The sequence below is a fragment of the Rhinatrema bivittatum genome, chromosome 6 (assembly GCF_901001135.1).
Source record: "Rhinatrema bivittatum chromosome 6, aRhiBiv1.1, whole genome shotgun sequence".
Lineage (NCBI taxonomy): Eukaryota > Metazoa > Chordata > Amphibia > Gymnophiona > Rhinatrematidae > Rhinatrema > Rhinatrema bivittatum.
Window position 1 is genome coordinate 39,494,465 of NC_042620.1, and position 72,089 is coordinate 39,566,553.

Genomic DNA, 72,089 nt, shown 5'->3' on the forward strand with positions numbered 1-72,089 from the left:
CGGGTGAATGTGATGTGTGGGGGATGGTTGCGTGTGAATGTGATGTGTGAGGGATGGGTGCGTGTGAATGTGATGTGTGAGGGATGGGAGTATGTGAATTTGAAATGATTAGTGTAAGGTGTAACAGACGTCCAGCAGATGAAAAATGTTTTAAACCTATTTTACCTGTCACAGGTGTGACATATCTGTAATGTAAGTACAGAAGATCCTTCCTGTATGCGAAATGAAGATTGTGTCCAAATGTGAAAGCAATTGGTTCAGTGGTTTCTGAGATTAGTGATTTTGTCCAAACTATTTAACATTTTTATTTATATAGATAGAGAGAGAGAGAGAGAGATGCTCTGCAGTGTTGCCAACCAGAAATCCCTGTAAAAATGATATTTGCAATCCATATGGCATTAGGTGTATTATAATGTATGTTGGGTGAGAGTAAGTGAATTACAGTTACAATATAGTAAACCTCCCATACCAAATAGCATTAACTGCCAGCATTTAAACAGTAACAACCCTACCTATGAGAAAGGCAACACTGCAAATATTACACCTGGCCTTAAAACACCAAACAGGAAAAGAGAACAAGCTAGGCTGTTATAGATTCCTGTACAGACTATACCCTGGCACAGGGGCGGGCAAACTTTTTTGTGCTGGGGCCACATTACAAGTTATCGAGCACAATGAGAGCCAGAGGGTGGGATGGGCAGGGCACGTGGTTCCTTGACACAGCAATCAAATCTCCACTGCTTGCTGCAGGCATTTCAGTACTCAGCAGGCTTAAGCACCATCATTTTTAGCACCCATGGAGCCCCTTCAATCAGCCTCTACCAAAATCAGAAAAACCTTCAACCCAACAGGTACAAGGCATTTTCCCAGCTAGCAGACTTCCTCACCTCAGTCACAAATGCAGGCCATAAAGTATAAATAGTACGGGGCAGACAAAAAACTGGACAGGAAACCACTAAAAGCCAAACTAGTGCAGTGCAATAAACCAGAAACAGAAATAATTACTATTCCTCTTAAAACAAAGTCAAGAAATACAAATCAGTCATAACAGTGAGGAAACCTTACTAATAAAAAGCATATTTCAAAATAGATGACAAATAGAACACCACCTAATAATTAAGAAGAATAAGGATAAAAAAAGCTATAAATTTAAAACACTTTCCCAAAATCAATCATATTTCAAAACAGCAGATATAGCAAATATCCAATAATTGAAACTAATAAGGATAAAAAAAATGTTCCCCTCTTCATAAATCTGGAAACTTCATTTCCAGTCACCCTGAGATTGTAGACATGGATTAGTAGGGGGAAGGGTGCACACAAACTTCCTCCTCTCTCTCTCATACACACACACATTCATTCACACACTCTCATGCACCCTTCTACCCTCCTCTTCTTCTCACTCCTCTCTTGTATATAGTTATTTATTTCAGTCTCTTAGCTAATGACATTGCTTATGTCCACTGGACCCTTTCTCTTTCCTCTACTCCTCCCATCTTGTTCCTTCATCTCTCCCCTGTTCCATGTAACTTTAATTTTTTTCTCTTTCTAAAGCACGTATTTTTATTAATCCCGTTAATTGTAAACCGATGTGATATGCAAATGAATGTCTGTATATAAAAGTTTTTAAATAAATAAATACTTCCTTTTCCCTTCAGTCTCACTCACCTTCAGTCATTCATCCTCCTTCCTTCTCAGTCACTATACCCCCTCACCCTCTTACCTTCCCTCTGTCACTCACCCCCTTATTTCCTCACTCCTTATTCCCACTCATCTCTGTCACTCCCTTCATTTCCCTCCCCCCATTCCTCCCTTTCCGTCACTCACCCACTTACTCCCACTCACCCTTTTGTTTCTCATTCCCACCCCCTTCCCATTCAGTCACTAGCCTCTCTCTCCCACTTACTCACTCGCTAATTCCCTTCCCTGACACTCACCACCTCTATCACTCACCCTCTCCTTCCCACTTATTCATGTCCCTTCCATTTCACTCACTCACCAGCCTCACCACTTTACCTTCCTTCCCTCTCTGCCCCTTCCCTTACTCCTCTTTTACTCATCATTCTTCCACCCCCTCGCTTGGAGGGGGTGGAAACCCTGCCAGCGCACCAATGCACCGGGTCTCTCCTCATACACCAACAACTAGGCCTCCTCCTCGCTGGCGGGGAGTGGAAATCCTGCCAGCTGCAACGCACCGGTCTCTCCTCTCTGGCAGGGGGTGGGAATCCTGCCAGCGCCAATGCACACGGTCTCTGTTCATATGCTGACAAGCACCCCAACAACTGGGCCACATCCTCCCTGACAGGGAGTGGAAATCCTGCCAGTGTCGATGCACTGGGTCTCTCCTTGCTGGTGGGGGGTGGGAACCCCACCAGTGTTGTCCAATGGGGTCTCTTCTCACTAATGGGGAGTGGGAGCCCCCCACCAGTGAACCAACGAACTGGGCCTCTCCTTGCATTAAAACGCACCGATGTTCCAGCCTCCTTTCTCGAGCATCATCAAGGGCAATAACTTGGCCTTTGATGCTGATGATGTCGGGCAGGCAGGCAGGTCAGAGCATTGGTGAGCTGCACATAATGGAGAGTGTCCAGGTGATAGGCGGGCTGGATTAAAAATCTTTAAGGGTTATATTTGGCGCAGGGGCCTTAGTTTGCTCACCACTGTGCTAACAGAATAACTCACCTCAGTCACACAGGCAGAATATGGAAAGACCCTCACCAAATACAGAATAAAGAGACCATAAACTGTATAAATAGAATGTGCAGACAAAAACTGAACTAGAAACCAGAACAAGCCAAATTCTATATGCAGTGCAACAATGGAAAAACAGAAACATCACCATTCCTCATGAAACATCAAAAAATAAAATCAAGAAATATAAATTATGAATAATACTAAATGCATACTAAAAAAACCCCAATTCAAAACAGCTGAACAGAACATCTATTAAAACTCATATATAATGTTAAAAATTTCCCAAACACCAATAAAATATTTCACATCAGCAAGAGCAACATATTTGAATCAAATAACACGCAATAATCAGGATTTTAAAAAATCCTCAGGTCTCAGTACCTGGGACCTTTTGATTCCAGTCACCATGAGATTGTTGTGGCTTAGACAAACAAACTTTCTCTTCTCTCTCATGTGCTCACACACATACAGACACATGCACGCTGGCACTTTCAAGCTCCATATTAGGTGCTACAACCCAAGAAAGAGATCTAGGTGTCATGGTGGATAACACATTGAAATCGACGGTGCAGTGTGCTGCGGCAGTCAAAAAAGCAAACAGAATGTTGGGAATTATTAGAAAAGGAATGATGAATAAAACGGAAAATGTCATAATGCCTCTGTATCGCTCCATGGTGAGACCGCACCTCGAATACTGTGTACAATTCTGGTCGCCGCATCTCAAAAAAGATATAATTGCGATGGAGAAGGTACAGAGAAGGGCTACCAAAATGATAAGGGGAATGGAACAACTCCCCTATGAGGAAAGACTAAAGAGGTTAGGACTTTTCAGCTTGGAGAAGAGACGACTGAGGGGGGATATGATAGAGGTGTTTAAAATCATGAGAGGTCTAGAACGGGTAGATGTGAATCGGTTATTTACTCTTTCGGATAGTAGAAAGACTAGGGGGCACTCCATGAAGTTAGCATGGGGCACATTTAAAACTAATTGGAGAAAGTTCTTTTTTACTCAACGCACAATTAAACTCTGGAATTTGTTGCCAGAGAATGTGGTTAGTGCAGTTAGTATAGCTGTGTTTAAAAAAGGATTGGATAAGTTCTTGGAGAAGTCCATTACCTGCTATTAAGTTCACTTAGAGAATAGCCACTGCCATTAGCAATGGTTACATGGAATAGATTTAGTTTTTGGGTACTTGCCAGGTTCTTATGGCCTGGATTGACCACTGTTGGAAACAGGATGCTGGGCTTGATGGACCCTTGGTCTGACCCAGCATGGCATTTTCTTATGTTCTTAACACTTGCTCACATGCACTCACTCACATTCACACCTACTCTCACATGCTCACACACATGCATGTTCGCTCACACATACTCTCATTCAGAGGTGAGTGAGTCCCTGGGCTTCTGAATTAAATCGACAACACTTTTATTTACATTGATCGGGGGGGGGGGATTCAGGTTGGGTTGCCTGCTGATGGTCCTGGAAATGCCCCATCATGTAAGCTGAAAGGCCCCAATGCTGGGAGGGGGGTGGTGGCAAGAGTTATTTTTTTGCTGTGGCTAAGCATAAAGGGGGCCTGGGGGCAGACAGCAGTGGGAGACCTTCAGCTGGCAGTGATGCAATGGAGTGGGAGATCTGCTGGTTGCCTCCCGCTGGCAGATGAAGAGACAACGGCAGAGAAGCATGGCGATGCCACGACAATGCTTCCCGCTGCACCTGAAGAGAGTAGAGAGCAAGACCCAGGCCCATGTGGCCACGATGCCGGTTAGGAAGGGGAGCACTGCTGCTACCATGAAAATGAAAAGCAGACCACGGCAAGCATAGAGGGAGTTTGCAGCTCTCAAAAAAGGGCTGTTGTATGGCTGTTGTTGGTCGCCGTGGCTCAGTGAGCAGGGGGCCGCTGTAACCAACACCAACCCATGTGATTGGCCGGATTGGCCCACCGAGGCATGCCCGAAGCTCCAGTAGGCCAATATGCCCCTGGCTGAAGGATCTGAATATGTTTACCCTGGAAGAGAGGAGTTGCAGGGGGGATATGATACAGACCTTCAGATACCTGAAAAGTTTTAATGATGCACAAACTTTGAACCTTTTCCGTCAGAAACGAAACAGTAGAACTAGGAGTTACAAAATGAAACTCCAGTGGGGACGACTCAGAACTGGCATCAGGCAATATTTCTTCATGGAGACGATGGCTGATGCTTGGAACACCCTTCCGGAGGAGGTGGTGAAGAAGAAAACAGTCAGCGAATTTAAAGGTGCATGGGATAAACCCTGTGGATCCCTAAAGGCTAGAGGAAGGAAATGAAAAAGAGAGTGCAAGGGGGTAACGTGCACGGAGTGGCAGTTACCACCATTAATAGAAGCCATGGGGATTACTCCCCTGTATCAAGAGCCTTGATGCTTTTGACCCAATTGCAATATCACTCCCCCACTTCCACAGCAGGGGGTGGGGGGCGAGGGTGAGAAAAAGGGGAACTGGATACAGACAAAAACCAAATGGGCCCTGGCTTTTATGGTCTGGGCTACTGACACACAGACATAAGGGGAAAAGCACAGGTTGGCTTCTACAGCTAAGTCCCAAAGCAAAGAACATTCAAGCAGCATTTTCTGAATTATCAAGGCAGCTCCTCACCCAGTAAAAATGTTGCTAGTAGTAATTTGTTATGGGTTTGGCAGTTGCTTGGTTTTGATTATCAATATTACTAGTCTTATCATCAGTAACTAATTGCATGGAGGGGCAATTACTACTCTTTGAGAGAAACATGGGGATATCCTGCATGGAGCCGCAGTTGCTACTATTAGAAGCTTGCTAGGCAGACTGGATGGCCAACTGGTCTTTTTCTGCCATCATTACTAGGTTACTAAAATAAGTGCTTGTGTATGCATAAACTCCTCCACCACCCTTTCCAAGATAAAATGTGCGCTCAGCCTCTGCAAAAGGCTGCGCGCACATTTTAACTCGTTTGCAGACTTTTTAAAACTTCTGTTGCACTATCATACCAGTTGCTTACCATAGTGGGAGTTAAATGTTTGTGTTTAGTGTGTGTGTTAAGAAACTGCGTGCTGAATTTCACCTCCTAACCTCCAGCCTTAATGCATGGCTTATTCCATCGGTCCCTTAGATTGTAAGCTCTCTGGGGCCAGGCACCACTTTGAAGTGGCTGATTAGTCATGAAAGCTGGCATATAAATCAGAAATTAAATTCAATGTTAATGGTTTTTCATTCAGAAAAGTCTTTGCTTGGGGCCAGGTGGTTCAGGGGCATTGCTGTGCACTGCTGTATGGTGAGACCTGGGCACAATTGTGACGCCTAGTGGCCAGATGTAAGTCCCCAGGATTTCAGAGTTCTGGCAAGAAGCTCTGGGTCATGCCTGCAGCTGAGGATTGTTGCTGTAAATACTGTAAATTGGGAGGGAATATAAAATAGAGAAACATTGCCCCTGGTAGTTGTAAGTAAGGGCTCATGGTACCAGATCTCAGTCCTGATTCTGATTGAGCTGAAAGCCCAAATAAGCAGGATACAATAATTCTTGGTTCATGGATACCAGAAGGTATTGATGCGATGTTGTTATAGTTACAACAGTGTAGGGTGATGACTTGTTTATGAGTTCAACTCTGTTCCTTATTGTAATACAAATGTAGAAACAATTAGTTTAAACTTAGGCATATGAAGATATCAGCATATTACTAAAATATGTACATAATTACATTTGCTTACTGATTTTAACAATTTTTTATTTACTTTTACCCCAGTTTTAATATCTGGAAAATAAAACCTGAAAAATTACCAGAAATTTGTTTAAAAATAAAAATTGAAAATGGAATACTGACGGTTGTGTGATTTCAGTTAGAATAGACTCTGCTGCCACCTAGTGGCTTAAGCTAATCTTACATGCTTGGCTGAAAATACAGCAGCTAGATGTCCAATTCAGATAACTTTATTGGCATGACAAGTTTACATGTGTTGCTAAAGTAATATACAAAATTATTAAAATAAAGGGTAAGAAAAGAGGACAAAATTACTAAATGATATGTCAAGTAAAGGTACAGGTTACAGCGAGTACAGCATCAGGGACATGCCTCATGTTTTAGCGCTGATGCTGGTCTGTATTGTCCCTGGTCAGGTTTCATTTCTGGCCCGATGGCAGGATGTCACATATTTTTCTGCTTTAGCCGCTATTTCTCCTCTTTCCTCCAGGATTATACAGAGTTTTTCTTAGCCATACTTTTGTGGGAAGTCTTGATTTTTCCTGTTTGGTTTAGGGAAATATGCATCTCTGCTATCTTTTTATTTTACTCAGCATTTCTGTGTCTGTTTCTCCATTGTTGCATTGCATACAGAATCTGACATCTTGGGATTTCCAGTTTAGCGTTTGTCTGCATCTTTTTATGTCTAGCTCTAGTCTGTGCTCACTTGCTCTGTATTTGGTGAGGGTCAGTCTGCTTTTTTTGACATTTGTGACCGAGGTATTCAGCTAGTGTGTGTTTTCTGTGGAGGGATTTGTAACAGTTCAGCTTTTTCTGTTTTCCAATTTGCACCATCCAGTATGAGTTGTATTAGTGTTCTAGGGCATGTTGCAATATTTGCATTGCTGTCTTTTTGTATGCTGGGTTGAATTCCTTATGTTAGTGCTGCATTGGTATGGCAGGTTTGCTACAAAAGTGCTAAGTGTGTATTTTTCAACCTGGTAATGGAGGGAGAGTTTGTATCACTGCTATTGAGATGACACCAGAATATGAATATTCTTTTTTTCATGGTGAGTAGTAAAGGAAGCATCCCAATTCTACTCTGCACCAATTAGAGTTGTTTCTGTGGGGGATTGTATTTATCTAGAGGTTTTGGGGTTTTTTTTTCATGGGTTCCCAGAGCTTTTTTCTTGGAGTGTTTTTAATAGCCAATTTAAAACTCAAGTCTCGAGTCAAGGAATGTATATTCTAGGATATTCTTGTTTATTTAGGAAAAATCTGAATGTATGTTGAATTTTTTTTGCCTTTTGTGGGACTCATACTGTGCAGTAGGCTCCTAACAGGTTTAGATTCTCTTGTAGACCTTCTGTGATGGGGGAAAGAATGACCAAATCATCTGCATATAGTAGATTTTTTACTTCTGAGTCATTTAGTTTTAGCCCTAGAACTGAGCAGCTCTCTAGTACTTTGGGGAGATCCCTACCATATCTGGGAGTTTTAAATTAGCTAGTAATTACACTACAAGACAAAGCTCTAAGAGCCCTATATGCAAAAACAAAATCCCTCTAGATCAGTGGTTCCCAAACCTGTCTGGAAGACCCCCAGCCAGTCAGGTAAATTTGCATGCACTGCCTCTATAGTACACACTATTTTGTACTCTCCTGTTCCTCTTCACAGAATCTAAATTGTGCAGTTTTCCGTCTTTTCCGATGTAGCCTAAGGGCAAAATGTGGAAATGTGTCATGGGATGCACTAGTTTTCAAATTCTAAATATCTGGCAACAGGAGTTTTTTTTATAAGAAAAGCTGTATACATTTAAAGATCCAGCAGATATTCCATTTAATGTGTGGACTTTTAAGACATTACCATGGTTTCTTGTGCAGATGGCCAAGGCATTTTCTTTCTATTCCATATATTGTTTTGTAAAGCTTTTTGAAGAAAACTAGTAAATACATAAAACATTGGGATTGTTATACTTATACTTTATAGGAAACAGAGGCACATGGAAGTATAATAAAAAGATTTATTCTCATTAGAAGGAGTAAATCATCTTTTTGTAAGTTATAATATAAAAACACTAACCCTGCCCTGAATCTCGGTTCAGTTCAAGAAAACTTTCACAATCCCCACCTAAATTCTGGCCAGAATTTTAGCATAAGTTAAATCTCAGGTGACCTTTGAATTCTTTAGATGTACTTCTCCGCAGTCCAGATCAGTGATAAAGCAGTGACTGATGCTTGGGAAGACATGATTCCAGCACTCCAGTAGATCTGGTGATCAACTTGCCTCACAGATAAACTCTCACCAAAAAAACAAAATTCTCTCTCTAAATAAAATTGTGATAAATCTTCTGAAACTTCTGGCACATGAACACAATGAAAAGCTTGGGCATGGATCCCAAGGAGATTAATTGAATTACAAATTGGTTGATGGATAGGCACCAGAGAGTAGTGGTAAATGGAACCTACCTACTCTGAGGAGAGAACAGTGATAAGTGGAGTGCCTCAAGAATCAGATTTGGGGCTGGTTCTTGTCATTATCTTTGTGAGCGACATTAAGGAAGGGTTAGAAGGAAAGGTGGTGTGTCTGTGGATCCTTGGGCTGAGGTAAGATTGTCTCTACCTGCAGGGAGGAGCCCTGCAGGTTCTTACCATCAACAGGTGGACCCAAGTGAAGCAGAGACACATACGAAATTCACCTTTACCAGCCCATGTTCTCTTCGGGTTGAGCCTTTGGGTACTGGGGCTGGCAGGACTCAGGAGAGGATCTCTGTTGATGACTGGAGACGTGATCCAAAGCCAGGCTAGGGTTGTAGGCAGGCAGCGATCAGGTGTACTATGAGTGCAGGCAAGGGTCAAAGGAAGGCAGTGAACAGGCATATTGAAAGTCCAAGCAAGGGAAGAGGAAGAAGGATGGATAGGACTGAAGCAGACTGGGCAGGCTCAATAAACAAAGACTGATAGCAACATGCACTACTAAAGTAGTTGGACCTGTGGCTGAGGCAAGGTGCAGCAGGGGAGCTGCCCTTATACAGAGCAATGCCAGTGACATCATCAATAGAAGGCCGTGGGCCTTTCCCACCGTGGTCCCTTTAAATGGGCTGATGTTGGGTGCACATGCCTAAGGGGAGGCATGGAGAGTTGAGGCTGATGGCGTCCTGTTGCTCCAGGACGAACCATGGCTGGCCCGGCCGCAAAGGTAAGGGCAGTGGTTTACGGGATCAGCCCGCAGACCGCTGAACTCAACAAAAGGTTTGTTTTTTTTCAGATGACATGAAAATTGGTTCTTACCTGCTAATTTTCGTTCCTGTAATACCACAGATCAGTCCAGAGAAGTGGGTTGTGTATCCCTACCAGCAGATGGGGTCAGAGAGCAAAACTTTGGGCATTGCCATATATACGAGAGTGCCACCTGCAGTCCCTCAGTATTGGACTGTACCCAAGCCCCTATTAATAGAAGAACGGCCGAAGGGTTGACAAAACAAACAAACCTACAACCCCTTCACCTATCAAAAAAGAACTGAAACCGAATCAACATGAAGGAAACTGCTCCATCGAGAATCTCTGCAAAAAAGAAGCTTTGTGAAAACTACAGTAATCATAACTGCCTATCCAGCCAGTCTTTCGGAATATGAACCAAGGGTGGGCCTGTGGACTAATCTGTGGTATTACAGGAACGAAAATTAGCAGATAAGAACCAATTTTCAGTTCCTGAACATACCCAGATCAGTCCAGAGATGTGGGATGTACCCAAGCCACCTTAAACTGGGCGAGAACACGAAAGACCCGCAAGCAGAACACTCGCACCAAAAGACTCCCCCGGAGCATTAACGTCAAGATGATGATGCTTAGTGAAAGTGTGGAGGGATGACCATACCGCCGCCCTACAGATTTCCTGAGGAGAGAGAAGTTGACACTCTGCCCAGGAAGTAGCTTGGGCCAGGGTAGAATGAGCTCCGAGACCCAACGGGACTTGACGTCCTCAGGCTATGTAGGACGAGCCGATAGCTTCCTTAATCCAACTGGAGATTGTTGCCTTTGACGCCTTGTCTCCCTTCTTTGGACCACCAAAAAAGAGAAGGAACAAATGATCGGAACGTCGGAAATCATTGGTAACCTCGAGATAGCGCAACAAGGCACGTCGTACGTCCAAAGATGCAGTTCCCCACGAAAACCCCGGAAGTTCCACCGTCTGGTTGACGTGAAAAGCTGAGACAACCTTAGCTAGACCCTGTTGTAGGAAGTCCAACACCTGAGGAACTTCCACCAGTAACAGATCGCAGGAGTGCTGGAGGCACTAAGTCTCAAAAAGCCTCCAGACCCTAACATAGGCCATAGAAGTAGCCGGTCGGCGAGCGTGAAGGAGAGTAGAAATGACCTGTTTGGAATACCCCTTCAACCGTAGATGTCACCTCTCAAAAGCCAAGCTGCGAGAGAAGCGATCCTCCTGATCCAAAAAGATGGGTCCCTGATGCAGCAGGTGCGGAAGATGAGCTAGCTGCAAGGGACCCTCGAGAGCCAAGTGAACTAAGTCCACAAACCACGGGCGTCGTGGCCACTCCGGAGCCACGAGAACCACTTCGCTGGGATGGTGCTCTATGCGCCGGAGAAGGTGACCGATGAGTGGCCAGGGGGGAAAGGCATAAAGCAGAATTCCCCGGGGCCAAGGACACACCAGGGCGTCGAGATCCACCGAACTCGCGACGACGGTTGATGAAGCGTGCCGTCTTTGCGTTTGCCCGAGTGGCCATCAGATCCAACTGAGGAACCCCCCATCTGGTGCAGATGAGGTTCCATGCTTCGGGGACAACTCCCACTCCCCGGGATCGAGCTGCTGTCTGCTGAGGAAGTCCGCCTGCACGTTGTCCACTCCTGTGACATGCAACGCCGCAATTCCTCACAGATGACGCTCCGCCCAGGTGAACAGCAGCCGCGCTTCGAGCGCTACGGTGGGACTCCTTGTTCCGCCCTGCCAATTGATGTAAGCCACCGTCGTCGCATTGTTGGAGAACACTCGTACCATCCTGTCCTTGATCAAGGGAAGAAAGGCTAGCAGAGCTAACCGAACTGCTCTCGTCTCGAGATGGTTGATGGACATGTTCCCTCCATCGGGGACCAGAGCCCCTGGGCAGATCTATTTGCACACACCGCTCCCCAACCGGACAGACTTGCATCTGTGGAGACGATCACCCAATCTGGAGGGTCGAGGTCTACCCCTCTGTTCAGATTGCTGGCCGATACCCACCATGACAGACTGGCTCTGGATGCTGGTAACAGCGGCATGGGGAGGTGGAACTGTTCCGACACCAGCTGCCAACGCGCAGATGAGGTTCCACGCTTCGGGGGACAACTCCCACTCCCCGGGATCGAGCTGCTGTCTGCTGAGGAAGTCCGCCTGCACGTTGTCCACTCCTGCGACATGCGACGCCGCAATTCCTCGCAGATGATGCTCCGCCAAGGCGAACAGCAGCCACGCTTCGAGTGCTACGGCGGGACTCCTTGTTCTGCCCTGCCAATTGATGTAAGCCACCGTCGTTGCATTGTTGGAGAACACTCGTACCATCCTGTCCTTGATCAAGGGAAGAAAGGCTAGCAGAGCTAACCGAACCGCTCTCGTCTCGAGACGGTTTATGGACCATGTTCCCTCCGTCGGGGACCAGAGCCCCTGGGCAGATCTGTCTGCACACACCGCTCCCCAACCGGACAGACTTGCATCTGTGGAGAAGATCACCCAATCTGGAGGGTCGAGGTCTACTCCTTGGTTCAGATTGCTGGCCGATAGCCACCATGACAGGCTGGCTCTGGATGCTGGTAACAGCAGCATGGGGAGGTGGAACTGTTCCGACACCGGCCACCAACGCGACAAAAGTGCACGCAGTAACAGTCGTAAGTGAGCGAACACCCAGGGAACTAAATCCAAGGTGGAAGCCATGGATCCTAGGACCTGAAGATGGTGCCAGACTGTGGGGGTCTTCATTCGAAGAAGGGCGCAGATCTGATCTTGCAACTTCGTCCCCCTGTTGGCCGCCAGGGACACCTTGCCTTGAAAAGTATCGAACAGTGCTCCCAAACAAACCAGCTGTTGGGTGGGCTCCAGGTGGCTTTTCTGCACATTGATTATCCAGCCGAACGACTGCAACGTGAGCCGCACCCTCTGAATGGCTCTCTCGTATTCCTCCCAGGACTTCGTCCGAATCAACCAGTCGTCCAGATACAGATGGACTAAGGTCCCATGCTTGCGAAGAAAAGCTGCCACCACCACCACCATAACCTTGGTGAACGTTTGAGGAGCCGTCGTGAGACTGAAGGGAAGAGCTCGAAATTTGAAGTGTTGTCCCAACACCTTGAAGCGCAGAAACCGCTGGTGGTTGGGCCGGATCGGGATATGAAGATATGCTAGAAACTCTCCTTTTCAAACTGCCACCAGAACTGTCCACAGGGTCTCCATCCGGAAGCGTGAAACTCGAAGACAATGGTTCACCTTCTGTAGATTGAGGATGGGGCGAAAGGTGCCTTCCTTCTTGGGGACCACAAAGTACACCGAGTACTGGCCCCGTCTCTGCTCTGCCACCGGCACTGGGACAATGGCCTCCAGCTCAATCAGACGACGCAGTGTGTCCTGCACCGCTTCTTGCTTGCTGAGTGAGGCCATGCAGGACTCCACAAACCCCTCCCGAACGGGACGAGAGAATTCTAGAATGTAGCCATCTCTGATCACCTCCAAAACCCAACCGTCCAAGGTAATCTTTGCCCAGTCCATGTAAAAGTTGGATAATCTGCCCCCGGCAGCTTCAATGACGGAATGGGTACTCGTGGCTTCATTGGGAGGGCTTACTGCCTCCTGCCCCCAGGTGTCCAGAGTCCCTACCGGCTCGGCGGCCACCATGAAAGGACTGCTGGCGTCCAGTAGTCTGCTTAGGTGTGGACGGGGTGGAATATCTGCTGGATCAAAAACGGCGGGAATCCCAAAATCGAATCCTGGTAGGAAAAACTTTCTTGGTAGATCTTCTATCTTCTGGCAACTTGTTGCCTTCGGACTCACAAGCAGCTTCACCAATTGATCGAGGTCCTCCCCAAATAGAAGCTGACTTTTGAAAGGGAGGTTACAAAGCTGCGATTTGGAGGACAAATCTGCTGACCAATTTTGTAGCCAGAGGAGTCGGCGTGCCGCCACTACAGAAACCATGCTGCGAACCGAGGTTCGCACCAGATCATACAGCGCATCTGCCACATATGCGATACCCGCCTTCAAGCGGGCGCCTTGTAGTGCACCATCACTGCCGGCCCCCGCACTGGACTCTTGAATCCAGCACAGACATGCCCTCTGCATCATGCTAGCGCATATCGCAGCCTGAAGACTCAAGGCTGATACTTCAAAGACTCGCTTCAACTGAATCTCCAGCTTATGGTCCTGCATGTCCTTCAAGGCGGCAGCCCCCGCCACCGGAATAGTGGTCTTCTTCGTTACTGCCGATACCGCTGTGTCCACCTTCGGAATCTTCAGCAGATCCAAAACATCCGTCGAAAGAGGGTACAGCTTCGCCATAGCTCTGCCCACCCTCAGTCCCGCATCCGGAGAATCCCATTCACAGGTCACCAGCTTTTGGACTTTCTTAGGCAGCGGGAAAGACGTAGTTGGCCTACATATGCCATCAAGGACCGGGTTAACCCCTTCATTATCAGATTCCTCTTGCGACATCTTAAGGTCTAGTACTTCCAACACCTGGGGGATAAGTGGCCTCAGCTCATCTCGCTTAAAAAGGCGAACCACGCTAGGATCATTGCCTTCCGCGGACCGTAGTTCATTCCCATCTGTGTCCACCGGATCGATATCCCCCAGATCAGGGATCGCATCCGGAGCTGGGACCGGTCCTGAAGCTGTCACTGATCCTGATCCAGGGGTGGGATCCAGTGGCCTCTGGGAACCATCTCCTATAAAGCTGGACAGCTGTTCCTCAGGCCGCACTCTCTTAACTGAGGGCTCCGAGAGTAAAAGCGGCTGCCCGGACCTTTTAAGCACCGCCTGCTTCCTAGCTAAGAAGGCCTGGTGCATAAGCAATATAAACTCAGGGGAAAACCTCTCCGGGTCCCCCTCCTCCTCCAGGGGGGGTCCAGATCCGCCGAGTCAGTAGCCCCCACTGAGACATCCTCACACACCTGCGCCAAAACGGGAGCGGAATCCCCCTCCAGTGAACTGCGGCTCAAAGCCCCTCCCCCCCCCAGGGAGGGGACACCGGCCCCCAACGATCCCTTCATCCCCGAGGCGCAGGTCGGACAGAGGGAGGCAGAATCTAAAACCTGTCCGCATGTCTCACAGGCATGGCAAGCAGATGATTTGGAGCGGAGACCCCTCAATAACAGTGTGGCCATGTGGTGTAGCCGAGAAACACACTGCCGAATGCAGTAAAAATAAGCACTGCTACCGCGCAGCCACGCGGTCTGTAAGCTGAGCGGGGGGAAGGGCTGCAAGGAAAAAGCGTGCGCTGTCAGCAGCGTGAGGAAAAAGTTAACAGGCCGGCCGTTCAAGCACCGCTGCGCTGTCGCTCACATCGAGCTGCACCAACAGCGAAATCGCTGAAAGGCACTTACCCCCTCTCTCAAACCACCTGGAGCCCCGGAGGCTGAGAGAAATGAAAATGAAAGAAGCTGCCTGCCTCCCTGATCAGCGGCAAGGACTGCCTCCCCTGGTGCAGACTCCATACCTTAGCCAGAGGAAACTGAAAGCAAAAAGTTAAAGTTTTTTTTTTTTTAATTAACTTTATGGAGTCCACTTAAGCAGGAGTCGAGGGAGTAGCTTCAGAGGAGAAAAAACAGGAGCCCCTGGTTGTCACCCCCCTGAGTGGGAGCGGGCGAGACACAGACAGGGGTGTCCACCCCCCACCCGGACGCCGGGCTTCGACTGAGGGATGTCCCACGAAGGTGCCTAACACCTCAGGAAGCAAAGGTGACGAAAAAAACAAGAAAAAAATCTAACTAAACTTTAAAAATCTAACTAAGACTGCAGGTGCATCTCTACCAGCTGCTGGAGTCAGAGAAATATTGAGGGAATGCAGGTGGCACTCTCATATATATGGCAGTGCCCAAAATTTTGCTCTCTGACTCCACCTGCTGGTAGGGATACACAACCCACTTCTCTGGACTGATCTGGGTATGTTCAGGAAAATAAGATTTGCAACAGTTGACACATTTGAAGAAGTAAATAGCATGACACGTGATCTAAGAAAGCCTGAGGAGTGTGAAGGTTTGGCAGCTGGGATTCAAAGCCAAGAAATGCAGAGCCATGCATTTGGGGTACAGAAATCCAAAGGAGCTTTGTTGATGGGGTTGAAAGACTGATGTGCATAGACTAAGGAAAGAGATCTCAGGATGATAGTGTCTGATGATCTGAAGGTGGCAAAGGTATGTAACAAAGCAGTGGCAAAGGCTTGAGGGCTGCATAGAGAGAGGCATAACTAGTTGGGAAAAGGTGATAATGCTCCTGTGCAGGTCAATGGTGAGGGCTCACCTGTACTGTGTGCAGTTCTGGATACTGTATCTCAAAAAGGATAGAAGCAGGATGGAAGTGGGCCAGAGAAAGGCAGGTCTGCACCAGAAAACTCATGAAATGAGCCTGAAGGACCTAAATATGTATATCGTGGAGATGAGATCTCAGAGGAAAATTACTGGAAAATCGGTATATAAAAATGCTAAATAAAAATGAGAAGGGACAGAGGATAGGTGAGATACTATACAGACTTTTAAATATCTGAAATTTATTTATTACGAATATTTGATATTCCACTTTTTGCAGGTTTTGTCTCAAAGCGAATTATACAAATTAGATTTAAACAGGTATAACATACTTAAATGTAGTTAACCCTCAGCGCCATTGTGTGGCATAAGGACCAACTGTGAGGAAAAGTAAAGCTGCAGACCTAGGGCTCCTAATATGAAGCTCTGAGGAGTAAAAGGGGTGGCAGATGCATGGAATGCCTTCCTAGATGGCAAAGACCTAGACCGGCAGTTACTATTTATAATTAATTACTTATACACAACAAACTTGCTGGGCAGATTGGATGGGTCACTTGGATCTTTTTCTACCGTCATTTACAATGTTATGAGACAGATATCTGAGCAAAAGCTGCAGCTCTGTAGGGGCCAAATATATTATGCATTTTTACCACAGGGAAACAGTAGAGGTAGGGACGCATATAGAAGACACCGTAACCCTGGTTAAATAGAGAGCCGGGAGTATGCTGTGACCGCAAGAGATCACGCTCCGACCAGTTACCGCGAGTACCAGCTAGGTTATAGCCAGAAAGAGGCTTGCAACGCACAGCCCCGCCCACTGCACGCCTTGTCCTTATCGCTGCGAGTCGCAGGCTCGGAGCTAAGTAGGTTTATCGCTCGTGAGCTCCTGGCTTAGGTTTGGGGACGGGGCGCGTGCGGCGCTTGAGCCCGGTTTATCGAATTCGCGTGGCGCTTTGCTTTCGGCGCGCGGAACCCCGAGCGCCTCCTTCCGGTTTTAGCGCATTGTGGTAGTCGTAGTCTGTCTTTGGCCATTTGTGATCGGTGTCTGCTTGGCGGGCTGCACTGCTATTATGTCTGGACGTCTCGAGTAGGATGGGGAAGAAGAAGCTATTTGTTTTCAGCTTGTAGGAGACAAGATGTTAGTTCGGTCGGTTTGTCAGGGAGAGGGGGAAGTTTCCTTTTCACTGTACCGTTCGTCTTCCCTCTCCCACTTCCCTCCCATCAATAATCTTTTCATGCTTTTCCCCATCTTCTTTCTATTCTCCCACTCACAGGCCAATGCAATAAAGTGCATTCAGCTGAATACATAGTTTTACCCACACTATAACACATTTTATGCAGCTAAACATTACTCCCAAATCAGAAAAACATTTTACCTGCACAAAATGTGCGTTTAAAAATGTGCACTGAGCTCCACGCCCTTGCATTGAAAATCCCTGCAAATGAGGGCATTAATCACTACTTCCCAAAGCAGAGCGGTACACTGGCTCAGCATACATTTGCTTAATACTAGAAACTTTATTCATGGGGCTCCCTACACACACAGAAGCCCCTATAGGTTAAGCCCCTCCCCACCTGTGTTAAAATGGCCGTTAAGCCTTTGCTGGCCTCTCACTTTTAACTCTTGGTGCATTAGCTTACAGTATTGGAAATTTAAAAACAATTTTGAGGAGTGCTATAATGTGCTGCTACTAGCCTAACTACGTTGTTGCTCTCTCATGCTTTCTTTACCTTATCAATTTCTGGCTAGTAACTGGCCACCACCAATTTACCAGCATCAATCCAACTGGTATTTGGGGCTTTGTGGGCTGTTGGCATCAACTTGGCTACTCATGGCCTGCTGCTTATGTTTTTGTTGTATGAATTCTTGTAATGATTGAAATACAATGTATGTATACTGTTACAGTGAAATCATAATATGATTTTTCAAGGAGGTAGCAAGCAGTTGCATGAGGGCTGGCACCCAACAGAAAGCCAACACTATAGAAAGAAAAACACATCTTTTTAAAGTTTCATGGTTTAATACAGGAATCCTCGCAACAATTTGTGTGTGTGTGTGGTCTCAGAATATAGCCACCAGCTCGTTGTCAATTTTTTTCAGTGATACTCAACTTCAGATGACACATTCATAGTGGCCACCAGCAAATCTGGTGGCCACATTCAAGAAACACTAGTTTATTTCAGTTGTGCGTTTACAGTATAGAGTTATGGGGTATTGCCATCTTCAGGCAAGCATTCCAACATGGCCAGTGATGTGTGTCTAGGAGCGCCTTGCTAAATTTTTATGGAATTTAAGTTTCTATCATAGGCTGTATTAACAAATGCTGCTGTTTTTCTGATGAAGCTCTCCCAAAGCTCCAAAACCACCAAGGGAAAATTGAAGGTAACTCGGTCCGATTAGAAGGGATAGAGGAGAAGATAAAGATAACACTACTCAAAAATAAACTTCAGACATTGGAAAATGCCACTAGGGTTAGGAGTCTCCACATTATGAATCTTCCGAAGTTTGAATTGGTGACTCCTTTGAATTATCTCACTGAAGTTCTGCGTTTTCTTGTGGAAGATATGCTGCCTGTTCTTTAGACTTACTGTCTACCCCCTCCTATCATTTGGAAAAGAGGGAAGAAGGTGCTTATGATATCTGGTCACCCTTAGGTAGTCTGGACCTTTCCGCAGTTCTTACTGGCAGCCAGGAAGAGGAAATTTCAAGATCCACCTCTGTGGCTTCAGTTGTATTTGAGTCTGACAGAAATTGGATGCTGAGACTCGTCTTCATGTGTAAAAATTTGCTTTTTTTATTTATAGTTTAACATTTTAAATCATTAAACATGAAATAAAATTGGCGAATAAAATGATGAATCATAAAATATTGCTTTTTATGGGCAAAAGATCCATGGTTTCCTAGATGCTTCCACAGACACACTGAGAAGAGACAGGAATTTTTTTGAATTTGCATTATCGGACTTGGTCAGTCAGTGCTGGTTTTTCCCCTGAAGTTCCTTTCTGAATGCATTGTGAAGTTGCAAGGAGTATGCTTTTCTGTTCTTTGAGTCTTTTAACCGGAGAAATTCTTGAAAGAACACTTGAATAGAATGGGGTGGTAGGAATTTTGATTTAGGATTTTGTCTGCTTTTTCTTGTTGTTAGTGTGTCTATTTTTTTTAGGTGTTTATAACTTGTAAATTTGTGTTTTCCCAACTAATTAGGAGTTCTTTGAGAGTCCAAAATCCCAATTTCCTTTTTTTCTTTTTTTATGCATTAGGAATGTTTAATTGGTTAAAACCTAAAATCAGAGGGTCTAGTTATTATGTATGTTTAGTCTCATTCCCTCCCCTGCACTCCAGGTTGGTGGACTGAGTGATGATGGGTGCTATTGGTATAGGTACTGATATGGTGTGTATTCTTCATTAATTTATTTCTGTCAGCACATATAGAAACATAGAAATGACGGCAGAAGACCAATCGGCCCATCCAGTCTGCCCAGCAAGCCCCACATATCTTTTGTAGCCAGTGTTTTGTTTGAAAATACATTATAAATCATTTTAACATTATTTTACAGAAAGAATGTCTTGCTCTAGATTGCCAGCTCATGAAAATGCTTGTTTTAGATTTTTGTTTTGAACTGATAGGTTTTCAGTAAAAGTCTTGCAGCCTAACATTTCTAGACATGTTTTAGTGTTGTTTTGTGTTCAGCTCAGTTTACCATGCTGAGATTCCCCTGGATGCACTGAAACGTACTGCCAGACTCCCACCCTCACAGCGCATGATTCCACGGAACTGTCACACATGACCTTATTGTCATGAAATTAGTTTTACAGGCATGGCTTCTTTTTTTTTTTTTTTAACTGATTACATTTAGTGACAGCAACTCTGTTCTCGCTGAGTGAATAAGAAATTGGCAGGATGTCACTAATGTGGCCAAGTTTCATCAAACTTTTACTATTTCTCTGACACTGTACTCAATGTTTCTTTTTCAGGTCGCTGGTCATACTTCATTCCCATGTCATCAGAAGAAGTGACAGTGACCGTCCGACTTGTTCGTTCCTTTGAGCACCGCAACTTTAAGCCTGTGGTATATCATAATGTTAACCTGAGCCAAACAGTAAAAGAATTTATCACACTTGTAAAGAATGGTATGCCCCGTTACTGATCTTTTTCAGTTTAATTCTTTCCTACTGATAAGCAGGCTGAATTAGCCATGCTGTCTGGGATGTCCTCCTGGTGGCCCGAGGCAGGAACTCTCTCCAAAGATACAGAGCTGTGCTCTGTGCGCCTGCACAGCTGTTCCTGCGCAGTTATCGAGTTGCTCAGTTCTTGTTCTTCCTGAGCAGCTCACGGACGTGGACATCTCTCTTTTGTGCTTTTCTCTCTTTTTTTTAAATTTTTTTTCTCTTCATCCTACACCTCAGTGTACCCCAAAAAGCACTTTTAAGTGCTACCCGTGATTTCCAAAACCCCCCAGGCTTCAAGTACTGCCAGTATGGTAAAGTTATGTCCGTCACTGCTACCTGTGCCTCCGGAGGTCCTGACATACTCAAAGTTTATAGAAAAGGTGGGTTCCCTATTAAAAATAGAGACAAAAAAGCTACCCGTTCCAAGAGCGGAGGTACATACTATTCTCAAGATCTTTGATACCCGTCCGACTGACAGTTCTACTATCTCATGTGGTACTGGACGACCTATTGGTCAATTCCTGGGAATCTCCTGCTCAGGGCCTCCCATTTCTCGGAAAATAGATCTAAAATACAGAATGCGAAAATCTGCACATTACGGATTGGTAGAGCTGCCTCACATCAGTAGTGGTCGATCCACCATGAAGAACGTTTTGTACTCCAGTATTCCACCAAGGAGAGATGATAAATATCTGGACAACTTTGGTAAGAAGGTTTTCCAGGTGGCAATGCTAAACACGGGAATTCAACAACACCAATTTTATGTCACCCAATACTCGTATGACTGCCTACAGGTCGGGCCTGAAAACAAACTACAGGCTACAGAACCAGACCATAGCCAACTTGGCGGAAGGCTTACGCTGTCTCCTTCCTACAGTGTATGAAGCCTTCGATACATCAGCCAGGATGTCAGCACTGGCTATAGCAGCCTGCAGGATCGCTTGCCTTCGAGCAAGTGCCATCCGAGAAGATGTACATGAAAAACTGGCTGATCTCCCTTGCAAGGGAGATAATCTGGGGACAGGTTACGAGAGACTGTGTCCCAGTTGAAGGAACAAAGTGGCGGTCTCTTCTTTTATGACACAGATCAATATTCCTCAAAGAGATTCCACCCGACCTATAGGAAATCTTACTACCAGTGACGTCAGTATAGAAAGTACAACCCCTACAGGGTACCCCCATACCAAACTCCAAGATAGCAGCCACAACAAGCACAAACAAGGGAACTGGCGAGAGCCCAGCAGCCACAAAAACAGCAGGGTAATCACCAAAAGCCTCAGAATTTTTGAAAGGTTTCAACTACAGCCTTTGTTGGCTATAGAGGGTAGGATATCCTTCTTTTACCAGACCTGGTCCTCCACCACCTTGGACCTTTGGATTCTCATTGTGGTACAAAACGGGTATCAGCCGAACTTCTGAGTAACCCTACAACTCCCCGTCTTAATCCACATTTGCAAAACCGAAAGGGCTATGTTCTTCTTGTCCAGGAGGTTGTTGCTCCTCAACAGCATGCGATCCAACTATTACCTCGGGGTCAACATAATCAGGGATTTTATTCCCAATACTTCCTCATCCCAAAAGGGGGGACACACCTTTGAGCCATTGTGGACCTTTGAACCCTCAACAAATTTATTTGGAAGGAGAAGTTCAAAATGACATCTCTCGAAACCATTCTACCACTCCTACAACCCAACGACTGGATGTGCTCTTTAGATCTCAGGGATGCATACGCCCATATCTCCATGTGTTCATCTTCTTGGCGGTACCTTTGTTTTCAGGTGAACCACAATCACTACCAATACAAGGTGCTTCCGTTTCACCTATTATCAGCGCCCTGAGTGTTCACAAAATGCCTAGCTGTAGCTGTGGCTCACCTACGCAAGAAAGGGATCAAGATATTCCCCTATCTGTATGACTGACTTTTAGTCTCCTCAGACTCCAAAACGCTCCAATCACACCTAAGACAGACTATAACTTGCTTAGAAAATTTGGGATTCATAATCAACTATGACACATCCAACCAAGTCCCTACCCAAGTCCTTTAGTTCATTGGAGTGGTAATAAACACCAAGCTCTGCAAGGCTTTCCTTCCAATGGAAAGAATCCAAACCTTTCGCAAGCTGGCTCGCACCTTGAAAAATCAGTCACAGTCTTCAACACTTCAGGTACTTACTATTCTGGGTCATATGGCAGCTGCCATATATGTCGTACTGCACACCCGACTTCATACGCGCTGCCTACAGTGGGGACTCGAGGTGCAGTGGTCTCAGCACGACCACCAGATGTTGTGATGACTCGGTCAATGATCTCAGACATAAACTGGTGGCTATCCCTTCGAGTTCTAGAAACAGGGGCACCATTTCGAACCCTGGAGCACCAGAATGCTATGACAACAGATGCATCCACAACAGGATGGGGAGCACTCGTGCTATATTTCAAAACACAGGGGATCCTGGTCTCCACAGGAAAGGAACCTCCAGATCAATCTGTTAGAGCTCAGGGATATGAGAAATGCAGTCCACACCTTCTCTCATCTCCTTATAGGAAAGAGGGTAATGATTTATATGGACAACAAAGTAGCCGTGTTTTATATAAACAAGGAAGGAGGATCCATTTCCAGGATACTTTGCAAGGAAGTGGTGCTGATCGTGGAAGGGGCAATAAGCCACTCCATCCAATTGCAAGCGACATATCTCCCATATATCAGAAACATGGAGGCCGATAGACTCAGCAGAAGTTTTCACCCTCACGAGTGGGCGTTGAACCAAGAGGTGGCGAACATTCTGTTCCAGAGGTGGGGAACACCCTGCATGGAACTCTTCGCAACAGAAGCTAACACAAAACTGTCAGAATTTTGTTCTCTCTACCAGAGCATGTGCAGGATCACCCAAGATGGAAGGAAAACCAGTTCTGCACATACCTGCTGATTCCCCCTGATAGAGCGAATGATCCAAAATTGCATCACAGACATATCAGATCTCGTCCTCATTGCACCTGCATGGCTCAGACAACTGTGGTACACTTACCTCGTACAACTATCGATTCAACTACCAATTCCCTTGGGAAACAGGGAAGACTCCTTCATCCTCTACACTCCTCTCAGCATCTGACAGCTTAGAGATTGAAAGGATGGTCTTAAGTCACCTCCTCTCTGCTGACATCGAAGATATCCTAATATCTGCTAGGAAACCATCTACAAGAAAGAATTATGCTGGAAAATGGCTCAGGTATTCAAAATGGTATGTAACGGTATCAATAAACCCGCTCACAAGTTCCCCAGAGCAAATACTGTACTTAAATATCTACATGCATTATATTCCTCTGGCCTAGCGATTGTCTTCCATTAGAGTGCATCTCAGTGATATAGCAGCATATCATCACTCCTCACATGGAAAATCAATCTCGATGCACCTGCTGGTTTCTCGTTTGATGCGGGGTGCTATTAGACTCCGACCCCAGCTTAACAAACCGATGATTCCGTGGGATATAAACCTGGTGTTGAAAAAATTGATGCATCGACCGTTCGAGCCAATGCACTCTGCCGCCATGAAATATCTGACATGGAAGGTTTTGTTCCTGGTGGCTATCACTTCAGCACGATGAGTGAGCAAGCTTCAGGCATTAGTTCACTATCCTCCTTATTTGCAGTTCTACCATGAGAAAGTCACCTTATGGACCCACCCGTCCTTTCTCCCCAAGGTGATCTCAGCCTTTCACTTAAATCAAATGATCACCTTACCAACTTTCTTCCCAGAGCCACATGCGACGGACAGAGAGAGGATTCTTCATACCTTGGGCTGCAAAAGGGCCCAATACATGCAGAGAACTCAATCCCCAAAACTACATTCGCAACTCTTTGGTAAGCCTGGCGCATTTGAAAGAGACAATCTCTAAAAGGATGTTAGTGAACTGGTTATTCCAATGCATTCGTTTCTGCTATTCAGCTCATCGGGATCAACTTCCAGATGGTGTAAGAGCGCATTAGCTCAGAGCCACAGCGGCCTTTATAGCTCATCTTCAAGACGTACCAATTCTGGACATATGCAAAGCAGCCTATGTGTCTGCATACATTCACAGCCCATTATTGCCTTCAACAACAGTTTAAGATCAGATGCAGCTATGGATGAGGCAATATTGCGTTATGCTACTCATACATAGAGCTGTCCACCAAAGAGAATGGGCTTTCTCACACAACACCTGTTAACCCATGACAGCAAGGGTCACCTCCACAGACATTACAGTTAGAGGTGTACTCTAGACATTTAGCTGGGGACTCCCAGACAGCATGGCTAATTCAGCCTTCTTATTGATGGGGGAAAAAAGCAAGTTTGCTTACTGTAAATGGTGTTTTCCGTAGATAGCAGGATTAATAAGCCATCCAATCCCACCCTCCTCCCTGGACATCTTTTCACTCACTTTACCTCTGGCTATATTTCTTCTTTGTTCGCTGCTCGTATATGCTTTCCTATCAACTGAGGAACTTGGTAATTGTGCGGGAACAGGCGCTCAGGTCTATCTTTGGAGAGAGTTCCTGCCTTGGGCCGCCAGGAGGATGTCCTGGATAGCATGGCTAATTCATCCTGCGATCTACGGAAAACACCGTTTTGCAGTATGCAAACTTGTTTTTATGTGATGACACATTGTATACCGTCTGGGCTTGCCTTGGTTAGCAGTATAGTAATAATGACAATTTCCGTGAGCTAGCAAACTGATTAGTTTTAGTGATGCGGTGCACAAATGTAGGGATGGGAAAGAGAGTGAAATTACAGAGCAGGAGTTCGGGAAGGGCTGTAGTGAGAACTGGAGAAGCATGAAGGTTTTAGTAGTAGTCCCTTTTGATAAACATTGACGGAGCTCTGATTTTTATTTTTTGGCTAAGATCAAACCTAAGGTTAGAGTTATGAGCTGAGGATGGTCTTTTGGTTGAGCTGGAGACCCTGTATAACCTGCTACCTGACTCTACTGGGAACATGAAACTGTTTTAGACCTTAGCCAAACATGGGGAATTAACCTTCTTTAAAAAAAAAAAAAAAATCCTCATTTGGACAATCTAATATTCTGTGACCCTGCTTTGGAGGGTGAAGAGGAGGGAGATTCTCCTACCACACTGTCTCTGGAAAGTTGTTTTGCTTATGAATCAAAGGAACCTTAAAACTCCAACTTGCTTTATTAACATGGTTCCATATACTTTCATTTGGAATACATTTTGAAATAAGTGTGCAAGCAGGATTGACATGGAGCACAGGGAACTCCATTCAGCAGCCTGTTTTGTATCATTAAAAATATTTGTGAGGTTGGATTTTCCTAAATAAATGTACCGGGGCATAAATCGGCAGTAAAAAAAAAAACAAACCAAAAAAAAAAAAACACTTTATTGCAAATCACTTAACTCAAGTTCTAGCATCTAGACATAAAATCCTGGGGTAGCAGCATATTATATTTAGGGCTTCCAATTTTAGGTGTTTACAAATTGTAAATTTAAAGCTGAATTTTATGTTTAATCTGTTTATTGAACAGTAAAGCTCATTACCGTGCCTGAATACAGGTTCCTGAGCACCCAGGTCATATTCAAAAAGGAACAGCAAAGAGTATGCATGCAGATTCGTACCCATCCACCCCAAAATTGTGAACAAGTCGTAAATATGACAACCGGCTATAGACTAATAGGTGTTCAAGATCATACTCCGAGCATGAGAATGTAAATAGTCAATATATGGTAGCCCAATGTCCTCCTGTTTCCGTTTTTGTTGTGGGAAGGCTTCTTTTTCCAATCATCAATTCCCTTAGCATTAATTGATGTATGGTATTCCTCCAGAACACGATAGGTGGATCAGTTTCTTCTCTCCAGTAATGAAGAATAGCAGATCTAGCCAGTACGAAAACTTTGGAAATCCACCGCTTTTAAAGGTGAATTTTAAAAGCCAGCGACGCATGCATTCAATCTGGGGGTGCGCGAATGAGTCGGGCTCACGTGCGCTGAGCAGACTTTAAAAGCTGCTGAGACACGCGTGTATCTCTCGCAGCGTGCACGTCTTAAAAAGTTTTCAAAAAGGGTGTGGGAGTGGTCTGGGCGGCGCTGAGCATTTCAGGGCGTGCAACCTGAGATGTGCACGTAAATACTTATGTGTCCTGGTGCACACCGCGGTCCTCTGCTACTTAATTTTACTTCTGCTATAGATACTGTGTAAGTAAAAATTTCAAGAAAACTAGGCAGATCTGCGGGGTTTTAAGGGTCGGGGCTTAACTGGGATATGGGGGGGGGGGGGGGGGAGTGAAGGCTACCAAGCCAGAGGAGATTGGAGGACCTCTCTTAACTGGGCGAACTAGGGATGAACTGGTAAAACTGGAAATGGTGTTGACACATGCCCGATTTTACATGGTATAAGTGGGATTTGCGCGCATATGTGCGTGCCCACGTAAAATTTAGCCCATAAGTGCGCGTGGCGAGGCTATTTTATAACATGCGCATGTATGTTATAAAATAGCCGCATACCTGGGCACGGGCCGATTATGTGTTAAATATGCGCAGCCTTGGCTTGGAAGTTAGTGTCCCCGATGTTTATTTTCCGACTAATTATAGAGGCTCTTTAGGGGTACCAAAAATCGGTGTTTTGAGGTTCAATCAAATCCATACATTTCTGCAGCTGAAGAGGCGTTAGCATGGAAAAGGCACAAAAACGAAGCGAGGATCCAGGGTAGGCAAAGAAGGGGTGAGAGAATACTAGGGGAAGTGGTGGTTTTCTGGAGTTTATCTAATACTTTTTTTTTTTTTATTAACCTTGGGGTGTTTTATCAGTATTTATCAGTTTAAAACATAAAATCAGAAGGCCTAATTATAGTGCAGCTAAAATTAAAATCCTTACCTAAGAAGGATAAAATTGCCAGGTTTATTAGGGACAAAATATATCCATAGCTAGAGGTTTTCTTGTTGAGTACATATTTAATTGGTAGCTTGCTGCATATTTATATAAGATGATGGATTGTCTATTAATTTGACCTAGATTGTCAGTATCTGGAAAGCAATGTCTGCAGATAGCCTAACTGAATCACTGTAGGATAGACCCAGTAAATACTTTGACTCTTTTTATGCATAATTGAATTGACTATCCAACCTGATTGACCATAATTTTTGCTTTGTTGAAATGCTTCCCAGAGGAGCTGGAGCACTGTTCTTTTTAAAAAGGATATGGGCCAAGAATCTTCTGCCCTTTCCCTGATAGTGCTGTAGCCTCCTGCTAGTCCCATGCTTACTGATATACCTAGCAGTGGGATAGAAGAGAAACCACTGGTGGAATGAGTAAGAACAGCAAGTTGCAATAAAATACAAGTTTGAAAAGTGCATGCTACAAGCATTGGGGTGGGTTTTCAAAAGGTTACGCGCGCCGGGTCTATTTTAAAAAGGCCTGGCGACGTGCGTAAAGCCCCGGGACGAGTGCAAATCCTGAGGCTTTACTAAAGGTGCGGGGGCGGGGCCAGAGGCATCTGACACAGCCGCTGTGTTGAAGGATCACGTGCCGGCAGACTGCTGATGCATGCAAGCGCCTGCCCAGAGGCAGGCGCAAACGTAAGGTAACAATTTTGGGGGAGGGGTTAGAGTAGGGCCGGGGAGGGAAAGGTTAGGGGAAGGGATGGGAAGGTTAGGTTAGGGGGGAGGGAACGGGGGAAGGCAGCGCTGCTCGGCGCGCGCAAAGGTGCACAATTGTGCACCCCTTTGCGCATGCCGACCCCTGATTTTATAACTTGTGCGTGCAAGTTATAAAATTGGGTGTACATGTTTGCATGCCAGGTAGTGGGCGCACTCCTTTTAAAATCTACCCCATTGTGTTTTACTTCACTTACCTGTCTGGCCACTGCTCTAGAAGCTCAGTGATGTTGAGAAATTTGAAGAAGCAATGGCACCAAAACTCCTACTGTTTTCCGCCTCTCTGAAGACAGCAGGGAGAGTGGTGTCGCTATTTGGCAGCAGCCAGCAGTGGTGGGAGCAACGGCAGGGACTCCCACTGCCGTTTGTACTCCAGTCCTGACTTTTCTGACGGGTGTGCATGGTTGTGCATTTCTACACATGCATGAATATGGATGGGCAAATGGAGAGATGCATCCTCCTCAATAGGTGCTCTTGCTACAGCAAAATGTGCCTAATAAAATATATTTTATAATGCAGGCTGCTTGCTTGGTTTCCCCTTCATATTTACAACTTGCAGAAGCCTCTGTATTGTATAAGCTAGCAGGAGAGGAGTATCCTGCTAGAATTTGCTATTCCCCCTTAATCTTAGCACTGCATATACAGGGATGTATTACTGCTTAGCCAACTTTTGGTTGACTACCCTGAATTTAAAAAAATTCTGTTCATTAAAGAGAGAAAACTGTAAACAAAATCCATAGTGTGTTTTGACCTTGATGTTCATATGCTTTCTTTTATAGATATACCTTTGAGAACAGGACTACCCCCACCATTTAAAAAATATCTTTTCGGTATGTTTTTTTGCTATCTCCATTCTTTGTTGCTAGCATATGGTTCTGTGTTGCTGCCAAACTCCCAAGACTTTATTCAGAAAAAACACTGCCCCAGAAGAGCTCAATTAACATTGACTTGGTAATTTAATAATTTGAATGTGCCCTGATTTGGATATCTTATCACAGAAATGATAATTGTTGAAATTTAATAATTCATGGATTTTTATTTATTGTGGTTTTTTTTATTATGGTTTTTGTAATTGTTAAATTTTTATTTTTTGATTTATATCTTTGTACACCATTTTGATTAAACTTTGTTTGTAAAGGCGGTATAGAAACATTTTTAAATAAATAAATGTAATTCCCTGAAAATTTCCCAGATCTCACCTTGGATGAGAAAATCTCTTCCTGAAATAAAATCTTGAAGGAAGCCTATGATTCTGTGGTCTCTCCAATTTTTCATTCCCATAGGACAAAGGGAGATTTGCCTGATTTCATTCAGGATTAAGATTATTTAAATGCCAGATGCAGCAAACTAAACGTACATGGCAAAGATTCAGAACTTTCAGTTCCTAGGCTCTGTTATGAGCAGCACTTAAATTCTATCTTTTCAATATCAAAGAGGCTAAGAGAATATTTTAATAAATTAAGAAACTTACTGCGCTGAGAATGGGCCGCACCTCCTATTTAAGTTGATGTCCGGTATGCTAATTCTCCATCAGCCATACCCTCCGTTTGCCCTTACAGCTGAGGGCTTTGCTATTGCTTTTCAAGGCAAAATTCAGCTTACGCAATCTTATTTCCAGTCAGCGCCAACTTCTGTTTCTTTGACCTCTTGTTCTTACTCCGCCAGCAGCTGATACTAAGGTCACAACTTGTCTCGCTTTAACACCGCCTGATGATGAGAATAATGTCACAACTAGTAAATTTGAAAGTGGCTAGCCTTCAGCTCATTTTAAAGCAAATGACGCTCTCTTCTGCCTCTTAAATATTTCAAGAGTCCTGACTTGAGCCTGCTTTAGTATTTGGCTGATGGCACTAACTAATTTAGATGGAAACTTTAAAACCAGTGCACGGGCGCTCATGCGTGTGCACATGAGCTAGAATTTTGTATAGTCTGCGCAGATGTATGCGCGTCTTGTAAAACGCACCCCAACGCGCATACGTGTGCTCCTAATTTTAAGCATTATACAAGTGTATTCACACGTTTTTTATGCGTGCAAGTGAGGTCATTTTTTTTAACTTGCTCGCGTGCAGAATACAATCAGTTTTACAAATTAGTCCGCCAGTTTGCCCAGTCAATTTTTAGGTCATCAAACCCCCCCCCCCCCAGTTATTCAGCCTGCATGCCCCACACTTTACCCAGACCCTTCATCCAGTCAGTAATTTTATTTATTTTAAATCTTTTCTATATCGTCGTTAAGATGGGTACTGTCACAACGGTTTACAATAAGGCACATAAAATTAATGATACTAAAATCTGTCCGTTTACACAGGTGCCATAAGGTTCGGTAACATAGGGGGTCATTTTTCAAAATGCGGTAAGGCGTTTTCGCATGCGTTAAGGGCTTATCGCGTGCGAAAATGTGTTTACCGCATGCGATCGCACCATATCAGAGGATTTGGAGAGAGAGGGAGAGAGAGAGAGAGAGAGGCCATAATAGCATGTCCCGTAGATAGGTATTTGTATCCCTAGGATAGGCCCACCTAGAAACTCGAGGTGGGGATTAGGTAAGAGTGTAGGGGGTTAGGGGCCGCTTTCACATTCTACATGAGACGTACGAACAGAACAGTGGTCTCTTGTGAAGATTTGCTGGCCTTTGGAGTGCAGAAACTCACTCAAAGATGAGATTTGGGCAAGGGTCTCTCAACCTTGCTTGATACGGGATCCGAAACAAACAAACCCATGGTATAATGAAAAGATAAAGGAAGTCAAGAGAAATATAAGGAAAAAAGAAAAAGAATGGAGAAAAAATAAAACAACCGAAAATCTAACTATCGGTAAATACAGAAAACACCTAGCATACTATAAACAAGTAATCCTCAATACAAAGAAGCAGTTCTATAGCTCTAAAATAGAGAAATACGCAAACAACCCAAGAACATTATTTACCATAGTAAGAAATCTCACTAATGACAAATCTGAAGCTCCACAAAACCTTCCAGGAAAGAGATGCAATGAAATAACTACGTTTTTCAATGACAAAATTAAGAACCTAAAAACAAAAATTCCAAATATAACGAAACAAGAAATTAAAATGAAAAAAAGAGATGTTATGCAATGGTCGACATTCAATGGAGGTATCGGAACTGGAAATTGAATCTATACTAAAAAAACTAAATCCCGCCCCACGTGCATATGACACAATAACAACCATAGACAAAAAAAAAGTAGCCAACATTATTTTTTGGTTGTTATTGAGTGTGATTGGGCTCTGTGTGATCTCCATATTTTTTCGCTCTAAATGTAGGAATTCTGTCTTCTCTATATTAATTACGAACTCCATTTGATTTAGTAGATGTTTGATGATATCTAGATACATGTTAGCTATGTTTAATGTTTTCTCAATTGTGCCGTCAATGGGTAATATTAATTGAATGTCGTCAGTGTATATATAGTGTGTGATGCCCAGACCAGCTAGTAGGTGGCAATACAAACTTTGTTACAGATTTGTAAAATAAATTTTTAAATAGCCCTGCTATACTGTTTTACACAGGTCAAGGTTTACTTTTCTTTCACCCTTCCTTTAATTTCTTTTAAATCCAAGCTGCTCACTTTCCAGGGCTCATGCAAATTAATATCTGCCACTGAGGAAGCATCTGTTTGGCTAAGGGGGGGGGGGGGGGGGGGGGGTCACGGTAAGACAAGGGAGCCCCATTCAGAACCCTTTGCAGGGCAGAGGAGACTTCAGCCCGAGGTCTGGACTGTTTGTAGTGTAATCCATTTCTTTCAGTCTCTCAGGGCACGCTGGTTAATTTACAGGGCTGTGAAATTAGATATCTGTCCCTATACTGAAACAGAGGTTAACAACATCTAAAGTGATAACTTTTTTTTTTTTTTTATTGGGTTAACTCAATTCATTTCTTGGCTAGCTGTTGGGAGCTTTTATAATTCCTCCTTCAGATCCCAAACAAGATGGAATGTGTTGAATAACTGTCTTAAAGTCAATGTTTGAACCCTTGAAGAGGGTAAAATGTAGGTCTCCTATTAGTTCAATGTCTAATGTAGTCATCTTGCTCCCTTCCCACTGAAGAATATAACACTTGTATTTACTTTTTTTGTTTCTTTTTAATATAGATACATTGAAAATTATCCACCAAGCCCATGGTTCTAAGGTACGTGAGTGCAGCAAATCCTGTTCATTATAACGTATAAAGAATATTCAGTTCAGTACAGGCCCATCACCCTCTCCTGACTCTATGCTTTCCATCTTGCTGCCCCCTCATATGCCTGGATCAAAAGAACATGAGAAATTACCATGCTGGGTCAGACCAAGGGTCCATCAAGCCCAGCATCCTGTTTCCATCAGAGGCCAAACCAGGCTCCAAGTACCTGGCAAGTACCCAAACACTAATAACCTCTTCCTGAACATAACCAGATCAGTCCAGAAAAGTGGGTTTTGTATCCCTACCAGCAGGTGGAGTCAGAGAACAATTAGAACTTTGGGCACTGCTACATAACGAGTGCCACCTGCAGTCACTCAGGGTTACTTAGTATTTTTTTAGGGATTTCTTTTTCCTCTATCTCAGCTGCGCTTCCTGAGGTGTTAGGCACCTTCGTGGGCCATCCCTCACTGGAAGCAGGGCATCCAAGGGGTTGGACACCCCTGTCTGTGTTTCGCCCGCAAGTTCTTGGGAGTGGAAGGCCAGGGGCTTCTGGTTACTTCGCACCAAAGCTGCTATAGCTGCTCCTTTTCCTTCTGCCTTTGTTGCCATTTCATAAAGTTAAAAAAAAAAAAAAAGGGGGGGAGCTGAGCCGGCGGACATCTTTTCTGAGGTAAGGTGTCGGTGCAGAGAGAGGCTGTAGATAGCAGCCATTTCAAAAAAGGAGCAGCGTGTTCCCTCTTAGCCCGGGGCTCAGGGTGATTTCTAGAGGAGGGGAGGGTAAGTTGGGCTTTCAGCCCGTGTATTTTTCAGCGCATTTCCCCAGACAAGGGGATTCCTCCTGAGTGCCACAGGACCCGGGAGCGGGTGCAGACACTGCGGCAGACTCTGGGACAGGTCCGGGAGTATATCCAGATCTGACTCCTGATCCGGGGGACGTGGATCTTGATGATGACGACCTCCCTCCAGCGGAGGGTGATGATCCCAGCGTGGTCCGCCTTTTCAAGCGTGAAGAGCTCTGTCCTCTCATTCCACAGGTCTTGGATGTCCTGGGGCTTAAAATTTCTCTATGAGGAGTCAGACAGTGAGGGAGTTAATCCTGTTCTCAATGGTATCTGAGGTCCGACAACTTCTTTTCCGCTATCTAAAAAGGTCCGCAAACTAGTCTCCCGGGAATGGGATACTCCTGATGCGGGACTGAAGGTGGGCAGGGCTATGGCAAAGCTTTACCCTATGTCCTCGGATGTTTTGGATTTTCTGAAGATTCCAAAGGTAGATGCAGCAGTTTCGGCGGTCACTAAAAAGACCACTAACCCAGTAGCTGGGACCGCGGCACTGAAACATATGCAAGACCGCAAACTTGAGATCCAGCTAAAGCGAGTTTAAGTAGCTGCCTTAAGTCTTTGGGCGACAGTTTGTGCTAGCCTTATGCAGAGGGCGTGTCTGTGTTGGGTTCAAGATTCCACCTCCTCCTCCATTTCCAGTGGCAGCGGAGCGCTTCAGGCCGCTCAATTAGAGGTGGGCATCGCTTATGTGGTGGATGTGCTGTATGACCTCATGCGGACGCAGCTCGGAGTATGGTATCAGTGGTGGCGGTGTGTCGCCTCCAATGGCTGTGGAATTGGGCAGCGTATTTGTCCTCAAAGTCTCAGCTTTGTAACCTCCCTTTTAAAGACAAGCTTCTGTTCGGGGATGACCTTGATAAGCTGGTAAAGCTACTCGGAGAGTCCATGGGCCATACGTTGCTGGAAGATAGGAGGTCTTCCAAGAAGGTTTTTCCGCCTCGGGCTAGTTTTCGGGACTCTCGCCGGTATCGAACCACCAGGTATTCCGCGCCTTCTGCTTCCAAACAGACGCCAGCAGTCCTTTCATGGTGGTCGCCGCTCCGGCAGAGACTCTGGAAACCTCAGTGCCGGAAACAGTAAATCCTCCCAATGAAGCCACTGGCACCCATTCCGTCGTAGAAGCTGTTGGAGGCAGATTATCCAGCTTTTACACGGAATGGGGAAGAATCACTTCGGATCACTAGGTCCTGGAAGTGATCAGAGACTGCTACGCTCAAGAGTTCTCGTGACCAGTTCAGGAGGTATTTGTGGAGTCCCGCATGGCATTCCTCAGCAAGCAAGAGGCAGTGCGGGCCACTCTGCAGCGCCTTCTCGAGCTCAAGGCTATTGTCCCCATTCCGGAGGCTCCTCAGGGCCATGGCCGGTACTCGGTTTACTTTGTGGTTCCCAAAAAAGAGGGCACCTTTCGCCCCATTCTTGCTCTGCAGAAGGTAAACTGTTGCTTCAGATCCCTCATTTTCGAATGGAGACCTGAGGACGGTAATGGCTGTGGTCCGAAAAGGAGAGTTTCTGGCATCCCTGGACCTCACGGAGGCGTATCTACACATACCAATCCGGTTGAGCCATCGGAGGTTTCTGCGCTTCAAGGTCATGGGACAGCACTACCAGTTTCGGGCCCTTCCATTTGGCCTAGCCACAGCTCCTTGAACTTTCACCAAGGTGTGATGGTGGTGGTAGCTGCCTTCCTTGTGAAGGAAGGGATTTTAGTCCATCCTTACCTGGGCGACTGATTCGCGCAAAGTCTCGGGAGGACTGCTAGAGGTCTGTTCGTTTGGTGATGCTCACCTTGCAGGTGCTTGGTTGGGTCGTCCATGTTCAGAAGAGTCATTTGCAACCCACCCAAGATCTTGTTTACTTGGGAGTGCAAGGAGTTTCTGATGGTGGACTGAGTAACAAAGTTGCAAAGCCAGGTCCAAGCCCTGCTTCGGAGGAAGAATCCCACCATCTGGTATCACCTACAAGTTCTGGGATCCATAGCTTCCACCTTGGACTTAGTGCCATGGGCATTCGCTCACTTACGACCATTACAGTGTGTACTTTTGTCACGATGGAATCCGGTGTTGGAACAGTTCCACGTGCCAATGTGTCTTCTGCCAGAATACAGAGCCAGTCTGTCGTTGTGGCTATCGCATGACAATCTGGAGCGGGGGGTGGACTTGGACCCTCCGCATTGGCTAATAATATCCACAGATACCAGTCTTTCTGGTTGGGGTGCAGTGTATGCAGATAGATCAGCCCAAGAGCTATGGTCGCCGACGGAGCAATCTTGGTCCATCAATCGTCTCGAGACAAGAGCTGTTCGACTTGCCCTACAAGCATTCCGACCCTAGATTCAGGGCAAAATGGTTTGTGTTCTCCGACAATGCGATGACGGTGGCTTACATCAACCGTCAACGAGGGACAAGAAGTCCCGTGGTGGCTCTCGAGGCTTGACTCCTGTTTGCCTGGGCGGAGCGTCATCTCAAGGGAATTGCAGCTTCTCATGTCGCCGGAGTGGAGAACATGCAGGCGGACTTCCTCAGCAGACAGCAACTCAATCCAGGAGAGTGGGAACTGTCCTCCGAAGCGTGGAACCTAATTTGCGCCAGATGGGGCATGCCACAAGGGGCTCGACGCTCTGGTGTGTCTGTGGCCCATGGGGACTCTGTTTTATGCCTTCCCGCCGTGGCCACTCATCGGGCGTCTTCTCCATCGAATAGAACTCCATCCAGGCAGGGTGGTACTGGTAGCACCAGAGTGGCTAGACGCCCATGGTTCGCGGATTTGGTTCGCATGGCTCTAGAAGGTCCATTGCAGCTTGCTCATCTGCCGCATCTTCTTCGGCAGGGACCCATATTTTCGGATCGAGAGGATCACTTCTTTCTCGTGGCTTGGCTTTTGAGAGGCGACACTTACGCTTGAAGGGTTATTCTGAGCAGGTCATTTCCTCCCTTCTTCAGGCTCGATGCCCGGCCATTTCTATGGCTTATGTTAGATTCTGGAAGCTTTTTGAGTCATGGTGTCATGAGCGGGCATGCGATCCGTTGTCTGTGGGTGTGTCTCAGGTGCTGGACTTTCTGCAACAGGGGCTCGCTAAGGGATTAGTGTTCAATTCACTTAGGGTACAGGTAGCGGCTTTGGGTGCTTTATGGTTCAGAGTTAATGGCCGTTCGCTTGCACTTCACCCGGATATCTCCTGATTTCTCAAAGGGGTTAAACATTTGCGTCCTCCCGTCCGTTCTATTTGTCCGGATTGGAGTTTGAACCTGGTACTTCGTGTGCAATGTGGACCCCCTTTTGAGCCTATCCGCAGAGCTTCTCTGAAGGATATGACCCTAAAAACGGTGTTTTTTTTGGTGGCCAATTGTTCGGCTCGTTGCATTTCGGAATCCAGGCGCTGTCATGTCGGGATCCTTTTCTTCAAATTTACGATGATAGGGGATCACTTCGTACGGTCCCGTCCTTTGTCCCGAAGGTCGTTTAAGCCTTTCATGTCAACAAGACGGTCGAACTTCCAGGTTTTCCACAGTGGTCTCAGGAGTCCTCTTAGGGTACAGACCTTCATCTTTTGGACGTGCGCTGCATTCTTTTACATTACCTGGAGGTTACTAATGCCTTCCGACATTCCGATCACTTATTCATCCTCTTTGGGGACCCTAAGCAGGGTGACAAAGCATCTAAGCCAACCATATCACGTTGGGTTAAGGAAGCCATTGCTTTGGCATACATTGCCCGAGGTAGTCAAGTTCCTTTGGGTCTCAGAGCTCATTCCACCAGAGCCCAGGCTACGTCCTGGGCAGAGTGTCAATTACTGTCGCCTCAGGACATCTGTAGGGCAGCTATGTGGTCCTCTTTACACACTTTCACTAAGCATTACCGACTGGACGATAAGGCTTCTGATGCATCGTCCTTTGGTGAGAGTGTTCTGTGTGCAAGTCTTTCGGGTTCCCGCCCAGTGTAGGGTGGCTTGGGTACATCCCACTTTTCTGGACTGGTTTTTACCTTCTCATTTTCGTTCCTGTAATATCACAGATCAGTCCAGAGGACCATCACTTTCTTCAGATACCAAAAGACTGTCTTGGTCAGAACCTGCTTAAGTTTTTTATTGTTGAAGCTCCTTTTTTTGCAGACATGATTCATGGAGCAGTTTTTAGCAGTTGTTCGGTCTGGTTTTTGCCAGCAGCGAAGTGGTAGTCCGGAAATTTGGTTGGGGCTTGGGTACAGGTCAATACTGAGTGACTGCAGGTGGCACTCTCGTTATGTAGCAGTGCCCAAAGTTCTAATTGTTCTCTGACTCTACCTGCTGGTAGGGATACACAACCCACTTTTCTGTACTGATCTGTGGTACTACAGGAATGAAAATTAGCAGGTAAGAACCAATTTTCATTTATATGGAAGAGACTTCCTGAGCTGCTGTGTCATGCCCTCTGTCTATCCAGCCTACAATCCCACCTATTTGAGGCTGCTTTTATTAAACCCTGGCTCTTCTGATCCAAGCCTTATTGATTATAGTCATGTTTTCTATAAACCTCTTATATGCATGCCTAGATTGTAAGCTCCATGTAGCAGGGTCTCTCTCTTGTGTATCTGTATGGTACTGTATATGCCTATTAGCTCTATTGAAATTAGAGGCAGCAGCACCAAGCTGATAGGTCAGAACATAAGAATTTTCCATAATAGATCAGATCAAGGGTCCATCAAGTCCAGCATCCTGTTTCCAACAGTGGCCAATCCAGGATACAGAAGAACATTGGGCCCTGATCCTCTATACAAATGTCTCTTTCACGAACTTTCTGCTGTTAAAATCCCTTATTGTTTTTTCATAGTTGACAGGCATCAGGGAATCTGTGGACGGGCCCTGAGATTGCAGCATGCTAGGGCTGTCCCAGTTGTAAAAAAGTGATCAGAAATGCATTTTCTTATTTCCTCCGAAGCTGAATAGACTCTAGTATTGGACATGATTTAGCGCTCATGATTCTTACTGCATTCAAACAGATGTGGCAAAGAGCTTTTTTTTTTTTAATTCTCTCACGCTCCATCAATGCATTTCTTTTTATATTAGTGCCCTGAAAGTTGTCCTAGACTGTGAAAGTGCTAAAAAAAAACCAACCCTCAATTTAAAAAATGTAATAAATGTTATCTTACTTCTGCCCATGTTTAACTGTTTCCAGACCAATGAGCTGGTGGTGAGTTTGGAAGATGATGAGAGGCTCATCCTGAAAGATGAATCAACTCTGAAAGCAGCGGGAGTAGGTAAGGGGGCGATTGTCTCTTTGACTTGTGCGTGTCATTCTGCTGATGACCTGGGGATGATGTTTGGATAGGCTACCGACGAGTAAATGTTATTCCTGCCGTTCTTGATGGTAGTGGATAATTAGTGGGAGGAGGGGGAACAGGGCGGCATGTCCTGTTCGTTTGGTGCTTTGAATGCAAATTGTGGTTTGCAGGCGTGCGTGGAATACTGCCGGACATAATTTAAAGTGATTGACAGGAAGGTTATTAGTATCACACGTACTTTAACCTACCTGTGACGTGTTTTGTTTAGTAATTGTAAGTAGTGCATCTAACGTGGAAGATGTAAAGGACTGAGTTTGTCTTAGTATGCAGCAGAGGTTTTGATGATTTATACAAAACCGCTCCAGACAGCACTGGGGAGCTATAGTCACTAACTGGAAGATGAAGCTAAGTGCCAAATTTTATTCCTGGGTTGATGTCTTTCACTTTTTAATGCGGTGACAGTGGGTATTTGGGCCGGAGATCTGCAGCAAATTACAGCTTGAATACTCGTTGCCTGTAATGATCACCACTTGATGTCACTGTGGCTCCTCTAGAACTCATCTGAGAAAGAGAAGCTGGCAATGAAGTAGCTACATCTTATTGCAATTGGTTAATTTTGTTTATACGTCTCAGAAGCAGATAATAGGATTGCTAAGTGTCACCAAGTACTTGCACCCCACAAAAAACAGGCAAAGGTTAGTATTGCCAAAGCAACTTTTTTATTCCTTATACTTCCTTAATTTCCCCTCTGATACCTTCCTCCTTAGGTCCAATAAAGGAGCAGCCTGCTCCAGTAAAATCCACAAAACCCTATAAGTAATACAACAGCTGTCAGAGATGAGGAATCCCTGGCCTGCCCATTTGCCCCCACCTGCAGTGTCGCCGTAGATCTCATTTGATCTCCAGTTTTTTCCTTTCCTTGCCCTTACCGCAACGGCTTTTGGATCTGTCCCATGCTGCAGTATTGTCCCTGTTTTGGGTTAGTCACCTCGGCTGGTAGATAACTCAGGCCATTCTCAGCTTTGCTTAAGTCAGTGCATCAGCCTAGCAGGAGCAAAATCTGCATAGCTTAACTTGCTACCTCTCATTGTAGAATGTTAAAATACAGAGCTAAATCACCCTTAAGAGGCAAAAATAACATTACAAGAAAGCGTATGTAGCATAGCATGCCACTGAAAGCGTTCTGCTGTGGTAGACTATACCAGTTTCAAAGGTTTGGATGGATTGGTACATCTCTCCTATTTCAGAGCCTACTTTCATCTAAACTAATCGCCAGAGTTTTATATGACAAGATCTCGTAGTCCAAATCTAATCTATATTTTTTTTTTAAACTTTCAGTAGATACAATATAAAGGCAGTTTTCATTTGTACACCACTATGGCACCTGTTCCTGGAATTAGCAAACCACGTTGTAAATAAGCTGCAGCTGTCCGGCTTTGGGGTTGCCTAGGTCAGAGGTAGGATGTTAGGTGAGATGGATCTCTTTAGGACTGATCCAAAATTTGGCTGGATATGCTGTGGGTATTTTTTTCCTGACAGCACAATGCAAAGAAGGATCGCAGTCTTCAGTCTGTACTCTTTAGAATATGGGACATGCTGCCACGCACACTGATGAAAGGCTGATGTCGCAAGGCCTGCTGTATACGGAAAGTTGCAGTAAAGTAGCGTGGCTGTAAGCATGATCACATCATGGTAGCGGAGAAATACTGGGATAATGACCCTGACAGAATTGCCGAGAATGAAGGGGTTTTGATCACACGGGATATTCAATTTCTAATCCATAAAACGCTCAATGCTAGAAAACCGGACCTAGCAGTAAAGCAGCAAAACACAAGAATGGCATTAGTGATAGAAGTGCCAGTACCAAGCGACTATTTTAAACTATAGAAGGAGAGAGAGAAGATCCATCAAATACCAAGAGATGCAGTCAAAGACCTAAAAAAGTGGCAGAAAGATACAGAAATAGCTTCAATAGCCTTGGGTGCCACTGTTCTGATTAAAAAGAATTTCCAAGCGCACCTTATGTCGTCATTACATATTATATCTGGGAATAAAAACGGGTTTCTGCTATTGTCTCCCCCACCCCTAACGAGAGCAGTAATACATTTACAGTAACTGTCTTATGGGAGACCCAGATTCAATTCCTGGTTTCTGTTCCTAGGGCCAGCCGTCGCTGGGAATGCTGCAGTGGCAAAATTGGCAGCCCCTGGAAGGGAATGCTAAGGCATTGCTGGAAAGAGACCTGTGTGCTAGTATTTACATAGAAACGTAGTACATGATGGCAGAAAAAAAAGACATCTGACCCATCCAGCCTGCACAATTGTTCTGTCCATACTGCTAGGGCTATGTCCCAGCTGCCAGCCACAGTATATGCCCACCTGCAAGATTTCTCCTTATCCAGGGCAGTCTTTTGGGGTGTTTTTTTTTCTTCCTTCCTTATTCTCCACTATCTTGGGTAGCAAACTTAGTCGTCCCCCCAGTATGCACCTTTCCATGGCTAACCACAAGGCTCTATAATAATCTAAATAGCCAGCAATACTAATGTGACTGTTGCCTAAGCATCCGGTCGCCTCCTGTCCCCCACATGGCCTGCTAGACAGACCGGACTACATGAGCACCTGCATCTCTGGTCGGACTTCACTTGTACTGGCATTAGAGGGGAAGCGAAGGAGTAAAAATGGGGACAACTCCTGGCTAGTGGCAGATGAAGGCTCACGATCATATAAACTGAGTTGAGCTGGAAGCCCGAGAGAGCAGAAGGAAGCTGTCAGGCTCTTGTACAACAAATTATAAACAAATTGAAAAAAAAAAAATCCTCGGGAAATTTCTGAAAATATAAAAGACCAGAAGTGAAGGAGCCCACAAGCCACTTATGTTCTTTAGAGACGTGCAGTAACAAAATGGAAATACAGGATTTATAATCCTTTTCACACAAAATACTTCATTAGGAATATTATATTGAGGCATTGTGTATACAGAGCAGCCCAGTCATAGTAACATAGTTATGATGGCAGATAAAGACCAAATGGGCTATGCAGGCTGCCCAGCAAGTTGCTTATGGTAGTTACAGCTGCTCCATGCAGGTTACCCCCATGCAGAAATGTTATACCTAATATTAACATAGGTTATCCCCTTTCTTCATGTCCAACCTCAAGCCTTTAGGGATCTGCAGTGTTTTATCCCATGCCCTTTAGAATTCATTTACTATTCTCATCTTCATCACCTCTCCTGGGCGGGCCTGCCAGGCAGCCACCACCCTCTCTGTGAAGAAATATTTCCTGTTGTTGGTTCTGGGTCATCACTTCTGGTGTTTCATATCATGACCTCTAGTTGTACAGTCTCTTTCCAACAGAAAAGATTTGATGTTTGTGCATCACTAATAGCGTTCAGGTATCTGAAGTCTGTATCCTATCTCCCCTGCACCTCCTCCAGAGTATACATATTTAGATCCTTCAGCCTCTTCTCATAGGTCTTCCAAAACAGATGTCATTTTGGTCACCTTCCTCTGGACAGCTTCCATTATATCTCTGTCCTTTTTGAGTTACTGAACACAGTATTCCAAGTGAGGCCTCACCAAGAGACCTGTACAAGAACATTATCACCTCCTTTTTCCTGCTGGTTATTCCTTGGTCCGTGCAGCCCAGCATCCTTCTGGCTTTAGCTACCACCTTGATAGGTGGTAGCTTGAAAGGCTTTGCTGCCTTTAGATTGCCAAACACAATCACTCTAAGGTCCCTCTCCTAGTCCAGGAACATTACCTATTATATACAGATCTTTTGGATTACTGCATGCCAGATGCATGACTGCATTTCTTAGCATTTAACCCCAGCTGCCAAATCTTCAATCATTGTTCAAGCTTTCTTAAATCACTTTTCATTCTCTCTTATCCTTCAAGTGTGTCTACTCTGTTTCAGTATCATCCACAAAAAGAAAAACTTTTCCTTCTAACCCCTCCTCAAAGTTGCTCACAAAGATATTGAACAGAACTGATCCCAAAACTGATCTTAGGCACTCCACTTAACACAGTTCTCTCTTCAGAGCAGGTTCCATTTATCATTGCAGGTGGTCTCCTGTCAGTCAAGCAGTTGGTAATCCTCTCCACCAACCTGGCACCCACTCCTGTGTTCTGAGTGAACTAATTCTGTAACTACTTCTTATTGTGCCACGGTTGAATGGCTCTCTCTGCCTTACACCTTCAGTTATCAGGTGAAAAGACTGCCCATTGAGCCTTGCAGGGCCTGAGCTGCTTCTCGTGCTGCACATTGGCTAATATCTGCATATTTAGCAAGCCCTGACCTGAATTAAGGTGATAACTGAATCACAGCCAGAAGCAGTGTTTTAAGACTCAACCATTAACAACCTCAACCTCATCCACTACTTACGTAAAACAGCAAATCTGTTGCACCAACATAAACTAAGCCTAAACCCAAAAAAGACAGATGCTATGGATTGGCAAACCAGCCCTTAAAAGTTGGTCCAGGGTCTTATTGCATTTTATTTTAACGCAGTGCATTATGAAACACGTTTGCTGGCTGTGGAAGATTTTTTTTAGGCTCAGCTTTGAAGAGGGAGAGAGGCTGATTGAAGGGGGGGAGGGTCTGCCCCCAGGCGTGGATAAGGCTCCACATGGGCCAGGGCATGTGTCAAGAGAGAGTTTGCAGAACACCAGACTTCAAATGGAGTAAGGCACTCACCTTCGAGAAGTAAGCAGGAGCATTCTTGCACTTATAGAAAGAGATTTGCTCTTTTGAAAATGGAGTTCATTGACCTGTCAAGTCTTTTCTAATTGCACTAATTCTTCATTATTATGTAACTTACTAATTGTCAGTTTCTACAGAGATATGATATGCATTTTTTTAAATTTATGCATGTATATAGCACTCTATATATATCAAGGTGCTGTACAGTAAATTACATACAATTACAGGAAAGGTTTTCTTCCATTTTGTGTGTGTAGGAAAAATACTTAAATATAGGGTCCTTAAGAGTCTAGGCAGCAACCTGAGACAAAGGGAGATAGTGAAAAGCTGGATTTGAACCCTGATCTTCTGATTCACAACCTATTACTCTAACCACTAGGTTGTTCAGTATTCATTGCAAAAAAAAAAAACCAAACCTGTTTCATTTGGTGAAGGTGCTGAAAGTCACTTTTTTTTAAAAATATGTACGAGAGCATCAACTTCATGTTTAGTTTTTCTAAGAAGCAAACATGGAAGTTCTTTGGCTTGCCTCCTTAAATTAATTCCATGTTTAAATAATGTTGAGGACTACCCGTCAGCTTGGGCTCGGCGCTGAATTAATCATGCCGCTGGCACCTTAGTTTAGAAAAGGAAGTCCTTGACCTGTGAAGTTGAGAGAAGTGTTCAGTGCTCTGAAGCTCTGTGGGTCCTCTAGCTCTTCCACGTCCCCCTGTGAATAATTAGAAGCATTTGAAGCTATTGCTGTGGAAGCTAATTTGTGCCTCTCATTTTGCATATTCTTGAAGTCTCATGCATTAAACATGAGCAGAGCAAAAAAATTAACTTCTTCAGACACAGGTTTTGATCGGTCAATGGAGAGAATGTAAAGTGATCTGTGAAATATTCTACTGATCCTCTAAGTATTAAATTATTATACCTTCAGGCTCATTTCAAGGGGGGGGGGGGGATTTTATCTTCTATGACTGATTTGTGTAGGATTGTGAAGAGTAAGAGCTGCTTTTTTTTTTCTGAAATCTGCAGGAGTTCTGGTGAGAATTCATACACATTCGAAGTTCCTTCCTAGCATCTTTTCCTAAGCCACATGTTCATAAGAATGAAGCAGCTCTCTCTACTTTATATGGAGCAGACTCTAGCCCTTATAAACAGGGCTTCCAAAACCTATCCGGAGACTCCACAGAAAGTTGAATTTTCAAGAAATCCACAATGAATATGCCTGCATATACTGGGTCTGTAATGTATGCAAACTAATCTCATGCATATTCATTGTGGTTATCCTGAAAAACTGACTAGCTGTAAGTTCAACAGGATAGGTTTGGAAGCACCTGCCTTAGAAAATCAACCCTTTTTTTTTCTTTCTTTTTTGCCCCAATTGACCTGATAATATGATGGAACACAATTTTCAATTTGGACAGCAGAATACATTTCCTATTCTTACTCGCTGTTAGGATTGAGCTTAGAAGGGCATGTCAAGGCCCATCATGATGGGCCCTTCGACTGGCCCCCAATGTCAGGGTCATGATGACATTGGTTGCCAGTCGAGGGCCTACCTCCTTTGAGGAGATTTGCAAAGCTGTTACATGGAGTTCTGACCACTCACGCATGTCACGTTACGGGCTGGACACAGTCTCCCATTGGGATGGTAGATTTAGACTGTCCGACCTCTAAGTTAGTTATGTTATGTTATATTATCCAAGTTGTTCACTCCCTTGTTCATTGTAAGACATATGTTGTCATTGTTTTCTACTTGTTATAATGTAAACCGGAGTGATAAGTAATTCTGTTACCTGAACTTCGGTATAAAAAAAGTTATTTATAAATAAATAAGTTCTTTTTGAGAAGGAGAGCCCATCTTTCTACCTGCACTGGCCCATTTTTAAGGTGTCATGTTATCTTTCTGTTTGTCAATATTCTTAAAAAAAAAAAAAATATGGAAAAAGGGTCTCCCCAACAAAAACATGTTTCTTGCCTGTTGGGGACTGTTGTGTTCTCCTCGCAGGCCTTAGCCGAGGGTGTTACTTATGTGATGTGGTGGACCTGCTTATCCTTGGAGAAAATAAAGCTGCTGACCTATAACGGGTGTTCTTTGAAGACAACAGTTCACCAGTTGCCCAGTCCTACCCCTTCTGTGAGCTTGAATAGATTGGGAACTGAAAGCAACTGATGGGCTGCATCCTGTACAGATGCCATAAAGACCTGTAGTCTTTAACAGAAAGCTCTGAAAGTGTTAGCCTGCTCGGCACCACCTGTGGTTATGTGACCACTTGTGGTGTTAGTGAACGACTGCCTTTACAGATCGCCTGTAACAGGTCAACAGTTTGCTTTCTCCCTGAGCCAAAGCTGAAACGTTGATGTGGAAAACGTGTGCTCAGCCATTTTGTTCTCTTGTTTTTTCTTTTAGCAAATGAAACAGAGTTAGCCTTCTTCTGCATGGAAGACTACAGAACCTACAAAGCCAATCCGGTTTCATCATGGTGATCTATGGGATGCTCTTGTGGCTGGACTGTGAGATGGTGCAGTCAGACTGGTCTGGATGGTGAAGCAGGATATAAAAGGAGAAGATAGCTCTGCGGATACCGTTGACTGCAGAACTCTTTTTAATCTTGAGCTTCCATGTTCAGGTGGAAAGAAATTTGATGCGCGCACATTCTTTTCTTTTTGTGTACATATTTTTCCCTCACATTGCCTAATTCCGCTATTGAAAATAAACTCTGACCCTTAACAAGTATTGCTGTTGATTGCATTTGAGTGGATAAAGCTAGAGAAGTGTTCAGCAATTACATACAAAGAGTGCACTGTGTGTTCCAAAATCCTGGTGGTAGGTTGGTTTTTTTTTCTGTTTTATGGAAATTTTAAACTTTTCATCTGTTCTTTGAATGAAATTCAGAAAATTGGTGCCTTTTACTTTTAATCCAATGGGCATTCCATCTCACTTTATATTCTGCCTCCGTCCTGTTTTGAGAGACGTAGAGCACTCTTTGAATAGCATGAGGCTTTTTGTAGTCCCGCTCTGCCTCTATCATGTATGGATTCTAGTATTCCCCTTGTTTTTTTTTTTTTCTCTTACATTCTCCTTCATACATTAAGGGTTCCTGTTATTAAGGGACCAGAGTGTGAAAACTGCTCACTTGCTGTCCCCAATAAATTCAGATTGTTCAGCTGCTTGGAAGATGGTTATGAAGATGACAAATTCAAGGACTTTTTTTTATTTTTAATAGTCTAGCAAATTCTTATGGTTTAGCCAGATGCAGGTATTTTAAAAGGAACCTTTTTTTATACAGATATTCAGAACATCAAGATCTTTACATTCTATTTTATAGTTGTTCTCAAGTATTTTGTTCATTTTCTAATGAACATTATTCTAACAGTGATTTTACAATATAAAGAGGGGTGAAAAGGTTGCCATCTCTCATGCTGCATTGCAGGTAATGTCACACATACATACATGAGAGAGAGAACAACATATTCTGTAATGTGACTGGTATCCTCTTCCAGGACTATGTTCCTTTTGGTTATTAGCTTGTCTAGCTTTCATCACATATTTTGGACATGTATACAAATTAGTTGATGCTATCTACTATCACACAACCATGATTGAAATAAAGGAAGGGGTTAGAGGGTTCCTTAAGAAAAAAGAAATTCATTCAACCGGTGGTGTAGCCAGAAATTAATTTTTGGGGGGCCCAAAATTTTTGGGCAGTTGACATATAGGTCTAGGCCCTACTAGTTGTACTATTATTGATAAATTATGCCTCAGAGTGCACCTGACAATGGATTTCTAAGTAGGATTTCTAAGCATGCCACTATCTGCATGTCCACATGAGGTCCCCCTTTAGTCTCTTCTTTTCCGCGTGCAGATTCCTCGCGGTTCGTGGAGCTCCGTTCTTTTCTTAGTTTTCTCTACAAGTATCTGGTCTTTTCCAGTTTTTCCTCATCGGGTCCCCCTTCACAGTCTGTGCCTTCTCAGTGTGGTAGGTTTTTTTACCTTTTTTTTTTTAAGTTTAGTTGGAAAGACAAAAATGTAGTCTTCCAATGAAATCTTTAATGTTGCCTTATAGTGAGGGAGGCCTAGCTGTTCCTATCATCAAAAAAATATAGCATCATATGTCTGAGACATACTAGAGATTGGATGTTGGGAACATCAATATATAGTTCCACAAATATTTAATGCTAAAGTCTTTTGTGTTTTTAGTTCTGTTATTCATGCAAAAGTAAAATAGCTTCTGGATTTAATGACAAAAAATATTAATTGTTGGTCAGATGGGCTTGGTTTACAGCATGGAAATTGGTGGGACTACATCCTAAATATTCAGTTTCCTTGTCTCTGCAAGATAATGCTAAGTTTGAACCAGGCCTTTCCAACAAAATATTTAGTAAATGAAGAAAGCATGTACTGATATTAGTGAAATCATTTTTCTCTGCTAATGAACAATTATTTGTCCATTCCATTTCCAGATCTCAAGTAAATTTGATTTACAAAATTCTGTCCTTTTTGCCTTTCTACAGGTTAGACATTATCTAAATTCAATTTTGGGGATTAACAAAATTGCATTTGCGTTCAGTTCCTTTGAGCAATCAATTATGCTCCCTTGTCCAAAGGGACTGGCTGTTTCTACAGCTTATATTTTTTCTAATTTAAAGCCAGTAAATGTCACAGACACACTTGTGGTTGATGAAGGTACTGAGGTAGTGGCCAGTACTTTGGATTGGGGTTTTACTAAAATGAAAACTAAGGGGTAGATCTTTAAAAAATATGCGATCGCGTACTTTTGTGCGCGAACAAAAGTACGCTGGATTTTATAAGATACGCGCGTATCTTATAAAATCCGGGGTCGGCGCGCGCAAGGGGGTGCACATTTGTGCAACCTGCGCGCGCCGAGCCCAGCACGCGCTGGGCTCGCCTTCCCCCCACCTTCCCCTACCTAACCCCCCCCCTACCTTTGTTGGCAAAGTTACGCCTGCCGGCCGGCAGCCCCACTCCATCCTTCGGTCCCGGGGGCTGGTCCGGAGGCCTCGACCTCGCCCCCGGGCCGGCGCCACACCCCTGGGCCCGCCCCCGAAGCGCCACGGCACGCCCCCGAAATGCCGCGTCGTTTCGGGAACGCCCCCGGACACCCCCCCTCCCGCCCCTTTTCGAAAGCCCCGGGACTTACGCGCGCCGGTGGCATATGCAAAATAGGCGCGCGAAGGCCTTGCGCGCGTAAATCCGCCCCTAAGAATTTAGCCTTGAGAGAGAGAATTTGGTTTTGTGGAAAAAGGACTGAGGGACTCTGCCTAAGAGACAAGGAGGGGACTACAGCTGCACATCCTCAGTAGAGCATGCTGAAGGCTCTAGATTCTTTGAGATCAAAGTTCTGTGACAGCTCTGTCAGATGAACACATCCATGTATAAGGAATGACATCCTGCTGTCCTTGGAGAGCACCTGTTACAGGTATCGTATTACTCCTGGGGGAATTCTGCGCGCAAAAAGTTAAAATTCTGCAAAATTTATATTGGTAAAAAAAACCCAACACAATTTACATGACAGTCTTTTTAAATATTTTGAGCAGAATTTCCCTAGAAATTCACTGTTAAGTGTCCCTTCCATTTGCTCTCCCTACTCCCCTAGCCACTTTGCCCCCTCAGACCCCAACTTCTCTCTCCCCTCCACCTCTAGGCTCAACCCCTTCCACTCTATTGCCACTCCCAGAGTTTGACCCCGTTCTCAGTACTGCCCCTCCCTCTCACACACATGCTCCCTCTCCTCTAATGCACATACACTCTCATACAGGCTCCCTCACTCTCTCACGCGCACAGACATCTTCTCATACAGGGTCCCTCTCTTGCATACACACCCTCACAAGCTCCCTGTCTCATGCACCCCTGCACACAGGCTCTCTCACATATACACAATCCCTTCACACAGGCTAGCACCCTCACATACATACATACATACACACGATCCTTTTTTCATACACACCAGCTCCCAATCTCTCTCACACACACTCCTTCATAATCTCCTTGTATAGGTTTCCTTTCTCTGGCACCCACACACCTTCCTACTTACCTCCCCTGGTCTCTCTCACACCCTTCTGCTTACACACCTGCTCTCTCACCTCCCTTCCCTCTCAAACCCCTCCCCCTCCTCTCACACATACACACACACACACCTCTACACACATTCACTCTCATCACGGCCTTCATCTTCTCTGCGAGTGGAGCATGTCCTGCTGGGGCCTTCATCCTGGCTGTGAACGATGCACGCACTGTTCATGGCATGCTGGTGTCTCCCATGCCATTTTCTGCACAGAATTTGGCAATTCTACTCCGGGGGGGGGGGGGGGAATTCTGCGCAAATTCTGCATTCCGCAGTAGCTCAGAATTCCTCCAGGACTAACATGTTCAAGAATTAAAGCGGGTATAACTAATTCTAACAAATGCCCCAAATGTTTAAATAGTAAGGGTGCTTGTGTGCATTGTATTTGGATTTTGGGATCACATTATACATGAGCTAAGGGTCATGATTAAGTTTACACTCACTAAATCATTACATTTCTATATATTGGGAACACCAGATACTAATTTTCCTCAGGAGCAATATATTAACCTTTTCTTCCAGGGATGTCTTCTAATGCAAATGGCTAGATGATACAGCACCTGATCAAGCAACATTGAGAATTTGCCTATTCCAGAGTATGGTAGTGGAGTACCTGATTGAGCAACATGGAGAATACACCTGTAACAGATGATGATAATGGTGCACTTGATTGAGCATTATGGAGAATATACCTACAGAGCTGGGAAGAGTTTCTGCATATCATCTGCTCATTGTGATTTGTAAGAGCTCATGTTATATTTAAATATTGAACATAATTTCCTAAAATTCCATCTGTGCCTGCTGTAAAAACGTTTACTTGATAGCTTACTGAAATTCAGGAGGTTCTCTATCTGTCCTTGCCCCCGGTGATGAGAGTATACTATTTCCCCACATGTTAGAGGCTGAAGCTGTACAGACTGAACGGTCTCCGATCTCTGAAGACAGAATTAACTGTGTTCTTGGAAATGTTGGATGTGAATTCAGCTACCCTGATTTTGTCACTGGTTCTTAACCCTGACAGACACTGGTTGCTTAAGATTTTGAAGATGAAGATGCAGGTTTTTCAAAACTTTGGCTGTTGATATTTACAGAAATGCTGCTAGGACCCTTATTTATATTAAAGTTTTAGAAAGTATAAAATTTTCTTGCATGTTCATTGGGCCTCGTCTATTAAGTTTTTTCCTGCATGATAACAGAGCAGGCCCAGGTTCCATTGCCTCCTTCACCAGACTGAGCAATTTGTATCTCTCCCCTGAATCGTGTTTAATTTTTTCTTTGGCATGTTACCTGGTTCACTTAGTAACAATTTTGAATAGTAGAATTGGCCTCCTCAATCATGGTGGTCTGTTTTTTGAGGTGGCACATTCTGTTTTGATGTAATTTTATTATTTTTTTGGTTTATGATAACTTGTGGGGTTTTTTTCTCAAGACTTTTGTGAAGATATGCATTTAATGGAGTTATAAATAAAAAGTGGAAAGAAAAAGAACCTTGAAAAACAAGGATATTTCCTATCGCTACAGAATGGTGAAAATATACTCAAGGGGATGGATGCCAGTGGGAGAAAGGGTCAGGAACTTGTCCTGTACATAGAAATGACGGCAGAAGAAGACCAAACGGCCCATCCAGTCTGAAGTTTGGACTCCTTTCTTCTCCTGTTATGTCTAAATCCATATCAATTGCACTTCAATTGAGAGTTTGAGGAGTCGGATCATTGTTTTCTTAACAATGGAGATGATAGAAGGTTACATACCTTGCCCTTATCCAGTGCTTCTGAGAGAATCCTGTCCACATTCCTTAAAGCCCTATCAGTGTCAGAAGCCCGCTCTCGCAAGTAATAGCAAGGCTAACCTCAGGAGCTCTATTTGGTTTAAGGAAAATGCTTTGCCACTGCGGACAAAGAATAAGTTTAGAAGGAGACATGACACCTAGCTCCCCCTTCCTGGCACAAAAATATTGCATTTGAATTTTGGATAAATATTAGAACAGGGGTGACCACCTCTGATCCTCAAGAGCCACAAACAGACCTGGTTAACACGATATCTACAATGAATATGCATGTAATAGATGTGCATGCATTGTGGATATTTTGAGAAGCAGGCCTGTTTGTGACTCTCAAGGACATCTTATAAAGAAATCACAAAAAATGTTTTTAGAAAATAATAAAGATGATAGAGGCATGCTTAGAGGTGGCATGTGAGTTCAGGTTTAACATATACTTTTGCTTTTATTGCTTGGTACATCTTAAATCAATAAGTCAAAACAGGCCTAGCCAGTTCCCAGAATTTGGCTATTTTTATACCTTACCCCTGGCATTACAACTTACAGTACTTTGTACTTCCTGGAACAGTGAGTGCCACCAGAGGTCAGGCCAGCCCAGTCCTTCATACTCCTAGCTTTCAATATACAATGTATGAACATTTAGAAATGCAAAGGCTCGTGAGATGGGGAGTGGTTTCTTAGGCTTGCATAAAACAACATATTTCTTTAAAGGTGTAGATGTGCTAAAAAAAAATCTAAAATTACAATTTAACTTTAAAGTGCTATTTTCTTTGGACCAGCACAACTTTTAAAACTGAAATGTTTTTCAGTACACAAGGGTTTGCTGCTATAGAATGAAAGCCAGTTTAGGGATTTGCTAAAGTACCAAGCATCATTTTGTTTTTCTGCATAGTGGAAACCTTTTGAATGTAAAACATATAATGAGGTCTATAATCAACTGCTTTGTCCAGCTCAGTTCAGGTTGAATTTCCCACCATGCCAACCGCTGCTAATTTAGCCAGCTATGTTTTTAGCTGGATAAATCAGAGGTGTTCTGTTTGAATTCCGGGCTAGGGCTAACTTAGCCGGATAACACAGATTCTCACAGGACAAGCAGGATGGTAGTCCTCACATATGGGTGACATCACAGGATGGAGCCCAATCATGGAAAACTTCTGTCAAAGTTTCCAGAACTTTGACTGGCCCCTACTGGCAGCCAGCAGGGGTCCCCCTTCAGTCTTCTTTTTTCCATGCAGCAGTAGCCTCGCGGTTAAGGAGCTCTTCAGAGGTTCCTGACAGGAATTTTCCTCACGGAATTACTAAAAGTTATTTTGCCCCACAGGGGTCCCTCCTCTAACTTTTTCAAGCCGCAGTACTCCGGTATGTTTTTACCCGTCTTCCGTCGATTACTGTCGAGTTTGGCCCTCGCAGCCTACTGGCTGTCTACCGTACCCCGGCTAAATTTTTTTCCATGGCCATGATGTCAGGGTTCCATTGGTGCCCAGACTGTAGTCGTACCATGTCCATCACAGACCCTCATAAAGTCTGTGTAATGTGTCTTGGACGAGAGCACGATGTGTTGACCTGCACCAAATGTGCCTTAATGACACCAAAAGGTCGCAAGGCCAAAATGGAGAAGATGGAACCTTTTAGTCCGTGCTCAAACCCCGACTCCGTCCATTGCATCGACATCATCAAAACCAGCACGTCAACTTCGCACCAGCATCGTCCACTGGCCGGTGACCGTCCGGCATTGACGACATCTCTGTCTTCGACACCCTCTGCTCCCCCTCAGGACCGAGGGGATCGTAGAGACAAACATCACCACCGAGGGAGCTAAATCATCGACCTCGCCATCGTCTGACCCTAAGACAGCTCTCTCTGATGCCTTCTGACTATTCTTCCAAACAGCCCTTCAGAAAGGACTCTTTAAAAGTCATTCTTCTGCCCAAAGAAGTCCTACCCACCACCAACCAGATCCCGTGCCACGAGACCTTTTCAAAAAGCACAGTCTCGTCAAACACATAAACAAAAACCGCAAGCAGCTCCTCAGCCAGGGCCTGCTTCAGGTTTTTGACTTTCACCTAGAGAGCAGCAGCCAGCTTCCATTGCCTCATATACCAGTGGGAGGTCGATTGTGCCACTTCCACAACATATGGCAATCACCTCAGACCAATGGGTACTGGCGATAATTGCTCAGGGTTACCATCTGAACTTTCTCTCCATGCCACCAGACTCCCCACCTCTACCGACATGGAGAACATCCGATCACTCCATCCATCTGGATCAAGATGTCTCCCTCCTTCTCCAGTCCAAGGCAATAGAACCCGTACCTTGCTCTTAGCAAGGCCTAGGATTCTATTCCCAGTACTTTCTAATCCCCAAAAAATTGGGAGGCGTTCATCCGATTCTGGACCTACGGGCTCTCAACAAGTACCTCCAGCAAGAGAAATTCAAAATGATAACCTTAGGCTTGCTTCTTCCTCTTCTACAACGAGGAGACTGGCTCTGCTCTCTGGATCTCCAGGACGCATACACTCATATTGCGATAACTCCATCTCATTGAAAATACCTGAGGTTTCTAGTAGGCCCCAAGCACTATCAAAACCAAGTGCGTCCATTCGGCCTAGCATCTGCGCCACGAGTGTTCACAAAATGCCTCATAGTAGTTGCAGCCTTCCTCAGGACCCAAGGTGTTCGCATCTACCCCTATTTAGACGATTGGTAAATCAGGGCTCCCACTCAGCAAGCTGCTCTGTCGTCTCTCAATCTAACCTTACACACTCTAATTTCATTAGGATTTCTAGTCAACTATGACAAATCCTACTTAGTCCCATCTCAAACCTTGTCGTTCATTGGGGCAGACTTGGACACCTTGCAGGCAAAGGCTTTCCTACCTTGACAACGAGCCTTCACTCTCGTGTCTCTTGCACACCAGCTGCAGTCTCAGCACTCCGCGACTGCATGCCACTTTCTCATCCTCCTAGGACACATGGCGTCCTCAGTTCAGATCACACTAATGGCCCGTTTGGCCATGAGAGTCATGCAGTAGACTCTACGGTCTCAATGGACTCAAAGCATTCAGCCCCTGTCGACCATTGTCCATGTAACCAACTCACTCCATCAGTCTCTAGCCTGGTAGAAAAATCAGATCAATCTCTTCCACGGCTTGCCCTTTCAGGCTCCAGACCCTCAACTAATTCTCACCACCGATGCTTCCAACCTCGGATGGGGAGCCCATGTGGCCAATCTGCAGACACAAGGCTCTTGGTCTCCAGAGGAAGCCAAACACCAAATAAATTTCCTGGAGCTTCGAGCAATCAGATATGCTCTCAGGGCATTTCAGGATCACCTCTCAAATCAAGTTATCCTGATCCAGACGGACAACCAGGTGGCCATGTGGTACATCAACAAACAGGGAGGCATGGGCTCCTTCCTTCTGTGGCAGGAAGCTGCACAGATATGGGTGGAAACTCTCTCCCATTCTCCCACCTATGGGCGGAAGCACTCTCCCATTCTCCCACCTACTTGCTGGGAGTGGACAATGTGTTGGCAGACAAACTGAGTCACATCTTTCAACCGCATGAGTGGTCTCTCAACCCCTCAGTAGTGAACTCCATCTTCCAACAATGGGGATATCCTCAGATAGACCTCTTTGCGTCTCCTCAAAATCGCAAAGTAGAAAACTTCTGCTCTCTCATTCGCAGCAAACACTCTCAGCCCAGAGACGCATTCTCCCTCTCGTGGGCAACCGGTCTACTCTACGCATTCCCTCCACTTCCTCTTCTCTCGAAGACTCTCGTGAAATTACGTCAGGACAAGGGAACCATGATCCTGATAGCACCTCACTGGCCACGCTAAGTGTGGTTTCCAATACTGCAGGATCTCTTCATTCGCAGGCACATTCCCTTGGGAAAGGACCTGCTTCTGATTACTCAAAACGACGGGTGCCTCCACCATCCCAATCTTCATGCCTTATCCCTGACGGCATGGATGTTGAAAGGGTAATCCTTCAGCCACTTAACCTTTCTGAACTAGTTTCCCATGTCTTGATTGCTTCACGGAAGCCTTCCTTGAGAAAAGCTTACTCTTACAAATAGAACAGGTTCACGTCATGGTGCTGTTCTCAGTTCCTTGACCCCTTTACCTGTCCAATCACAAAGTTTTTGGACTATCTCTGGCATTTATCAGAGTCAGGTCTAAAAACATCTTCCATCAGGATGCATGTCAGTGCAGTAGCCGCCTTCCATAAAGGTATCGGGGATGTTCTTATATCAGTACAACCTCTTGTCACACGTTTTCTAAAAGGCTTGCTTCACTTCAAGCCTCCACTGTGTCCTCTGGCCCCTTCTTGGGACCTTAACCTGGTTTTGGGTCGGCTTATGAAACTACCATTCGAGTCTCTTCACTCCTGTGAACTTCGATATCTCACATGGAAAGTGATTTTCCTTTTGGCAATCACTTCAGCTTGCAGAGTTAGTGAATTACAGGCCCTAGTTACCTATCCACCTTACCCTAAACTTCTGCAGAACCGGGCAGTACTCCGCACTAACCCTAAATTCTTACCCAAGGTAGTTTCGGATTTTCATCTAAATCAATCCATCATATTACCTACCTTTTTTCCCAGGCCCCATTCCAACCCAGAAGAGCAGGCTCTGCATACCTTTGACTATAAATGGGCTCTAGCGTTCTACCTAGACTGTACAGCTGCCCACAGGAAAAGTACTCAATTGTTCGTCTCTTTCCATCCTAACAAATTACGGCAGCCTGTGGGTAAGCAGACTCTCTTCTCCTGGTTAGCAGACCGCATATCCTTTTGCTATCAGCAAGCGGGCATTCCACTTCAAGACCGTGTTAAGACACACTCTGTGAGGACCATGGCGACTTCAGTAGCACACCTACAATCGGTGCCGCTTTCTGACATATGCAGGGCTGCCACCTGGAGTTCTCTCCACACCTTTGCAGCCCACTATTGCTTGGACAAAGCCGGAAGACAAGATTCCATCTTCGGCCAGTCTGTCCTTCGTAACCTGTTTACAACGTGACGTACCAACACCCTTCCGCCTGCCCGTTAGGGTTCAGGATGCCCTCGACCAAATTATATTCTAGTCCTAGTGCCTTGCACACCTGAACACATTTAGTGCATTGCTTGGGCATCCTCAGCTCGGTACTCATCCATATGTGAGGACTACCCTCCTGCTTGTCCTGTGAGAAAGCAAATGTTGCTTACCTGTAACAGGTGCTCTCACAGGGCAGCAGGATGGTAGTCCTCACGAAACCCGCCCGCCGCCCCGCGGTATTGGGTTCGTTACGTTTCTTATTTTATTTTTCGGCACTGCCTGTAGCTTTTAAGTAAGACTGAAAGGGGACCCCTTCTGGCTGCAGGGTTAGTGCCATGCTGGGCATGCCCAGTAGGGGCCAGTCAAAGTTCTGGAAACTTTGACAGAAGTTTTCTGTGATTGGGCTCCATCCTGTGATGTCACCCATATGTGAGGACTAACATCCTGCTTGCTTGCTTATTTATTTATTTATTTAGAGGTTTTTCTATACCGAGGTTTAGCAGTTAACCTTCACCCCAGTTTACAATCGAACAAATTGTTACATATAACGGTATAGTATACATCAAACTGGTCGGGTAAGCAATCTATAACTGGAATTAACTGAATGAACAAGGTCAGTTCATAAAAACATTAGAGCATTACTAGCTCGGAGGCATATGTAAAACATAAATAACTATGCACAAGAATATATGGGGAGGGAACTTCTAGCGAAGAGAAGTTAGGGAGGGGGTAAGGGGGGGTCAGGCGGGAGGGTGGGGTATTAGGGAATGGAGTGCGCAGATTACCGCGGGGCTGTTGTATTGTCCTGTGAGAACACCTGTTACAGGTAAGCAACATTTGCTTATTCAGCATTATCTGGGTTAGTTTGGTTGTGCCGGAGAGTTAGCCAATGCCTTGGACTTTACCTGGGTCTGGCCAGCGGCTCGCACAACCAGCTGCATTCTGAATATTCAAGTAAAATTATCTGGGTGACTTGCCTGCTTTCCAGCTCTATGAAGATAGACCTCAATATGTCCATCAACTGCTTTGCAGATGAGAGTCTTGAAAGTTAATTCATTAAGGGCCTTTCACAAAGCGATGCATTTTGGAAGTGTTGCTTGGGGATTTATATTCATGAATAACAGAATGTATCCCCATGAAATTTCTTGGAAGAATATTCTAGAAAGAGCTTTATCAATTGCCTGAAAAGGGGAAATGAGTACAGGATTAAGAAAAGCAGTGTTGGTGGTGGCTATCTGTCTTTTGTCAAACAATTATTTTAGGGCACAGGGTGTGAAGGGACAGCAGAACTTATGCAGGAAAAGTGCTTCCTGCAATACTGCAACTTAAATCTCGTTTGATGATTGTTCATTAAAAAAGGAAAGCAAATGAAGCATTACAGTATTGCTCAGTGCCCTAAGGACTACCAACATTGTTGTTGTTGTCCTGGCACTGCATGAATGTCTGGGTGAAGACATGGCACCACTTGGAGCAGGAATGCGATGGATGCAGCCTTCTTCAATATCGCAGCAAGACTAATGGAACCCTGAACACATTATTGAGGAAAGAAGGAGCATTAAGTTATCACGAGGAAAGGCCCCAGGAATGAAGACTTTTTTTTTTATTGCAATATGCAACTGGCTACTGTTGTATTTTGCCTTCTTCATAACCAAAGTTGATGGACCTTTCATTTTTCAAAGTAACCAATGATGAAATAATTTATGTCCAAATTACTATAAATAAGTAAACAAGCTCTCCCTATCATGTAGGTTAGATAAGCATGGATTTAACACCTTCATCCCTAGCAGCCAAAACTGGGGGGTCAAGATCAAAAGACTTAGGAGAGGCTGAAGGATCTGAATATGTACACCCTGGAAGAGAGGAGGTGTGGGGGAGATATGATACAGACCTTCAGCTACTGGATTTTCATGATGCACGACCTTAAAACTTTTCGGTTAGAAAGCAAACAGGGGAACTAGGGGACATGAAATTAGACTCCAAGGGAGATGACTCAAAACCAACATCAGGAAATACTTCACCACGGAGAGGGTGGTAGATGCCTGGAATGCCCTTCTGGAGGAGATGGCGAAGACAAAAACAGTAAGTGAATTCAAAAGGACCCAGGATAAACACTGTGGAGCCCCAATACAGGGCTTCCCAAACCTGTCCTGGGGACCCCACAGCCAGTTGGGTTTTCAGTATCTTCACAATGAATATGCATGAGGTATATTTGCATATACTTAGTCTCCATGGTATGGAAGTTTCTCGTGTATTCACTGTGGAGATCCTGAAAACATGACTGGCTGTTGGGGTCTCCAGGTCAGGTTTGGGACGCCCTGCCCTAAAGACTAGAGATTAGAAATGAAGAAAAGGTTGCATTACGCTAACCTGCATGGAGCAACAGTTACTACCCTCAGCAGAAGGCTACTGTTGATTACTAACCTTAACCAATTAGCTTGATGTTTGTGACACAACTGCAATATTGCTCTCTGCTTCGGCAGAAGGGGGAAACAAGGGGAATTAGATTCAGAAGACAGCCGACGCTAGGCCCCAACATTTACAGTCCAGGATACTGATACACAGACTTCAGGATAAAGCACAGGACTGCTTCTACAGCCAAATCCAAAAAGGAAAGCACGTTCAAGCAGCATTCTCTGAATTATCATGAAGGCTGCTCACCCTGTAAAAACAAGTTTGTAATGGGTTTGAGAGTTGCTTGGTTTATATTTATTTATTTATTTATGAGTTTTTATATACCGTCATTACGTTATTCACCATCATAACGGTTTGCAGATGGGCACCTATAACAAAATAAAATATAGTTCATAAATAACATGGGTGGTGCCATTAGAGTTCGGTAACATATAAGAGTTTATTTCAAGAGACATTAATTGTGGTTGGGTGTTTAATAGAAATTTGTTTCGCTGGTTGACTACAGTTAACTAAATTGAAATAATTCCATTGAGCGCTGGAAATAGGGCGCTGGGTGCTTTAAGCTGCTTAACCTTAATTAATTTGTTCTCTTTAATTGCCTGTGTCGCTCTCCTTGAAGGCTTGTTTGAAGAGCCAGGTTTTGAGTTGTGTTTTGAAAAAATTTATGATTGCTCTGAAGTCTGAGGTCAAGGGGCATGGAGTTCCATAAAGTGGGACCAGCTAGAGATAATGCACGTTCCCTCACCTGGGTAAGTCTTGCTGTTTTTACAGATGGAATGGGTAGGAGTGCTCTGTTTGCTGACCTTAAAGTACATGTCCCACACAGAAATCTAAGTGCTGTGTTTAGCCACTCTGCTTTTTCATCGTGGATGAGTTTGTGTATTAGGCATAGTGCTTTGAATTGAATTCTTTGTTCTATGGGTAGCCAATGTAGGGCGGCAAGTGTATCAGATATGTGATCTCTTGCTTTTTCCAGTGAGAATTCTGGCTGCAGCATTTTGTAAAATCTGTAAATATTGTAAATATTACTACTCTTAACATAAGGCTTGGGGGTAACTGGCACAGGGCGACATAAGAACCATAAGAAACTTGCTGGGCACACTGGATGGACTCTCTGATCTTTTTCTGCTACCATTACTATTTTACTATAGATGTACTGCAAATGCACATCTCTGATAAATTCATTGTTGAACAAGTTACAGGATGGCTGTTTCGCTCCTGGAAAAAGAAAAACAACAGGTTGTGATACTTTCTAGTGGAGGCGCACTAGAGAAACCACCCCCCCCCCCCCCCCCCCCCCCCCCAACAGTGGCCTGGAAAAATATTTATTTGATTTATATTCCACTTTTTGTCACTTCAAAGCAGATTACATTCCAAGTACTGTAGGTAGTTCCCTGTGCCGAGAGGGCTCACAATCTATCTTTGTACCTGAGGCCACTGAGGGTAAAGTGAGTTTTCCAAGGTCACAGGAAATTGATCTTGTTAGATTTCAGGAGTTAAGCAAGGTCAAGCCACCAAGAAAGACAGAGCTGTGTACTGCAGAAAACAATGGCAACACCTTCAACATCCAGAAAGGGGTAAAAGAGAAAAAGAGAAATAATAAATGCTAAAGATGGAACATAATATAATGTCATACTGGGTCAGACCAAGGGTTCATCAAGCCCAGGTTCCTGCCTCCAACAGCGGCCGCTCCAACTCACGAGCAGCTGGTAAATTGCAAACGTGACTTCTTTCACGGGATCTGTGTGACCTAGAAGGGCTATGTACCACATTTCTTTTCCATTGGTTCAATAAAAGCTCTTCTCAGCCTAGCACGATTCCCGGGAACAGATTGAGCAAACTTGTGTTTCTGTTGTTAAGGTTTTATAAATGACAGAAATATCACTTTCTCCGTGCCATCTTCTGGTCAGCCCTTTCTAAAGGGAGGAAATTAGTTTTTAAAAGCCCTCACTGAGCCAGTGTACTCTCAGTTTTCAGAAATTTGAGCGCTAGGACAGAACATGCAACTTCTAAATAAGATTACATGGAACTGCCACCAGCTTGGTTCCTTAGCTACTAGGATAGATATTACAGTGCAATCAAATTATACTACTTCTAATTTTCAACAGGGGATCAAAAAAACTGCATCTAGCGACAGCAGAATGAGACATTTGTCCCTATTTAATGCATAATGTGACATGGTGATTCTTTTGTACTGTTCTATTTATCAAGCACATTGACCATGATGTACCAGTTACAGCTCTGTCTCACCGTAACCATGCAAAAGCTGCTCTGTCTGACAAATAGCCAGTATGGATTAATATTGTGCCCTATTCCGATGGGGGAAACAGTAAACATGACAAAACAATTTCACACCGTCTTTTTGGCAGCAGTGAGTGCCAGAAACACTAGGGGGGGGGGAGGGAGGAAGAAGAGGGGTAAAAGTGCCACATGGAGTGCAGTGTCAGTCTGGAGAGAGGGTATAATGGCAGTCAGAACAGCTGGGAAGGCCATTACCGCACTTTCAGGCCAAAACAGAACAGTGTGCTCAGCCGACCGCACCACTTAGCTCCTGTTTGTCCGCGGGAGCATGCAAATGGATGTTGATGAGCTTATTAGTTAGTTGCCCGGGATACTGAATGTAAAATGTGCGGCCAAGCCGCACATTTTCCTCTCAGAAATTAACGCCTGCCCAAAGGCAGCACCGGCAAAGTATACAGATAAGCAGAAAAAACTGCTTTTCTGTACATCCTCTGACTTAATATCATAGCGATATTAAGTCGGAGGCCCCAAAAATAAAAAAAAAAAACCCCAAAAACTTAAAAGGGGGAAAAAAAAATCTGCCCGCCAGTCGGCGGGTTTGGAAAACGGACGCTCAATTTTGTCCGGCGTCCGTTTTCCAAACCCGTGGCTGTCAGTGGGTTCAAAAACAAGACGCCGGTAAAATTAAGCGTCGGTTGTCGGACCCGCAGACAGCCGCCGCTTCCGCTAATAAGGAGGAGCTAGGGACGCGCTGGTGTCCCTACGCCTCCTTATTAGCGCCCGGCCTCATTTGAATACAAAATTGCGCGCCCAGGAGAGGTGCCTGGGCACGCGTCGGCTCTCCCGCACTTCTTATTGCATCAGACTGTTTTCGCAGGAGCTGGAAGGATGGGGGAGGGGGGGGGGGGGACTGACGTGAACTCGAAAGAGGCGGGGGGGGGGGGGGGGGGGGGGGGGGGGGGGCAGACTTTTACCATCTGAGCTCTCTCCCCTTCCCCCTACCCTGTAATCACAGCTGCTACTGTGGTGGATAGGCCCTGCCCCCTCCCACGACTGTCATTATGGGCCAACTACAATGCTGGCCTGCTGGGGGATCAGGGTTGCAGGGGCCAAACCAAAGCGAGGTCACCCCTGCCGGAAGCAACCAGGAGCACTGTTGAAGGGGGGGAGGGGTAGGGAATGTTACTGGGCTTTCAAGTGTCTCTGCCCCCCCCCCTATTTCTTGTGCTGTTTGAACATGCCAATGTCTTTTTTTTTTTTTCTTCTTAAACTCATTTAATTAGAGCGACAAAGAACAAGATACGCAATCAAGCAACATTCATCTGTCGATGGACATAACATGAGCATGTGAATGAGTACAGCCGTAATAGCACAGCATCGCCACCATTAACACTATTCCAGCACCCAGCTGCCCACTGCTGCAACCTCATGCATTAGGGGCGAGCACAGCTCTTTGAAATCGCTAAAATCAAAAGGCTGGCACCGTCCCAGGCCCTCTTAAGACAGATGATTGCGTTTGGGGATAAGCTCTGCTCCCACCGTGCTCTTGCACTTTTGATATACCATATTGTTGCTTATGTTCCTGCTGGTGGGTTGTAAGCAGCTTCTGGCTCTTTTTTTGGAAGAGGGAATATATAAATTGAGAATGCAATGCATTGCTGTTAGCATCAGGAAGCGCAGTCCCGCTCATGCTCCGCGTGTTCGCGCCTGCTGCTTTGCCCTATTTTATGCATGCGTGTGTTTAGTAAAGCCTGGCCCAGGTGAAGTTTGAATGCTTTGCACCTTGTTACAGACAGTGCTGTCCAGACTGAAGAACACATGACATGTTACCGTTTTTTTTTTCTTTTAAGAAAAAGGGGCAGCTCTAACCCCCTGTAACTCACTTGCTGCCAATTCCTGGGCTGCTGGCTGTGACAGACAAGCAAGGGTGGAGGCCCCAGCCCAGACCAGGAAAATGAAACAGCAGTGTAAGTCAGCTTTTATCTTTTGTTCTGGATTATTATTATTATTTTTTGTTTTTAAGTTTCAGGCCCACAATGCTGAAATGTAGTTTTTACAAGTAAAAACACTGCAGACAGTGTCATCTTAGGAATGCTGCTACTCTACAAGGTGGGGGTTGTGGCAAAAATTCTGGATTAAGGCAGGTATCAGTTTTTACTCCAGTGGAGGGAAAAAAAAGCAACCTTCCAAAAGCGGTGGCTTTATGAGAAAAAAAAAATACACCAGTGTTTTAAGGGGGGAAAAAAAATGCAGAGACAAAAGTTTGAGTGAAACGTGAGGCTCCAGTCTGATAGGGAGCCAGCTAAGATCAGGCGTGGTCCTGACACGATACCCTACCGTTCTCAGTCAAGTTTTGATGTAAACCGATATGATGTTCCCACTAATATCGGTATAGAAACTTAAATAAATAAGGAAGGAGCAGTGCATTCTTGCTGGGTGTGAAAGAAAGATCAAAAGCCAGCTATTTGTGCTTAGAATTTTATTATAAATCCCCCTCTCCCAAGCTGGCGACATTGTACTAGCTGGACCTTTCTGCCACCTCTGAGCATGCGGCAGGACTAGAGGACAGTCGCACCTTAGCTTCAGCCCTGCCGCAGTCTCAGTGAAGCTGTGCAGCACGAGGCAGAACAAAAAGGGGGGAGCCTGCGTGCCACGGTGACGGGGGACGCTCATGCCGCTCTAGTTTCCTGAGCTAGAAGCTGCAGGGGCATTTTGTTTTGCCACCCGAGGCAGCCGCCTCACCCTGTCTCATTATAGAACCAGCCCTGGCTGTAGCTATTCGAAGAAAAAAAATAAAAATTATGGTTGCAAAGCTTCAGTACAAAAAGATAGTAAAGCATTGGAATTACAAAAGCAGAAAAATAAAAAGACAATGAAAAATACAAAACAGTTACACATTTTTTTTCTTTGGAGGCTGCATTCCTTTCATTCAATCTACAAAGCCAGCGTAAAAGTTTTTAAAGCCAATTACTCCTTTGATTGTTTTTACAGACATTGGGATATGTAGCTCATAAGTTTTCCATAAAGACTGCAAAACTGTTATCCCAGGGCAGTCTTCAGTAGACTAAGATGGTATCAGGTTCATAGTATTGTTTTATCAGCAGTGAAGTTCAACATTTTATATCTCCATAATATACTGTATATGGCCCTATATTCTCCTAAGCATAACTGAAATCTGAATGGGTCCCACTTAAGGCACTCAGTTAAGTCTGAGACTCGGATACATAATGTTACACGTTTCTATCTAGTTACTCTTAAGTACCACAGTCTGATATTTAATCACATTCATTTACATTTTATGCCAAAACGCACAACTCCGATGTGCTATAGCCATATCAATAGTGCTTCAAGTAGTTCATCATCCTTTGTGCACAATAGTCCATTACACAATACTGGTGTTTTCTCCACGTGAATATTCAGAAGACGAAGTTGTTGCGTTGGGTAGCGTGAATTCAACGTACTTCCCCTTCTCCCATCCTCTCCGGATGCGCAACAGTTTGCGACTGAAACACGGCATAAGCAGCGCTACTTTGGCGAGGATGATAGCACAAGGCACCAGGAGGGTGAGGGTGTAGGTTGGAGGCAGGTAGAATTTGTATTGAGTCCCATCAAAAGCCCTTCTCCATCCAAAAGTAAGCGTGTGAAGAGTGCTGACGAGCAAGGCCCCAAATCCCAGTTTGGACTGAAAGGAAAACAAAAGCCCCCGGCCCCACATTAGCATGGCATGGAAATACATGGCAAAATGAATATTTATTTCCCTTAACCCATTGCTGGAGGATGGCCCCTGCAAAATGCAGGAGCTTGCGGAAGTCAACTCACGAGTGTTGAAATGTGCTGGTCGGTGGAAAGGAATAGGATTTTGGTGAATTGGGTGCAAGAGGAATCCTCCCTACCCACCCCGTCTCATTTGCAGGATAACCCAAATGACTCTGCAGGATATCTCTGCATACACTGCCGTTAATAATCAGATTGAGGTATGAAAATATTTCATGCACAGTCGTAAGAGCTTGGCCAGAAGACCAGATCACTTGGAGGAGTGACAGAGGGGGCCTGAGGTCTATCTGAGCCTTGAAAAATGAACGTAGCATAACAAATAAAAGTTCAGGATATATATAAATATATATATGTGTGTGTGTGTGTGTGTATATATATATATATACAAGCCGTTAAGCCCGTTAAAACGGGCTACATCCCTCTGTCTCTCACCTCCCCCTCTTTCTCTCTCCCCTCACTCTTCACACACCCCCTCCCTCACCCACTCCCTCCCCACCCTCCTCTCCTAGCACTCAGTCCCTCCCTCCCACTCAGTCTCACTCACTCCCTCCATCCCCCTCTCTCCCTCCCTCTCACTCACTCAGTCCCACTCACTCTCACTCAGTCCCCACTCCCTCCGTCCTCTCCCTCAGTCCCACTCCCTCCCTCCCTCTCTCTCCCTCAGTCCCACCCCCTCACTCAATCCCTCCCTCCCACTCAGTCATTCCCTCCCCCCCTCCCTCTCACTCACTCAGTCCCACTCACTCTCCCCTCCGTCCCACTCCTCCCTCTCTCTCCCAAGCCCACTCCCTCCCTCAGTCCCCCCTCCCCTCTTGTCCCTCCCCCTCACTCAATCCCTCCCTCTCATCAGTCACTCCCTCCCACTCTCTTTCAGTCCCTCCCTCCCCCACTCATTCCGTCCCTCCCTCTCTCTCGCCTTCTCCCTACCTCGCTACAGCCAGCTTTAACCGCCGTCGCCGCCCCGGCTACCGCCGTCGCTACCGACGCGCTCGCTACCGCAGTCACGCCCGCTGCCGGTACCGGCCGCCGCTCGCTACCGCCGTCGCGCACGCTGCAAGGTACCGCCGCCGCTCGCTACCGCCGTCGCAGCCCTCTGCCGTACCGCCGCCGCCGCCCGCTGCTGCCACTGGACGCCGCCATTTTTTTTCTTTCTGAAGCTGCCTCAGAGCGACGTGCTCGCCCGCACATGCGCGGTAGAGCTGGTCTCTACTGCGCATTTGCGGGCCGTCGGTCACAGGCCATTTATAAGGTAGATGTGTGTGTGGGGAGAGAGAGAGAGATATACACACACACACACGGAGGGAGAGCAACCTATTTAGACTTCTCTACTCTAAAAATAACACTCCCCTCTATTTTTTGTCCCTAAGGTACTCAGTCCAGTCACTGCAGTGAGAGACCTTGGCTGGGGGCCACGCAGCAGAGCTCTTTCCAGAACCCTGTAATCACGGGTCCTCACTTTGACCACTAGGTTGTATGGTTGCCCAATGGCCATGACTCCCCTCCCCCCTCCCCTCCCATAGCACAGAGTTGAGGAGCAGCCCTAGTGCAGCGTTTCCCCAACCCCCTCCTGGCGGCACACCTAACCGGTCGGGGTTTCAGGATATCCCTCATGAATATGCATGAGGTAGGATGTGCAATCTATGCAAATCTCTCATACGCCTTTTCACTGGGGCAATCCTGAAAAGCTGATTGGGTAGGTGGGCCGCTAGGAGAGGGTTGGGAAACACGGGCCTAGTGGTTAAAGCAGTGGGGCCACGACCCGGGAAGTCTCACTGCTGCTTCTTGTGACCTGAGGCAAGTCAGAGAAAAAAGTTAGAAGAGAAAAGGAGGAACAACCGGGGTGGGGAGAAAGAAGCCAATGTCAGTTCAGAGACGATTGGCATTAGGAATGGATTAAAAGATCCTGGTTACACAAACGCAGAGTGCAGCAAGAAGAGAAACAGCTGCTGTGACCATCTGTTCCCTCCCACCGCGTGCGCCAGGCCCCCTGCAAAGTCGGCCAGGGATCTGCACTCTCCCACTGTAGCTCCCGGAGGAGCCCAAGCAAGGGTTAGAGGGCAACCCCATGCAGGATGGGGGGGCAAAATAAATTCCAATTTCTGAGTGACTTTCTCCTGCTGTGCGTCAATGCTGCACCCCCTCAGGGGGGGGCCTTCGGAGCAGCTCGATTTCTTCCGTGCGCAAACGATAATGCTATCAGGCCGGAAGAAAACAGGACTGGTTTCAAAAAACTGCTGTTTCTAAATACCATGCCCACCATGTACAGACGCTAGACGCAAGTCTGCAAATTAAGGAACCCCCCCCCTCCTCCAAAAAAAAAAAAAAAGTTTAGATTTGCATGGCAACGTCAGAGAACACGTTTTATGCCTCCATGACCTGCATGTATGTTACAGGATACCCAGGTGTATGAGCAGTTTGTAGTTGCCTTATTGGGGTAGAGGAATAGGGGAAGTTGTCTGTGTGTGTGTAAGATTTGGCGAACAAGCATTGGCAGGATGTGCATCCATAGGACTGCAGGTGGGTACTTGCCAGGTTCTTATGGCCTGGATTGGCCACTGTTGGAAACAGGATGCTGGGCTTGACGGACCCTTGGTCTGACCCAGTATGGCATTTTCTTATGTTCTTAGGTGGATGTGCGTCAATAGGACTGCAGATAGGGTGGATGTGGGACGATAGGGGAGAGAATGTGTGGGTGGGTTGCGGCACTCTTTACCCTTTGTCCCTCTCCCCCATGTGTGTGGGGTTGAGGAGGGTGTAGGATGCAGGTGAGGTGTAGGTGGGGGTGGGTGGGAGTGGGGTGTGTATGTGTGCGTGTTAGAGTTGGTGGAAGCAGATGGAGTGCGAGTGCATATGGGGGTTTAGTGGTGGAGGGAGGGAGGTGTGTGTAGTGGGATGGGTGCGTGTGCATGCTTTTCCTCTTCCACGCTCCAATTTCTCCATCTCCCCTCGACCCTGCACTTCCTACCCCTCTCCTTCCCTGTGCGTTGGGGGGTGGAAGAGAGTTAACGAGTATGAGGATTGGGGTTTGTGTACGCACCTGCATGCACTCATTTCTCCCTTGCACTCTCTCTGCTCTCTCCATGGAGGAGTAAAGAGTGGTGTGGAGCAGAGGGAGAGGGGAGTGGTGTGTGCAGGCGGTACTGGGTTTGCTGGGGCTAGTGTGTGTGCACTCTTTCCTCCTCACACTTGTCACTTTTATCTCCTCTCCTTTGTCATGGGGGTGGGATGTGTACACATTTTCACCTTCCCTACTTGTCCCTCTTCCATTCCCTCCTCTAACTCCCCACCACCTTCACCCACCCCTTACAGATCCGCATCCTCTCTTATCTCACTCTTCACCTCCCCTCCCATTCCCCCCCTTGGGCCTCATCCTCCTGCGGCTGCAGCCTTTCTGCTGCCACTCCTGGCCCCAACACCATGGCGTTTCTCTAGGGCTCTCACCGACTAACCACATATCCTGTATTGATTAGTATATGCCCTGTATTTGCTCATCATCTCTGTTTTATTGTAATTCTCTTGCTTTTCCACTTAAACATTTTCTATTGTATTTATCCTTTACTCTGTTTCATTGTCCATGAGCTGAAACCCCCCCCCCCCCCCCAAAAAAAACAGTTTATCTTGCTTAAATTCTTTTCCCTTTCTGATTCCTTGGTTTTATATTGTGTTTTTTTTTTTTTTTCCCCAAGTTGTTATCCTACCAAATTTTCTCCTTGGTTGTTGCCATTTTAGTTCTTCCTCATTCATTATCCAGTCACTGATGGGTTTTTTTGTTTTTTTTAACTGTATTTTCTGTTTTTATACAGTTGTTAATTGTAACGTCCATTGTTTTGTGTATATTTTTGTCCTAGTATTATGTAAGTATTTTCAGTTTTTTGTCAATTCTGATGCTTATATTTTCTTTCATTTTTATTCTGGAATTAATGATGGGCCCAATATTCAAAATTAATGTTTAAGTTAACCGAATAAGACCTATCCGGTTAACTTAAAAGGGATATTCAGCTGCACAGCTATGCTGCTGGTTTTCCCTGTATAACTCTTTACTTAGCCAGATAATCAGATAAGTTAGATGGATGTAACTTAACTTATAAAGCCTGAATATCTGCACTTATCTGGTTAAGTTAAAGCTCTGCCCCACTCTGCTCACTATTTGGCTATCTACTTAGATGGATAAGTGACTTATCTGGCTAGTGGCAGCTGCTGAACATAGCCGGATATTCAGTGGCCACTACTTAGCCAGCTAAGCAGCGTTTCATATTGGCTCCTTTGTTTTTATTATATTTTATTGTACATGCTTTGAATTTATTTACTAGAGAGAGAGGTGATTAATCAGATTCAATAACAACTGATCCCGCTGGTCCTAGCTCCACCGCTGCGCTGATGCAGCCAGTATGATTTTGCTACCTAAGGCTACAGGGGCCTGTCCCTCGGCTCCAGGCAAGCGTTGGTATGCTTGAACATGCATGGCAATGCTTACCCAGAGCGCTTGCGCACACACACACACTTTAGCAGGCGCATAATATGTGGATTGCTGACTGCCATATTCTGTTCATTTTCTAAATGCTATCATTATGACTAACATCAAAATCGATGGATCTTTTATGACCTGATCTGCTCTGCCTTCCTTTTGGTGGGCAGGATGCTTGGAAAGCTGTGGTCACACACCTATTTCTGGACACCCATTAGCAGAAGCAGCCATTTCATGTTATTACCTTCTACAGTCTATTGGTCAGGCAGCTGGAACACAGGGCGGGAGATGAATCCCAGGGCATCTGTGGTGCAGCTCCTGCTGTCCCTCTCTCAGAAGGCATGCAAGACCAGGAGTTCAACCAGCTGTCCCTCTTTCACGAAAAGGGATTCAACAGTGTGTGCTAACGCAACCCCTTAATTTTGTATCCAATACCATGTGCTTATCTACCTCTCCCCTGTAAGCTGCTCCTTGTGCCTGCACCAGTGTCTGCCCAGGATGCATTTCTGAGGAGATAGCATCACCTTGTCCTCCCTGGCTGACTCTTGACAATACGTTTCTAACACATTAAGAAAGTTTAGTTCTTAAATTAATAAAAAAAAAAACCCCACCATTTGTATTTCTGGTAGCTGGCTCACACGCAGGAACGAATCGCTCCTTAGCTAACGCTTGCAACTTGCTTACCAAAAAGGGCACGCTTGCAATGCACTGGTTTTATATTCTATATAGATGCAGCACTGAGTCACAAGAAAATAATCCCTTTCTGAGCTTGAGATAATGTCACAAGTTCTGACGTCCGACTGTGACGTTTCTTGTAAAGGATTTGGAGAAGAGAAAATTATTTCTTTGCACTTCATCAGAATGCATGTACTACACTGCAATTTATATTACACACAATATACTGCCCTACAGTCATGTTCGATAGCTTAGGTGGAACCTTCGCACATAGTTTGGCTGAATGTGTTCAAGTGGATTTTCAGCTACCTAAAAAGATGTGCACAAATTCATAACATGCAGAAATTTGGCTGCATATTAAAAAAAACCCCAAAAAAACCCCAAAAGCATTCAGGGAGGGACAGCTCTACCATTAAACAAACTAGGCGGTTGCCTAGAGGCCAAAGATTTGGGGAATGGCAAAACATGCTGCACTAGGGCTGCTAAGCCAAAAATGTTTGCAGCAGGAGCCAGTGGGCAGAGCAGCACGGCTGGCGGGGGATCCCGCCAGCCGTGCTGGCGAGCCACCAAGCCCGGCCGCTGCTCCCCACTACTTTGCCTATTTGGTGCTGGCGCTGCAAGAAAGTTCAAAATTCATGCACTGCGAGGTCAGCAGCAGGAGGTGCTGGCCTGTGAGTTTTGAACATTCTCCACGGTGCTGGCACAGAGTGGTGGGGAGCAGCGAAGAGAACCTGAGGAAGGAAGCGAGAAGAAGAAGCAGCACCGGAGACGGAAGCTGGGGAGAGGGAGAGGCAGGAAAGATGGATGCTGGTGAAGTGGATGGGGGAAGGAGGCTAGACGATGAGAGAGAGTCCACCATTGCCAAATGAGGGAGTGCTGCGCTGTATTTGCTGCCAGTAGTGAGGGTGCAAGGCTGAAGATTCACCTAGAGCCACCAACAACCTTGCATCAGCCCTGGGGACTGGGGGTTGTGTAACTGCCATGACGATGATGCACGTAATTTTATGTCATCATTTTGCAACAGATAAAGTCCCGTACCTGTATTTATCCACATGATATTTATAATATCTAAGGTTATTTATTTTTATTTAATTTATTTATTTAAGTTTTTTATATACCAACATTCAAGACAAAAGTCCCATCATGCTGGTTCACATGAAACAGGAGTGCAAAATAAACTTAAACTTGAACAATAGTGCGGAAAAGCAGTTACATGTAACAAGGAAAAATAGAACTTGGAGTGAGAAGGAAAAAGGAAAGGAAAACCAGCTAATTACATATAATTACATTGTAAGAGGTAGCTAATAGTGATATTGATGGTGATGTGTGTTGATTGTTAGGAGTTAAATAATATTGGCGTTAGGAAAAGCCTGCATGGTTAAGTATATTCCTTGTCTGTTTTTTGTAACATGTTGTTCCTTTGAAGGGGGATGGGGTTTATTTTACTTGTGTACAAAAGTCTAAAAAACTCCCTTAAGTTTTATCAGTGTATCTAAGGGAAGGGGCTCTCTGTAGATTTAATTTGCCTAGAGACCAGCATTTGGGAACAGAAAGTAGCCATTGTCTCCAGGTCTTCCCGTGAGAGGCAGCTGCAAGCTATCTGAAATTTGTTTTTGTTCCCTGCAAGTAATCTCCACTGTTTAGTTCTCTCCCTCCCTCTCTACCCACCCACCCCTGAGTTTACTTTTCTTATATAGTCTTCCCTAGACTCATAGTTAATTATCTTCAATTACATAGCAGTTCCTTACTGCTGAGATAATAGTACCTTAAACTGCCATATTACTTGTAAAAATGTGTTTTTCATATTCTACCTATTAATCTTTACTGGCTAACACTAATACTTTTAGATTTTATTTCACATATCTATTAAAAATCTTTTGCTAGAGCCTAAATTTTACCATACCTTATCCACAGGCTTTTAAGGAATTAGTAATAATTTAACAAAATGTCTTTCATTCAATGCAACAATTGTGGTGCTTATGTTCCAAGGCCTATCATTTGGAGAATCAAAGGCCGACTCTTTTGCCTTCAGCTGTCTGCAATTAAAATGGAGCTAATTTATCTACGGGAGGCATGGTCCAGGTTCCCTTTCCTTGAACCATCCAGCATCTCTCACCCATCTCCCACAGAGGTTTCAGAAATCCAGGAAAAAATGGTTTATAGTGGGCTCTGGTAGAACAAGACATCTGAGACAGACAGACACCCACTTTCCCCAACTTTGCAGCATCCTGTGCGTCAACCCCCACTCCCACAGAGATGTTGGACATCCAGGATTCAAAAACCCAGGAACAATTGGATAACAGTGGCAGAATAAGGCCTGTGATGGACACCCACTCTCCCCACTGGTGCCCCTACAGAATGCTTTTTCCGCAGTGGAGAACGAAGAAACCTCAGCAATAGATTTTGAAGTGATTTCTAAAAGTAAAGTCACTCAATGCACCCAGAAGCCCTGCAAGAGTCAAGTGTCATAAAAGAAAGTTGCTTCTGTTGGGAGACTCGATCATCAGAGGAACCAATTTGGGAGCACTTTTTGATGGTGAAACAACAGGAGCCTTCCAGGATCCTCAGCTAGTAGAAATGCAAAGCAGATAGTCCAAGTCATTGAAGAAGAAAGTAGGAACTTTGATGATATCAGTGTTATCATTCATCTGGGGACCAACAACTTCAATAAACATGGTATCCATGAAGTACAAAAAGATTTTCAAAATCTAGGAAAGATAAGACACACAAGCAAGGGCTACTGCCTTTTCAGACGAGATACCTGTTTCATGGAAAGGGAAATGAGAAGCTATGCCATATAGATAATTTCAATTCCTGGCTCAAAACGTGGTGCACAGAAAGTGGTTTTGGATACATTGGAGGCTGGGTTCATGTATGGAGCAGTAAAAGGCTTTATGGTAAGGATGGCCTACATTTGTCTGTAGCAAGAAGGAGGATACTAAGTGAGAAATTCAGATCATATATTATAAGGCATTTAAACTAAAC

The 72,089-nt window shown here is 45.0% G+C and overlaps 2 protein-coding genes across 9 annotated transcripts in view; one reads left to right on the forward strand and one right to left on the reverse strand.

Annotated features, from left to right (window-relative positions):
• The first annotated feature begins 16,614 nt into the window (after positions 1–16,614).
• LOC115093502 (UPF0538 protein C2orf76 homolog) lies at positions 16,615–45,369 on the forward strand. Of its 5 annotated transcripts, none has more exons than XM_029605328.1 (6): positions 16,615–16,757; positions 19,871–20,026; positions 28,487–28,537; positions 31,818–31,855; positions 37,839–37,920; positions 45,043–45,369. In XM_029605328.1, exons 2-6 carry the CDS (start codon positions 19,894–19,896, stop codon positions 45,117–45,119), a joined length of 381 nt encoding a protein of 126 aa, XP_029461188.1. In that variant the 5' UTR covers positions 16,615–16,757; positions 19,871–19,893; the 3' UTR covers positions 45,120–45,369. The 5 variants fall into 5 exon arrangements, with proteins under 5 accessions (XP_029461188.1, XP_029461190.1, XP_029461189.1 ...); XM_029605330.1 differs by lacking the exon at positions 16,615–16,757 and adding an exon at positions 16,809–17,041; XM_029605329.1 differs by lacking the exon at positions 16,615–16,757 and adding an exon at positions 16,809–17,032.
• Positions 45,370–62,975: 17,606 nt separating this feature from the next.
• LOC115093503 (metalloreductase STEAP3-like) overlaps positions 62,976–72,089 on the reverse strand; it is an 82,696-nt gene continuing 73,582 nt past the window's right edge. For all 4 annotated transcript variants that reach the window (XM_029605336.1, XM_029605335.1, XM_029605333.1 and 1 more), the window contains exon 5: positions 62,976–63,872. In XM_029605336.1, coding sequence (XP_029461196.1) covers positions 63,573–63,872 — 300 coding nt within the window. In that variant the 3' untranslated portion in view covers positions 62,976–63,572. The remainder of the gene's footprint in view (positions 63,873–72,089) is intronic.

Coding starts and splice junctions, on each gene's coding strand:
- LOC115093502 (XM_029605327.1), top strand. CDS start 18,651: ATGCTGAGACTCGTCTTCATGT. Junction 18,673..19,870: donor GCTGAGACTCGTCTTCATGT/GTAAAAATTTGC, acceptor TTTCTTTTTCAG/GTCGCTGGTCATACTTCATT. Junction 37,921..45,042: donor TCTGAAAGCAGCGGGAGTAG/GTAAGGGGGCGA, acceptor TTTTTCTTTTAG/CAAATGAAACAGAGTTAGCC.